Here is a 64,560-nt window from a genome sequence, read left to right as displayed (position 1 = left end):
CTTGTCCATGTTGAGTGCTTAGTCCTTTAGTGTCTTTTTAATCTTATATCACACTGAGAAAAGATTTGCTTAAAAACCTAATAGTGGAAAAATATTTATAAATAAACACCAAATAATTACAATATTTCAATTCCGTTATGATCAGTATAACTCCTCATGGCACAGCTGTCTCTGCTTTTGTAAAATACTGCTAGGAATGGTCAACATGGAATTCAGAATTCCCAGGATTAAAAACCAAACAAATCAGCACTATTGTATTAACAAAAAAAAGTGAAAAAGAGAAGTCAAATGCTCATTTTGGCTGAAGAAGCTCCTACTGAGGTTGAAAAGCTTGTGGGAAAGAACATCCCTTTGCTCTCTTCACTCTAGCATGGAATTACTAAGCATGGAATTTCGTGGAAGTCCAAAAAATTCCAAGTAGCTAAACTATGTCAAAAGGAGTTGAAATAATGTCTTTGAAACAGCACAATGACAGTAAAAGTTATGGCTAACACAAAAGTATACACAACACATACATGAATCAATGCCAACTAACATTGGATATTCAATATACAGGCTGAAAATCTCAGTGTGGAAAAAAAAAGTGTACAAAATGTATTCAGATTTAAACATCTCAATCAATCAGTGTCTGTAAGAGAAACACAGAAACAATGCCCTGTCAAGTCTACTCACAATTCATCACTTTGCTACAGCTGCAATAAATATTCTACATCCTATGCCATCAAAGGGGGAAAATCTCTCTTGTAAAATACAAGGAAAGCAGATATGTAAGGACACAGTTGCTTCAGAAATCATTCTCCTGCAGGTCATTCATGTTTGTCTGGTGTTGGCTGATGAGCAGATCTTGGACAGAAAGTGTCCCAGTACCAAAGAATTTGGTGTCCAAGTGACACAGAGATGAGAAACAGCAGTGCCAATGACACAAGCACTCCAGGTGTGGGACAGGCCATCAGGGCCGTGTTTCCTGTAGCTCTGAGGATCTGAATGCCAAAGGGGATATCAATGGGACTTTCTGGACGAGCTGAATCACCTGGATGGGGGACGGCAGAGCATCGAGAGAAACCCCACAGGCACTGGTGATGGCAGCGTGGAGAGCCCGTGACGTGCACAGGCTGTCCCCAAGAACCAGGGAACCCTGCCACTGCTGCCCTGCTCAGCCTCTGGAGCTGCATCTCTAAAGCCTGAGAATGCCGTGGGGTCAGGCTGTGCCTCCTGCATCGGGGACAATCTCGTGGGGTGGGCTCAGGCTGTCCCTCCCTGCACCGGGGAGGATCTCAGCCCTCCTGGCATGGGGCTGAACACAGCAATGAACGTTCTGCCTCAGTTTGCCCTTCTTTAAACAAGGAACAGCAGAGCCAAGGGAGTGCCAATGGGACAGGTCATCAATGAACGCTGAAGGACCAGGCTTGGAGGAGCCTGCTTATGGTGGCCTGCACAGTCTTGCTGCCGAGTGTCTCCCTCTCCTTTTCACTGACATCACCCAGACAAGACTGTGGAATTCACAGAGCAAACATTCTTCTTTTGGAAGGTTCAAAAAAAGGGTGAAACTGCTCGGTCTGTGGCACTGCTGGTGGGCTGCAACATCAGGGTAAAAGCAAATCTTTGCAGGAGAGCAAAAGGGACGATTTACTGAAGCAACGTTTTGAAACATTACTGTGAAAAAACAATGGAATTATCACAAAATGGAATTTCACACTCCCAGCAAACCCCCACTGGAGACAAGAGACTGACAAACAGCATAGCATGGAAAGCAATAGTGTAAGTTGCACTCCACAAGCTCCACCATCCGTCCTCTTGTACCTGCCATTACTATCTAAGTTCCTAAGCTTTTAAACAGTAGTTCAACAAACTCACGTTTTGCAGGAAAAACAAAAGTTTAGCACGTTTTTCTTGAAAAAAAAACCCTGCAATATTCTAACTCCATTTAAAAAACAACAAACAAAATTGTAAGAAAGCTACAAAACTACACTGCCCTGCTGCCTTTTAAACAGTAAAAGCTTTACAGTCAACTCTAAAATAAATCACAAACATCTAAAAGCTTAATTCGTGTTTTGTCACGATGTTCTCATCAGATAAAATGTTTACCAAAGCAGGCCTACAAGGAGGGAGGGAGGACAGCAGGAAGGGTAGATAACAGCAGGGAGTGGAAAATGATCCAAACGTGACCAACTGAGATTTTCTGCAAACGCACAAAAGAAAGCAGTTCTTTTGTCTGGATCAAAGACATCTGGAAGATATAGGGACAGAAAGAGGGGAAGGGAAGAAAAAACCCAAAGTGTAAAAGAAGGGGAGACCTTCATCCAGCAAAGCATTTGCACATAGGCTCAGGGTGAAGCCCAGCCTAAAGCTAAGTGTGAACCCGAGTGTGCTGCTGGATTCAGAGGAGGGAAAACAACAGCAAACAGACAGTAATACTTGAGCAGGTACGCTCCAAGAACTTGCCACCTTCAAACAAACGTTTTCCTCATTTAATTTTTCAGCTCTTTCTAGCCAAGCCTGCAATTCCAGGCTGTGGAAGGTTTTGCTGAAGAGGACAGAGCGGCTCTTGCCAGACTTCACTGCTTTCAGACAGACCACCGAAGGTGGGAGGAGACCATTTCCACGCGGCTGGTCCCTAACATAGCCCTTTGGATCGTTGTAAATGTCAATGAAGCGTTGTGGAGGGAGCCTTTTGTCTGGGCGAGGTCACTGGCACCTGGTCCCTAGGTGTGGCCTTTGGGGATATGTTTATCCCCACAAAAACGCGTTTGCCGACACAAAGCACCTTTTCACTACTGAACTTGGGGAGAAAAAACAAGACAGGAATGTCCTTAGGACATTTTGGGTGAGGAACTTCTATGCACTTATTCCAAAAGCCCATTAAAAATATACCTAAAAGAAAACACAAGAAAACAGAATAGAGCAAACCATTTGCCCCCAAAAATCATTAACAAAAAGTAAAAGTAACATTATCAAACTATATATATATAACGGTTTTCATTAAAAAAATAAGGAAAAATGCACACCCTACCGCCTGCAGTTCTGGTCAGGTTCTCCCTCCACCCACCCCAAAAAGTAAAAAAAAAAAAAAAAAAACAAAAACAAATAAAATAAACTAATGTTTCCACCAGCCTGGTTCTCAACTGAAACAACTTCTTTCCCCACTACTCTATTTCCTGAACACAGCTGTTAGAAACCTCATTAAAAAAAAAAAAGTCTGCAATTCTTCAGATGAACATGAAAGCAGGACTTTTCCCCCAGTCTTGCAAACCTGGACTTATTTTAACAGTAGACTTTCTGTGCGTTGGAGACAGGAGATGGGTGTCAGGTACAGGGGTCCTTATCAGAAGATCAGAATGATTCCACTCGTGCTGACAAAGAGTGCTTGAATCTGGGATTGCTCTGGGTTAATGGCATCCCTTTGAGCTGGAACTCAGCACTTTCTCCCCAGCTGTAATGTGAATTGCTTAGCACTTGGATCTGTCTAATGATTGAGATAATATCACTCATTAGCTCTAATAACAATGGCCCTGGCTCACCCAAGTATTTCAACATGCAAATGGCATCCTTTAGGCCAGCAGGGAATCACTCCCTCCAAGTTAAATACCTGGTTTAGTTCTTGGCCAAACGGGATTCCCAATGCACTCAGCAAAGGAGAGATGTTTTGTCAAGTTCAAAAGATGGGTACTTATTTTAAATTCGGGGTTTTTAAAATAAATTGCAAGAGCTGTGGTGGAAAGATACTTGAGCTTACATGTTGACCTTCAGCAGTGGGGGCTGAGTAAAGGATGCCAGGTTTGCATGGCAGCTGGCAGAAAGTATCCAGGTTTGTATATTCTGCCCTTCAGGCTGGGAAACGTCCTCTGAACCCCTCAGCGCTTTGCCAAATCGTTATTGCCCTTTAGCGAACATATTAAAACATGTAACAGTGGAACTGAACCTTTGTGATCCTTCTTTTCCATCTGGATGTGCATCTGTGGAGATGCACCCACAAAAGGGCCTTTGTGGGCCAGCAGAAAACATTTCTGGAGGGCTGCAGCCAAAGTACATCCAGAGGGTGCAGTGGAGACCAAAGCACAAGTACAGCAAGTAAAGGAATTAGTCAGTAAAACCAGACTTTCTCCACACTCCATATTTTTCTCTTCTTGACAACATATTTCATGCCTTCAGAATCCAGTATGGTTTTAGAAAACCCAAACAAACCAACGTCATTTCCTTATAATTAAATGGGAGAAGAAAGTTTGTGATGAAAAGGTTAAAGATGGAATCATCAATGACACAGGTGGAAGTTTGTCACCTGGTAACCAGAAATGGTAGCAAAAAGTGTTACCACATCCTCTCTGAGCAGCACTCTGAACTGAACACAGTTCTGGGGTTTCTCTGTTCTTCTAAAGAGAAATCTTCAAGAAGGATTTCTTTCTTGGATCAAAGGATCCCCTCCCAGAAATATTGTCTATGTCTTGCACTCATTTATGCAGCTGCTTCTGGAAAATGAGCCTAATTCTTCATCTGAAGAGTCTGACCACAATAGTAGAGTGAAGTGAAAATGACCAAAGAAAAATAAAATAAATGGTGCCATTCTCAACCCCTGCCACTGGCCTCTGGGAGAAACCAGAAAGCAAAGCAGAAAGTGCTGGCACGCTGAGCTCCTGCAGGCCCAGCATCTGGGCACACATTCCTGGTGCCCTGCTGAGGAACTCTTCCCAAGCTCCAGGGAGGCAACTTGAAAACATCTCCAGCAAATCCTCAGGAAGGTCCTCCTCTCCTTTCCCTCTGCTGCCATTTCCCAAGCTTCTGCACCCTCAGACTCACTTTCTGGCTATCAGCCAAGGAGTTTGACCCTTGAAGTGGCAGACAAAAGGTTTCACGTGAAAACAGACAGGTAGAATTGACAGGAACCCACAGCAACAGCAGCCTGCTTACAGGTTTTAGTAGGGACAGAGCCTGAAACAAATTGCCCCACTCAGGGTGGTACAAACCCAGCTGCCCTGCTTGGGTTTCTTTTGGCATGTAAGGAGCTTAGGGGTCTGGTAAGAGCTGCAGGTCAGTGCAGCACCACTGATTTGAGCTCTCTTGTCTATCCCCAGGGGCTGCTGAGGTTGTATCAGTACTGGGGCTGTGGAACAGCAATCCAAAATGGTTAACTGGTACTTCAGTTGAGATCCCAGGCTATGATCTGCCACAGCCACAGGGAACATTTGTCACCATTTCCCCAACCTTTAAATGAGTGGGTGCCTTACACGTTTTCCCCGTGGTAGGTAAGTCTTTGCTGACCTAAGTCAGGTACTATCAGGAGTTCAGGCAATTTCAATTCAAGCTCCCTTACACCTCCCTCTTTCTCACAAATAGAGCAGTCAAAAAACAGCCCAAGAAATAAAACAGGTGCAGCATCACCCTGAGAGTCCTTAACCTTTCAGGAGCTGTGTCAGGACAAGGTGGGAGATGTGCACTTGCTCTGCTCTTGGATCAGATAAAAACAACCAACAGCAATCCCATGCAGTGCAATCACAAAACCCAGCTACACAAAAACCATGCTACACAGACCAAAGGGAACAGGAAGCATTGGCAGCTTCTCCTAGGGATCTCTGTATTTTTAAGGATTAAGAATAGCCAGGATTTGTAAAGGGACTGAAGCATTCAGACATCCTACCATCAAGATCAGAGCAGGAACTCACTGCTGCTGCTCTAACCTTCCAAACCCAAAGCACAAGAGGTTCACCTGGCTGGGTCTTTAGTAACTGCTTTAACAGGTGTGCAAGTAAAACACAATTGGCCCATTAGCTGTTCCAATTAGTTTCACAGCTGCAAAGCCTTTAAACAGGGAGCTGGGGCTTATATTAACAACATCTATTACTGAGAAAGAAACCAGAGAGAATCCCTCAGTGCTCTGTGGTCCATTTTCTTTCTGTGCCGTTTCAGCTGCAGCACACCAAGCATCTCATGAAAACATCATGCATGGAAACGTTTCATCCCAAGGACAATGTTGGCTTGAGAACAAATAGTTGTAAATACCATGAATTAGTTAAGGTCGAAAGTTGCAAGGAGTTTCCTAACTGTGAGGGCACTGGAGTCGGAACAGCCTGCAGGGCAAGGAGGGAAAGGACACAGGGCAGTAGAAAACTCCCTGTTTTCAGATGAAATTCAGTCCATTTCTGAAAGGCCGAGTGACAGATGGATTGCAGCAGTCAGAGGCTGGGCTGGGATCCTTGGGCAGGCCCCAGCAGCCCTTTCCCTGGCTACAAGGGAACTACATCCCTTACTCTGTCACTTTATTATGATGGTGCTAAAAGGCTGCTTGGAATCCTCCGGGAAATCACCTGATAACAGTTTGTGAAGAGATGAACAGGTGAATAGAGGGAGCAGGACTTGAGTGGATCAGTCTCGCTAATAAATCACCACTTGTGCTTCTCCTTCGGGATCATTAAACACTGGCAGCTTCCCCCGAGACTCCTGCCCTGCCTTTTTCCCCTCTCTGAAGGGCAAGGCAAGGGGAGGCGTTTTAGGGAACAGATTTAGGCTCCCACCTTTCCCCTCACACCCTAAGCAAAGCACACTGTTATGCTCACTTTAGCCTGGTAGTATTTTCCTCTCTGCATAGTTTAGACTTGAGACATCAACAAAGGTAGGTCAGGAAGGATAATTAAGATGTGCATATGCAAATGAAAATTACACACTCTGCAAATTTGCATGCAACATTTGGTTAACATTTTAAGAAGCCACGTGGATTGATTTTACAAACATTTGTTAGGATATCAAGGTATGCTGCGTTATGCTTAATTTGAAATAAGGATTTAATTAAGCTGTTTGAAAGCCTACAATTTAGAAAGGGATGAGAATTTCTTGCCAACCAGGGCTCCTTATCATCAGGGTTATTCCAGATCATGGGAGGATAATTGTAAATCATGGTGTCTCTACATTCCCAGTGCACAGGACCACTAGGAGGTTTTTCAGCAACACTTTAATTCATCACAACAGAAGTGTTAATATTTCACTTTAATAAAAAATACATAATATTTTGAAATATTCTTGAATTATCCAGCTTGAAAAATGAAAATGACCTTTAAATCTATACAGGGCAGTTCCTTTGGGCACTTTAAATGCAATAATTTATTAAAGTTCCTATATTCATCATGTGTGCACAAATATCATGTAAATATTACAGCTGTACTCCATGACAAAACAAGCGTAATGCAGACATAGAATCATACAGAGAACTGACAAATGGGGAAAAAGGGAGATCTAGTATTTTCTGTACAAAAAATATGCCACTTTTTGATAATTTGTAAAAATGCATAACTTCTGGCATTTCAGAGAAGAACACCGTATAAAAATAAATATTCTATGTACAGTAACACACACAGGTCAGTCCAGGGTTAGAATCATCACTGCAAAAGAAAACATAAACAAGTGTTAGTGACAGCTCACAGGGCAAGGACACTGTTAGGGAAGCTGGCTCTGGGCTCTCCAGGAGGAAAAGCAGCTCTGATGGATCTCATCAGGGATCCTTTTCCACCTTTCCTGAAGGGGGGCCAGACCCTGGGGAGTGCAGGGGGGGTCTGAGAGAACCCAGCAGGAAATTTCATCTTTGTGCAAGGATTAGAGCACTTTGGGGCAGGCAGCTCAAAGGCCACAGGTACAGTTCTTTCCTTATAGCCTACAGAGCTGAGCTGTGATATTTAAATAAGGAGGAGTTTTGGTTGCCACTTTTCTGGGATCCCAGCCATGCATCCACAGCTCCTCTGCCCTTAGGCAGATCATGGAAAACGTTAGCAGGACCCGTGGCACTGCCAACTCAGCACAGCAGCATTTCCAAATTACCTTATTCCAGCAGCCTTGAACTGGAAGGCCATCTTCTCCCTGTGGAAAAGATGGATGAAACAGGAGTTTAGGACACAGAAAGTAGCACAGAGATGGAAAGGACAGCATGTGTTAACTGTTACTGCAACAAACAGTTTGAACCTGGGCTGGAGGAATAGTCTGAGAGATATTCCTCATCCTTCAGATGACCCAGACTTCTGGCTGGCACAAGCAGTGCAGCCTGGAGCAGGGGCTGGGGTGAAGAGGGGAAATGCCTGCAGGCTTGCAAGGGACTTATGTACCCGAGAACCACCCTCCTCTAAGAAAGGAGCCCAGCCAGCCTTCCTTGAAGGAAGAAGACAAGGAACATAGGAGGTCCAACCCAGCCAGATGAACAGGAAAGTGAGTGGTGGCTGCTCTGTGTCCTCAGGCTTGGCTCTGCAACACTGAGCTTAAAAGCCAATCCCAGAGTCAGCACTAACCTCAGACACTGAGGAGGGTCTAGAAAAAAATCTCCCATTTCCTTCCTGCCCTGTTAAAGGGTTTGCTTTGTCACGTGAGACACTGCCCAGTTATCCCCTCTTGCCTCTGGGCAGATCCTGCTCCAGGGAAATTAGGGCAGCCCCTCTGCTGGTTCATGATGTCTCAGCTGACTCCCTGAAAAGGGACTTTGGCTTCAAAAACATCGGTGGGATTTCTGTGGAAATCCCCTGGCACTTCTGCACCCTTGACGTCTTGGGCTCCATGGCTGGGAAATGCTTTTGTAGATTACTGCCATCATTTCAACCCTGTGCAGCCCTCTTTGATGGGCTAGGTATGACACCAGTGCTAAGGTGCTCTGGAGCAGCAGACAGAGTAAGGTGTCTGACACAAGAAGTCAAATTCTCGTGCTGTATGCACATGGCAGACTCATGGTCTATAACTTTTCCCCAGGAAACCAAAAAAAAAATACAAACAGAAAAGCAAATGCACAGTAATATATTGAGAAATGAACTATTTGCTGGAGATGCACTTCCAGGGGGCTGATATACTGACTGCCATGATGTTATATTGCTTTCAAATGCATTTTTTGGACTTTGGCCTCCTTGTGCTGTTTCCTCCCTTTGCCCCAGCTACGTGGAAATACAGAATTCCAACTTATTTACTGGGTAAATGGTGGTGTTCCCATTGGTACACTGGTGGTGACAGGAATGGCTGGTACAGTGCATGGCAGGAGGGGATGGGAGTTAGGTGTATGAAGGAATGGGAGGCCAGGGAGTCACAGCTCAGGGATCAAAGGAACACCAGGGTCACAAGGAAGTGTTTGTTGCGGGCCAGTGTGCCGAGAATGGAAACACGAGGTGCTTGTTAGTACCAAGGATCTCCTTCCACACATCTCACGTGTGCCAAGAGTTAGTTCACAGCCTCCATGAGCTGCACACACGGATGTGTCAGCTGGATGCCAAGCTTTTAACCTAGTTGGATCAAAAAACATGCTTATTCACGTTCCCAAGCTAGCTTGCATGCCAGAACACCATGTATAAAAAATAACAGCATCCATACTTCATCAGATTTTCTGGCAAGTTTCCCTTAATGAAAATAGGTATGAAAAGAAGTGTGAGTTCTAATATGGCCATGTGGGGTGAGTCCTCACTGGGAGCAGTGACAAAACCAGAAATGTCACCTGCCAGGGCACTGGTGGAATCCTTGCACCTGTGAAATTAGGTGCCTTACTCAGGCAGAAGTTACTCCACAGAAACCTGGCTGTGATCACTGGGACACAAAGCACATGGCTCTGTGGTCTTCCTCCTTGGAGCACTGTTCTGGCCAGGGATGGTTTCACCTGGGGCACTGGCACAAGCTTCTACTACCCAGAATTTACAGAGCAGCAACTGAGACTGTGAGTGGTCACTGTCCCAAAGAGGCAACAGCACTCAAAGGAGGGAGCACTGGAAGGGAAATTATATTAGCTCTTCACAAAGCTCAAATAACAAAGGCTTTTAATGGCAATTTCATTGTGCTTTTTTTTTCCCCTCAAGAAACTAGGAAAATCTTTTAAACTAAATGTGGCTTTTTGCTTTGGGATGCATTTTCCCAGCTAGTTGAACTAACAAATCCCATCCCTTGCAGATGGCTTCAAACCTCCTTAAGTGAGCATAAGGCTTGGAAAGACCATCCTCCAGCAAACCTTGTCATGCCAAACAGGGCTGGATGGGCAGGGGAGTAAAAGTTTCTTTGTATTATGGAGATGCTGAAACTCTCTCAGAGAGCAAAACGTCACCTGAATGCTGCATCTCCAGAAAACTCAGAGAAAATGAATAAATTTATTGGGATACTAAGAAATCAGTTGGGGTTAAGTGTTTCTGAATACTTTTGTCCTACAACAGTTGGGCTACATCAGGCACTAATACAATAATAATTTTATTACTTGAATAAGATGGATTTTAGGAAACAGGCAATTGTAAATTCAAGTGTTTTGGATGCTATGGGTACAATTTAGACTTTTGGGGAGAGTCATAAATAGGAATGATCCAGCAGGGAAGTTAAGTGTCCCTATTAATATGTTTCACATGGGCTTACTAATGGGATAACTATTCTTTTCAGTCATCTTCATGTATGGGGTGACTGAGGTCATCCAGAACCATGTCAGGCTGTGCTCAACACACACAAGCCATTAAAAACAGAGTTAATGAAGGACACAAGCACTGCAGCTCCTTGTGAGGAAGCCAAGCCCGTGTAGAGCTGGGTCTGCATACACTGGTTTATTGTCAAAGGGAAGGCAAAGGAAGAAGTGAAGCTGTTGTAAATAAAACCACATTCCAACTCTATTTCCCTCATGCCACAAAGTGCTGCTGACAGCTGTTGGGGATCAGAATGAAGGGAAGGGCCTGGTTCTGACAGCAGCAATGAGAGGGAGGGAGTCTGGAGACAGGTAAGGAAGGAACTGCCAGTGTTTCCAGGGCATGCAGCTGTTTGGGGGATCAGAAATAGCAGCAAGAGGCCAAAAGCAAACGAGCATGCAGGAAAGGGAAGGTACACCATACCAATGGGCATGGGGCATCCAGGCCGTCCAGCCCAGGTAACCCCGGCTCACCCTTCTCGCCTTTAAAACCTCGCAGGCCCTGTTCATGAAATCAACCACTATCGTTATTTCAGTCAGTGCCAGGCAGCTCCACGCCCCAGGAGGAGAGGCTGAGTGCCTGCTGGGCCTGGCACAGACGGGGCACTCGGCTGCACACCCACACTGGGCCCTGTCTGCACGCTGGGCTGGGCAGCAGCAGCAGTTTCTGTCATCTGTGAGCCACGAGATGCTTCTCGGAGAGGGTGGGAATGGTGTTTCCTCCATTCCAAAATCAGCCATTCCTCCAACCCTCACTGAGAAACCCAGCAGCTGGATTGCTAAAAGAATGATGCCCAAGTACTCCTGGAATCTGTGGCACTGCTAGCAGATTTCTGGCAGTGTTTGCTGCAGCATATGAATTTAGATTAAAATGTACACATATTCCTGTATTTATTTACTTGTCTAGACTTACAGCCAATCTGTTTTGACAGAAACATCCCATTTAGGGTAACTGAGACTTGTTTTCGCTCTGGGTAGTGCAGCTCAAGTGCCCTGTGTGCTCTCAGGCCATCACATCAGCTGGCTGCTATTCCAAGGCAAGGAACCAGCATTGCAGTTTTGCTGTCAGGTAGCTTTGATCCCATGGAGCATCTCCAGAGAAGAGCTGGAACCAGCAGCAAGGGAGACAGGGCTGCATCCACAGTGGAGAGAGCCCTGAGCTCCCAGCACATGGCACACCCATGTACCCAAACCTTTGTCTGGAAGAGGAAGGAACATAACCATGGTCACTCAGCAGCCTGATCCCTCAGAGGATCACTTGGTCCCACAGGCTGTGGTGGGAACCCAGCTGGGCTTATCCAAATGTTGGACTTTTGCAAGACCATTATTTGTGTTATGATTTCCTTCTGTCTTCCCCATCAACACATCTTAAAACAATACATTTGATGAAACAGGACATACCAACGGACAGGGTGCATCTAATCCAGGTGCTCCTTGGTCTCCCTTATCCCCTTTAGACCCTCTAGAGCCTTTCTTGCCCCTCTCCCCCTGTAAATAATAGTTTAGTCCGAGAAAAAAAGAATACACAAAAGCTTTAGGATCATCCATTTCAAACAAATGTCAGCGATAGATTAAAAAAGGATAAACATTTAGGAAACATTTTTAAAATCAATTTCCCTCTGAGATGTGAAGATCAATGTTTGGAGCTGCATAAACACTGTGGCTGTGGCTGCAGTCCCACATGGCCAGGGCTCAGCACCAAAGGGATCCTCACACCACTTCCCAGGGCTTCCCACACATCACAGAGGGCACCTTGGACGGGAAATCGGGATGGAAACCACCCCTCTGGCCAGTATTGTGCCACATTATCTCCATCTCCAGCTGCCTGGGAAGGTCCCTCTTGCACTGGGATAGCACTGGGAGGCTTTTGTACCCCTCTGAATTCCCATTCTGACAGAAAGTCTCCCTCAGGGAACCATAAGCCAGGGAATGAAGGAAGAGCTCAGCTCTGAGTCTGCACAGTCTGGCTGTCCTTCGGGATGCTCTGAGTAGTGCTCTCCCAAAAAACCTCTTAGACCAGGGAGCAGTCCTAGGCAGCACAGCCACAGGTCCCTGATCCTTAACTGGCAGCACAAGGCAGGGCATAGGGTGGCATTTGCCAGTTACATCCACACCAAATCCTGCTGTGTAACAGGAAATTCTCAAAGCTGCTGAGCATCCAACAGGGGAAGGGGCTGCTGCACAGGGAACTGAGCTTAGGGTCCTTGTGTTAAAGGAATTAAGGGATAAAATCGGACAGCACAGGCTGCTGCTTCTTTAAAAAATAGTGTTAAACCCAAAGCTGGCAAGAGAAATGGATGGGAGATGAGAGGAAATGAGGAGAAGTCACCCAGAACCAAGCACTGGAATGGAGAGGATAATCCAGGAAAAATGCAGCATGGGTTGCTCTGGAGGAAGGAACCAGGAAGAAAGGTGGAAGAGGAGGAAGGGATAAAGGGGACAAAGGTGGACCTGTAGGAGCAAGGAAGATGCACAAACACACACAGACCCCCACAGCATTAAAATAACAGCAGGACAAGTTCAGGGCTCACACTTTTTCAGCTGGCTTTCACAAAATGCTGGCTGTCCCCGCTGCCATTAGTGCCACAGCCCAGGCACAGCCATGCTATCTCCTGCTTCAAGAGAGAGCAGCAGGAGCATTTCTGGGATTTAAAAAGCATGGAGGAAAAGAGAGGCTTTTGGCAAACTGGGACTTCAGAGCAGGGGAAATCCCTGTACAAAGGCTCAGTGGCAAAAGGGGTACTCTCCAGGGCCCCCTAAGATATTGCACTTGCCCATTCCACTCCTGAATCTCACTTTGCCATTGCAAACTGCAGCGAGGCAGAGTGCAGTCATGCCAGCAGAACTCCCCACTCGTGCTTCCCAGCTCATCCTCTACAAGGAGCTGCAATTTCTCCCAGTTCTCACTTGCTGTTATGCCAGAGCTCAGAGAAATCCCATTAATGAAAGAGCCTTCTTTTAACTAAGGCACTCAGCTGAAAAACCAACTGAAAAAGTCTAGGAATTAAAAATGACAGATTTTAGAAGAAGCCACACACGCAAAACAAAAGTGAAGTGAAAGTTAAGAAGCAAAGCCAGAAATGCAATGATTAAAAAAGGGGAGAACTTTGGTGCTTCCATGACACTTGAACCTTTCTCCCCTAGTTTAAGATGCCAGTTGGCTTAGTGCTGTCCAGAACTGTCCTTTCTGTGCAGAGTAAGGTCAGAAACCCATTGCAGACAGAGGACAGAGAACACTCACTACACATCAAAAGCAAATCTATATAATGAAATCATCACATGGGCACATGCACTATAAAAAATTACACCTCCAGGTAAATTTAGATGGTGTCAGAGCCTTATGAATAAAAGGTGTGGCTACATACACTTGTACTGTACTGAACCTCTTGACATTTATACAATTGTAATATTACAGACTCAAATGCAAAAGTAATTTATATTTCTAAATCTAAATAATATCCAACCACAGCTCTTAAATTTTTTTATCAAAAAGATCCAGATTCAAGGACTTAATAGGCAAGAAAACCTGATGAAAAAGAAGGAGCTTCTCAACAGACACTTAGCAATGTTTACCTTTCCATAACGCTGGTGGTACAATGGGAAAGGTGCCATTCCTGCCACTGGGTTTGACCCAGCTCTGCACCACCACATCAGGACAATGCCTGAGGAGACTTCAGGCCTGATTCTTCAAGAGAAGCAAATTTAATTTATCTTTTCAAAATTTCCATCTTTCAAATTCTCTGCAGGATTGTTTGCTGGAAGACAACCTTCTTTTTCATGCTTCAGGGACAATTTAGAAGTACTGAAATAAGACTTGCTGGCTGCACCTCAGCTGATTCTCCCAGGAATCCCTATTATTCATCAGGAACTAGGTAAGCAGGATTTCCTAAGGCACACCATGCTGGCCTAACCAAGTCCTGTGCTTCAGTCAGAACAGAGGTGTGACCACAAGGAGCACATCAGAAAATCCCTCCTAGAGCCTTCAGTGAGGTGTAGCCCAATGTTCCAGGTGATGGAATGAGCTACAGGTCTCACACCTGAAGCACAGGTGTGCAAAGGGACTGGGGTGAAGGTGTGGCACACAAACCATGCTGGTGCCACAGGAGTTCCCTGGGCTGTCGCTGAGTACAGCTGTTAGCAAAGCAATGAAACACAAAGTGTGCTGGGAACTTACCCGGACTCCCTTGTCACCAGGTAGACCTTGTAAACCCTGAAATGCAGCAACACAGAAAGAAACGTTTCAAAACAAGCAGATTTCACCATGTTCCCACTAAAGAGATGAATGTGTGCTCAGGATTTTGGGGGTTTTTCCATTTGGTGCAATGGCTATGTCAAAAATAAACACAATTTTTCCAATAGGCAACCTCCTCTTCACCTCCATCAGACCATGCAGGTGGTAACATCACCACTGCCTACCCCGTGGACTCTTCAGATAAGAAACAAATTAGTTATGAGCATGCAACAAACTTCTTTTTGTGTTAAACAACAAAGCCACTCCATGACTGCATGAGACCACAGCACCAACCCCATTTTGCCAAAAGCAATCCCAGACAGTGGAATTAACATCACTGAAGGCAGCTTTTGTCCCTTTTGCAGTGACAACACAGGGGTCTCTCAGACAGGAGCCAGACACCCAGGCTGTGAAAGGTAAAGGAGCTGCTCAAAAGCAGCACTTTGGACTGAGAGACACATCCTGGGAGTCCCACACAGCTTCTTTAGGTAGTTCAAGGACCAAGGTGAATTTACAATTTCAGCCTCCTCCACATCACTCTGAGTCTGCTCTGAAGCTCCTCAGCTTTTTCTGTCACTCCCATAGTGAACACAATCCTGTAACCTGAGTTACAGCTAACAGAGCTGTGGCTGCAAACACTGTGTCACAGAACATATTCAGCTGTCAAGCATAGCAAGGAAACAGGTTCAGGAGGTAAATCCCAAGGATTTCCATACTTACAGGAAGCCCTGCTGGCCCCATTGGTCCTGCAACTCCAGGGTCTCCTTTACTGCCCTGAAATGGACACAAAAGAGCAGAAACTGTTCACATTCCTATTTAGTACAAACAGGCAGCAGAGCACCATAGAAGAAAAAGCAAAGGATGCACTTCAAAGCACCTGAAAACCCCCAAGGATGAGATACTGAAGCACCAAAGAGGCCCAGCTGAGGCTCTTGTATGAGCAAGGAGAGGGCAATTCCAGCTCTGGAAAAGCCTGGAGCTCCTCTATCCCCCAGAGCTGTGGTATCTTCAGAGCAGTTCTAGAACAGTTGTCAGTTCTGAACAAAACTCACCCTTTCTCCTTTTGGTCCTGCTGGTCCCGAAGCCCCAATTGGTCCTGGAATACCCTGCAGTTGTAGGAAGGAAAACACATCAGTACACTTTTATATCAGGCCTCCTTAAAGCCAAGAGACACTGCTGCTCCCTTAGGAAAAGCACAGGCTGCTGGAGGAAGGCACCTAGCAGCACTACAGCTTTCAGCTGGCAAGGCAGTTTGAGGAACATGGGAACTGCTGTGTTAGATCACAGCAGCACCGCTTCCAGAGCCTCATTTGTACTTCTGAAGCTCTCTCCTGACAATTATTTCAGCAGGCATTTCTGCCAGCTCCACAAACAGTAATTCTTTCTTTCTTTCTAGGCTATACCAGACAAGGCTGAAAGCTGTAGCACAATAAAGGCCATTTACACACATGATAAACATTTTGCTTTTCTTTTTGCTTATTTCCCTATTTTCTCTACCCGCTCCTGGAGTCAGTGTAGCTGAGGAGATGGGAAGTGTTGGGTTGGTGGTTCATGCCAGCTGGCAGAGCCCAAGCTGCAGAGCTGGATGCAGGTGTGTACAGGCACAGGTGTGAGCTGGGAGGGGCATCCTCCTGTCCCTCTGCTCCTCCTGTGCCATTGCTGTCACTCCACCAGGCTCCCAGCCACGCTAACCCGGTGTTCTTCCTGAGCCTTTGACACAGAGCCCATCTCCCACCAGCACACCAAACCTCCTTGCTGGTGCTCCTGAGACTCGCCCGGCCTCTGGGAAATCAATCAGAGTGATCTTTAATGTTGGCAGCAGGGGGGTTCAGTAATACCCCTCTGGCTAAGAACAGGATTCCAGCACCTCCAGCTCACACTCCTTGAATCACAAAGGTATGGATCTACAATTCCCTCATGGAGCCTCAATAAAGGGGTACTTTTGAGGCACACTGCCTGACTTCTAGGAAGAACCAAGGAGAGGGAGAGTCTTTTTCTAAAAGCCTTAAAGCAAAGGGTCTCGCACTTTTTAATGTCAGTCTGCAATGCTTAGTCACTAAAGGAACCCCTCTGACGAGAGCAGGACAGCTCACGTGGATCAGGAGAGCTCTCCAGAGAAGTCCAGATCCACAGAACACAAGCTGAGGAGTAGCTCATGCAGCACACAACTTCAGTGTGGCAGAGAGAAAAACCAGGCTCTCCTTAGATCCATGCAATTGTGGAAATCTTAATTGCCTTCATTTATGCATCATTTCCTGCTAAGGAATACACTGAAATCTCTCCTGCACATCTATAAAATTGTATGTACAGTTTCCCCAAACAAGTGACTCTATAAGCTGCCACTCAGATTCCCTTCAGCAGTCAGAGCAGCTGAAATTATTCCCAGCTACACTGAGGAGGAGAAATTGCTTTTTGTTTTTAAACAGCCAAATGGATTGTACACGGGCGATCTGTGATTTCCCAAGAGGGATTAAAAATATTTGGCTGTTACCCAAGAAAAAAAATATTTAACAGCTGTTACCCAAGAATAGCTGAGTGGTTTGCAGAACCAGGTTGGCATTACTTAGAATCATAGAATGGTTTAGATTGGAAGGGGCCTTGAAGATCAGCTTGTTCCAACCCCCTTCCAACCAACCTTCCACTATCTCAGGCTGCTCCAAGCCTTGTCCAGCCTGGCCTTGAACACTTCCAGGGGAGAGGCAGCCACAGCTTCTCTGGGCAACCTGTGCCAGGGCCTCACAGTAAAGAACTTTTTCCTCCTATCCAACCTAAACCCACTGAATCTTGCATTTTGAAGCCATTCCCCCTTGTGCTGCGACTACAGTTGCTGCTGATGAGTCCCTCTCCCATCTCCTGGAGAATGACAGGTTGGAGCATCATGGAATCATGCAGAGGTTTCATTCCTCTTGCTCCTGAGACAGAGTGGAACAAGCAGGCTGTGATCCCAGCACCCAGACTGGTAGCATCAAAGACAACAAGTGTGTGACATCACTCCTCATTTAAAGTTTAACCCCCTCCCAAGCCTGCTTTGGTAAAAATAAGATTATTGCTGGTATAAACAAGACTTGGGTGGAAGACACAACACGAGTGACGACAGTGGGGAGGACAAACGTGGGGTAACAGAGAAGTGGAACTCACCGCTGGTCCAGGCCTGCCGTCTAAACCTGAAGCACCCTGAACAGGCAGGGAGGGGTCACAGAAACCAGGCACAGGAGAGGGGAGAGGGTGAGGGGAAACAAGAGGTGAGTCAAGCAGTGACTTGAGACAAACATATGCTTGCAATTAACAAAAATTAAGGACAAGTGATGGCACTTACAAGCAAACCAACAAAAACATAGAAACACTGAATACATATAATGTCGACCTGCAACTTTCAGATCCTCTTAAATTTCCCTCACTCAATGCCACCAGGAAACCTCCTAGGGAAGCAGCTGTTCTATGACAGGTGGTGAAAAGAAAATGTGACAGTGGAGCTGGAATCTGCATTGCCTTTGTGGCAGGCTGGGCAACACAGGTGAGACACAAGGCTCAGAGGCCACTGCTCACCAAGGCATTTGCAGGCACTGCAGAACCATCAGCTGTTCAAGCTGCTACCAAGAACCCCGGGGCTTGTGGTGCCCACTAGGTCAGCTGCAGGCTTGCTCCACTGCACAGGCAGTTGTTTGGGGGCTTATGAAACAGGTGGCTCATCTCCCTGTGTCACCAGTGCAGAGTTACACCAGCCTGAGATCAAGTGGCCCCTTGCTGTCTGCTCAGCTCCTGCCCTGAACCTCCTCATCCACAAGGCCTGACTGTGGTTCTGCCAAGGCCCATCAAGCCCAGTGGCTTGGAGGGAAACTGGGGTAGGATATAAGCACCAAATCCTGAGTTTTCCTCCACTTGAGCATTACAAGCTCCTCACCCTGTCGGCCAAGGCTACTGCAGATAATCAGGACTGGAATTCCAGCATGATGTCAAGCCCCAAGTCAGAGAAAAAGGCAGCAGATCCAGCTTCAGGATTTTACAGCCTGAAATATTTCAGAACCTGCTTGGCACTGCATTTGGTTTGACAGGCTGAAGATACACTGGATCAGGCATGGGGAGCCTTGTGGAGAGAGCTCAGTGCCTCTGACGAAGGATACAAGTTCCACAGTATTTGATCTTAGGAGCTGTGCTGCCTGGTTGGCCAGCCAATATTGCTGATGCCAACAAAACACTCCTGAGAGGATCCTTCTGAGCCAGCATTCCCACCTCCCCAGCTCAGGGAGAGGGATGGGAGAAGCCAAGGACCCCCATGGGGCTCACTGCTGTAGGAGAAGCAGCTAGGGCATTCCCTGCCCCAAGGATGAGATGTTGGGGTAATTGCTGGGCTGATTCTGCTTGGGGTGTCACAAGGATCTCCTTCTCCTGTCTGGATACCCCACAGGCCTGAGGGAAAATAACCATTTGCACAGAAAACTTCCATTGGCATGTCTCAGGGGACTGGGTTCTGCCTTCTCACTGCTTCACTGAGGCACAATCCCTGGCCCGTGAGCCTTCCAAAAGCATCCCTCCCTTCCTCCCACTGCTCTGCCTGGAGCCCCAGGGAATGTGCTCAGGCTGGGCTCATCTGGGAGCCTGGGGTCAGAGGGGATTCATCCAGGCTCCAGAAGGGAACCACTGCTCTGCACAACTAAAGGAGGAAAACATTTCACAAACAAAGACACACATCTCAGCCAAAGTCAGGGACAAGGGATCTAGGTGGTTGAACACAGGACAACAAGCACATGAGATGCACTCTGCAGTGTTTGTACATTTGGGGAAGGTCTACAGTGCCACCAGTGCTTTTTATGATGAGAGAACCTGGGGGCTGGTGGAACAACTGGGTAGGACTAAATCACCACCAACTCACCATCAGGTTTGTATCTACAGCTCCTGCAACTTCTCTACAATACACTGTGCCCCAAAGTCTCTTGCTAAGCCAAGCAGTGCTCTAACACCAGGGCTAGAACTGAGCTCAGCTAAGCCAAGCACTGCTCTAACACCAGGGCTAGAACTGAGCTCAGCTAAGCCAAGCAGTGCTCTAACACCAGGGCTAGAACTGAGCTCAGCTAAGCCAAGCAGTGCTCTAACACCAGGGTTAGAACTGAGCTCAGCTAAGCCGAGCACTGCTCTAACACCAGGATTAGAACTGAGCTCACACACAGCAGGACAGGCTGGGCCAGGGGGAGCACTGATCCCATGGCAGAAGGGACAGGAATGCTCCAGCTATCAAACAAGCTGGTTGCACTAAGAACCACCATGCTGTGTACAAAGCTGAGCCCAGGACACAAATGGCTGGGGAAGGTTTTTCTCTTTCCACATCTCTGACTTATGTTTCTCTTCTTGCCCTGAAGCGCACAGAGCCTCCAGGAAGGCTACTGCTGGATTCTCCCAGTCCTGCCAGAAGCAGGAGGAAATAAAGTGATCACTCATCTGTTCAGCACATCTAGAAGCTGAAGGCTCAGCACAGAAACCGAAGCTTTGGGTTTAAAAAGCAAAGGCACAGTTATTTATAGACCATCTCTTTCTCTGACTGCACACAGCAAATCCCCACGTGCCTCTGCTATTGAGGGATCCTTTTACAGCTGCCTTTGGTTTGGCTCCCAAAGTGCTGCCTGCTTCCTGGATACTCACGGGTAATCCCAGCGGCCCTCGGTCTCCTTTTTCACCCTGGGCACCCTTCTCTCCTTTCACTCCATCAATGCCTGCTTCCCCCTAAAGGAAGGATGGAGCAGAAAATAAACCCCCAGAACGGCACTTATATAACAAACATTCCTCCCCTCAGAGAGCCCTGGGAACACAGGAGGCAGCAGAGCAATGCTTCAGCCCAGTTCCCAGCCTAACCTGAAGAAAAGCACTGTCATTCAAATTACCCCTGTGTGAGCACTGCTTTAACTCAGTGGCAATGAGAGGAGACTCAGGCCCTGAGATAAAGATGTTCACAGCAGAGCTGAGCTCACTCTGGTGCTGCTCTCCCTGCTGTTGTTGCTGTATATATATATTTAAAAATAAATAACCAAAGTTATCTGATACAGTGGGTTTACATTTTAAGACGTGGATCCACTGGAAGTGAATGACAGGTGTCTACAAGCCTTGAAAAATCACACAGAAATAATTTTTGGAGAGACTTTTGTAAATGCTAAGCCATCAGTTTCAACATTTCAGAAAAAAAAACAATTTCAGCATTTTTTTCCCAGCTGTATATTTTAAATTCTCTATTATAAACTATAAAGCAATATTAAACATAATATTCATTTTACTAAATTCAAAATGTACCCAACACTTTTTTCCTCCTCATTGCTGTTCACAAGGCTTTTTAAAACACACCCATCCCTTTTAGTGCCCAAACAATGCTGGTGGCCAAATACTAAGAATAATTAAACTTAAGATACTTTGCACATTTTCCAATCTTTGCCCAGAACATCACCAGAAATATGCAGCTCTCCTTGAACATTTCCACTCCCCTATTTTTTGAGTAGGAAACAGTTTTACAGCGAGCAAGCCAATGGTCCAGGCTGAGCATTTAGATGGAGATCAGAAAGATTCTCACCACCAAGGATGGTGAAGTTCTCAAGTGCTTTACAGCAGAATGCACAGGGTAATTTTAAGACTAATTTTTAGCTAGAGCTCAGTTCCTTGGGACTGTGTGGCAAAGTACCCATGCCAGTGTACAGACCTCCACCCTCCAGACAAGATTTCAAATGTGTTCTCATGGGCACAATTCCAGAGAGCAGCGAATTCCCACTCCTCTGGGTGAAAACTGGAGGGAATGACCATTTTTCTGGGTCCTATGAGAGCTGCTCATCCATTTCTCTCAAGAAAATATCCAGAAGGATTTATCCTCTTACCAAGATGGAAGAAAAGTACCACCTGAACTACAAAGATGTTACTGAAGGGAATTCTAGCAGCTGGGACAACAGCAGTGTGTGTAATAGTTTGTACCCTTACCTTGGGTCCTGGGACACCCTGAAGACCCTGGATTTGGGAGGAGAGACAAGATGTAAGCAGTGTTTCAGGATGTTTTCAAACTCCAGGAATGCCAGTGGAGCATGCAGCGCAGAGGTTTTGCTCTGTGGGGCAGGAGCCCCAGCCCAAAGCCTCCTTATCTGTGTAAGGGCACTTCATGTCCTGCTCCAACTCCACCCAGAGCCTCTTGCCAAGCACGGCCTGGCAGGGGGCCAGGTGTGCTGCTAAGGCAATTTCTGCAGTTGATCCCTTTAATCCCATCCATCCCATCCCTCTGCTGTCTTCCCTTTCATCTCCAGCTAACAAACCCTTCTCTCTTTGCCCTCCCAGCCCTGACCTGCCCTGGGGGTGGCTTTGGAAGTGATCCCAAGCATGTTCCCATTTCAGTGGAGTGGTTCTGGCTGTCTCCACACAGAACCCTCCCCAGCCACTGCCTGCTCTAATCCCATTCCCACTCCCTTGCTCCTCAGGGGAATGACTCAAACTTACTGGAGGTCCTGGAGGGCCCTGGGGGCCAGGGGGCCCAGATACCTGGAAAGCAAAGCAAGAGAAGTCACTGTCAATGTGCTGCCCAAGGGGCAAAGTGGGGCTGCTCAGAGGGTGCAGCAGAGCTCCCCTGCCAGCCTGGGAAAGCTGGATTCCCCCCAAGGACTGTGTTAGGAAGCAGCAGCAATCCAGGACTGAGTGGCTGGGAAGCAGCAGCAGCACTCAGGGGAGGGTTATGCAAAGGTTGCCAGTCTTTAAGAGCAGGGAAAGCAGTGAGGTTTTTTCCAAAGAAAGGTCCACTTCCACTGCTCTACCACCATTTCTACAAAGAGGCATAGCATCGTCAGTGCCATATTTTCTGAAAAATCCCCTTGCCCAGGATTCTTCTCCTGGGAAGCTAAGAAGCCTCAGGGAAAAAAAAAAGAAAACAATAATGATCTCATTTGCTTCTCCTGAGTTTTGCTGCTTTGGAATGTGGTCTGGAGACTGGTCATTAAGTTAAAACAATTCACATGCTGGATAAACAATCACAGTCAGGCTGTGTCAGGACTCTGAGTAGAGAACTAGTTTTCACTATTATCTTTTTAGCCTTCTGTCTGTATCCTTTCTCTATTCCTTAATGTAGTTTAGTATAGCATTCTTTAATATAATATAGATAATAAAATAATAAATTAGCCTTCTAAAAACATAGAGTCAGATATATTTTTCCTCCCCATGATGGGGGACGCCAAAAATACCACACAGGGACAAAAAGCAAAGGACATTAAAGGAGCAGTCTGGCCCCACACGTGCCAATAGCCTGTGGGACTCCTTGCTGCAGGGCACTCCAAAGCTAGGGGTGAGTCTGAGGGAAGAACAGGCAAACTCAAGAACACCAAAATCCTTTGGAAAAAAACCAATACACGTGTATAGATACACATGCAAATAATTGCTGGGAAATCATTTACTGCAAATGCTGAGGAGAGTATTTGTTATGCTTTCCAAGACCTGTTTTTCCCTAGGCATTCTTCATTGGTTGGGGGTTGTGAGAGAGCTTGTTCCTGTGCCAGGGAAAGGAGGATCAGGAGCCAGGGGTGCTGGTGCAGCCCCACAGCACGAGGCTGGCTGTGCCCAGAGGGGCTGTGCCATTCTGCAGCAGCACTGCTGCCCCACCACCCTCCCCTGCTGCTGAGACCCCCAGGAACACGGGAGCAGTGCCCTACCACTGCCACTGTCACATTTTCTGAAAAATCCCTTCGCCGGGATTGCTTCTCCTGGGAAGCTGAGAAGCCTCAGAGAAGAATGAAAACAATAATTATCTGATTGCTGCTCCTGTGTTTGCTGCTTTGGAACATGGTCTGGAGATTGTTTATCCAACGGGTGGTTGTTTCATTGGTTTCATGTGAATTGCTTTTACTTAATGACCAATCACCATCAGCTGTGTCAGGATTCTGAGAAGTCAGCCACAAATTTTTAATTAGTATCTTGTTAAGCCTTCTGATGTATCCTTTCTCTGTTCTTTAGTATAGCTTTAGAAGGTCATTCTTTAATATAAGTACATAAAATAATAATTAACCTTCTAAAAACATAGAGTCAAAATCATAATTTCCTCCTCTGTCCTAGGAACCCCAAAAATGCCACATCCTTGCTCTCTTGGATTCCCTTTGTCTCTGTGCTCCCTCTTTTCTCCCTGCACAGAGCCCATCAGCACTGGCTGTGCTCTGGAGCTCCACTGGAGCTGCCTGTGCAGGCTCAGCATATATATTTATATATAAATATATATATACAGCACTTGTCCCAGGAGAAGTGGGAACAGACCCTGGGTTTGACATTCCCTGGGTGCTGCTGGAGCCTGAGGGACATACTGTGACCCTGACACAGGGGGAGGGCTCTGAGCTTCCCAGCACACTCAGCACTTTGGGAAATGAGCCCTCGTGTGCTGCTCTGTGCTATTTTCTCTTTACCAAAGAAAGAGCAGCCTTCTCTTTTCCATCCTTACTGTCAATCCTGGAAGTCCAATGGGCCCTGGCAATCCTGATGGTCCTGGCATCCCTTGGTCACCTTGTTCTCCCTTCTCTCCAGTGGGGCCATCTAGACCCTACAGATCAAGAAAGACTTGGGGAGTTTTGCACAGCTAAGTCAGGCAGACACATAACACATCAGTGTAAGAGCCAAGACTGGCTCTGGTCATCCCAAGAGTACCCTGGAAACCTTGGGCATCCCCTGGGTATCCAGGGAAATGCAGGACTTCACCAGCATTGAGAACAGAGGGGCAAAGGGCTGAACATCCTGCTGTCACTGCAGCAGCCCCCAGGGTGGGGATGGGGTGCTGCTTTCCTGCCTCCAGGTTCTGCTCAGGGCTGTGCAGTTTGCTGGATTCCACGCTAGCAACCACTCCCCACAGCCAGCTGTTGGGGCAGCAGGAGTTTCATCCTGGCAATGCCATGGAGAGGCAGGAAATCATTGCACAAACCACCCTGAGCCGTGCTGGAGACACAGGAGCGGGGACAGACTGGAGCTGGGAACACAGGAGCTGGGGACACAGGAGCTGGGATAGACTGGAGCTGGGACAGACTGGAGCTGGGGACACAGGAGCTGGGATAGACTGGAGCTGGGAACACAGGAGCTGGGGACACAGGAGCTGGGATAGACTGGAGCTGGGACAGACTGGAGCTGGGATAGACTGGAGCTGGGACAGACAGGAGCTGGGACAGACTGGAGCTGGGGACAGACTGGAGCTGGGACAGACTGGAGCTGGGGACAGACTGGAGCTGGGGACAGACTGGAGCTGGGGACACAGGAGCTGGGATAGACTGGAGCTGGGACAGACTGGAACTGGGACAGACTGGAGCGGGGACAGACTGGAGCTGGGACAGACAGGAGCTGGGACAGACTGGAGCGGGGACAGACTGGAGCTGGGGACACAGGAGCGGGGACAGACTGGAGCTGGGGACACAGGAGCTGGGATAGACTGGAGCTGGGGACACAGGAGCTGGGACAGACTGGTGCTGGGACAGACTGGAGCTGGGGACACAGGAGCTGGGACAGACTGGAGCTGGGGACACAGGAGCGGGGACAGACTGGAGCTGGGACAGACTGGAGCTGGGACAGACTGGAGCTGGGGACACAGGAGCTGGGACAGACTGAAACTGGGACAGACTGGAGCTGGGACAGACTGGAACTGGGACAGACTGGAGCGGGGACAGACTGAAACTGGGACAGACTGGAGCTGGGACACAGGAGCTGGGACAGACTGGAGCTGGGACAGACTGGAGCGGGGACAGACTGGAGCGGGGACACAGGAGCTGGGACAGACTGCAGCTGGGACAGACAGGAGCTGGGACAGACTGGAGCTGGGGACACAGGAGCTGGGACAGACTGGAGCTGGGACAGACTGGAGCGGGGACAGACTGGAGCGGGGACTGGAGCTGGGACAGACTGGAGCTGGGACAGACTGGAGCTGGGACAGACTGGAGCGGGGACAGACTGGAGCGGGGACACAGGAGCTGGGACAGACTGGAGCTGGGACAGACTGGAGCTGGGGACAGGCTGGAGCTGGGGACACAGGAGCTGGGACAGACTGGAGCGGGGACAGACTGCAGCTGGGACAGACTGGAGCTGGGGATACAAGAGCTGGGACAGACTGGAGCGGGGACAGGCTGGAGCTGGGGACACAGGAGCTGGGGACACAGGAGCTGGGGACACAGGAGCTGGGGACACAGGAGCTGGGACAGACTGGAGCTGGGCACTGTGCCCCAGTGAGTGGCTGGGTTCTGAGGGTTGCTGCCCTCCCAGAGGGGTGTGCTGGTGCCTCCTCTCACTCACACTCACCCTGCTCGCTCGCAGCAGCACCAGGCAGCCAGCTGAGCAGGGCACACGCTGCCCAGAGAGCAGGGCACAGCACACGTGCCAGGAATGCAGGATCTCCTGCACTGGGGCACTTGCCCCAGCAGCACCCAGCCTGCAGGAGCCCTGGCCCGGCCCCACCAGCTGGGTGGGCAGCAGGCCCAGAGAGGCTCTGATGTACTCACCGGTGGGCCCGCTTGTCCTGGCTCTCCCCGGTCACCCTTCTCTCCTCTGCCCCCGGCGGGGCCTGGCTCTCCCTTCATGCCAGCAGCTCCATCCTTCCCTGGCAGCCCCTGAGGCCCAGGGGGGCCCATTTCTCCTGGCTTGCCACGTGGGCCCTAAATGAAATTCACACAACGAACAGCTTACAGACGGAGCAAGGCTCAGAGCCTCCTTCATCTGCTCATCCCTTCCCTCCCAGCTACACCCTCGGGACACAGGACAAAGCAGCACTGCCATGACAAGTGCTAGGACACTGACAAACCATTAATGCTCCTTCTGTGAAGCAAAATCCTTTTTTTCCTCGTGGGAAAAGCAACAGTGTGGTGTCAGTGCCAGAGATAACCCAGGTAAGAGCTTTGTGGCTTACCTTTTCTCCATCGTGGCCTGGAGCACCTGGCAAGCCAATTTCACCCTGAAACACAGAATTGTTACTTTGGCACTTGGAAAGCAGCTATTCTGACTGCTTTTGTGGGGCACTGGGATCAAAAAGGGCAGGCATTGCAGAAATAGCCTGCATGGACTACTCACGGGGAAAAAAAGCATGAAAAATCCAAATGTTTTCCCATAATCACCAAAAATAAAGCATGGAAATCCCTGGGGTTTTCTACAGTCATAGAATTAAAAAAAAAAAAAAAAAACCAAAACAAAACAAAAAAAAAAAAAAAAACCAAAAAAAACCCAACAAAACAAAAACCAAACCAAACAAACAAACAAAAAAAAAAAAAAACCCAAGAAACACAACAAAACAATAACAAAAAAAAAACCAAAAACACACACACAAAAAAATAAAACATGGAAAGCCCTGTTGAAACATTACATTATGTGACTGCCTGATAATTTTCCCCATCTTGTTGATCCTGAGTGCCAGATGACAGCCCCAGTGCAGTCATGCAGCCCCCAGCCAACACAATCCCACAGCCTGGTTCCCATAAGCTGCTTCCTGAAGGGGAGGGCAAGGAGAAAGGATCCTTCATCTTTCAGATTAGGCGTTATCATTGTGGGAAAAGAGATTTTCAGGATATTACTGTGTGTGAGGAGGAGTGGCAGAGGACAGCAGGACAGTCTGATAGTGCTGGGCAGGAAATATTGGAGCTCTGGGAAGAGCTGGGGGTGGGAATTCTGCCTGGGCCACTCCTGTGTTTCCCTGCAAGAGCTGAACTGGGACAATACCTTCTGTCCTGGTGGCCCTGGAGGCCCAGCCACACCTGGACGTCCTGGGGGTCCCTAGATAAAGAAAAAAAAAAATTTCCATATTTGTATTTTTGTGGTTTGAAACCAAATACCTCTCCTAAGTTTAAGGAATATTCCAAGTGATTCCTAAAATCCTGTTTTGCTGGGAAGATGAGCAATGGGGAGCCCTGAGAGCTGCTCTTCCCTGCTCCCTCTGAGCAGCATGTATGACCTCCTAAAGCAGAGATGAAAGCCCTGATCAGAATCCAAGTGCCAGGATCAGAAGGCAAGAGGAGCTCTTCTTCCAGCTGTCAGCTGCCCCAGCTTTAGCTCCCAACTGCACTTAAATTGTCAGGCCATCTGCTTAGGATGGACATATGGCTGCTTGTGTAAAAGCCCACAGCATGGACAGGAACTCACCATCAAGGCCAAAGTTCGTATTTCCTAGGAAAAAAAAAAAAAAGTGAAAAAAAAAATTAAAAAAGAAAACAGCCATTGCAAAACTTAAGCTTTTTCCTGGAGTTGGCTTGTTCTCCACTAATGTAACAGTGGCCCAAATGACTAAGGAGCTTACAAAATTAGGAAGAGGGAAAAAAAACCCAAAAGCAACCCAAACTAAAACTCCCTCCAAGTCCCACAGAGCTGTAATTCTACAATTTCTCCATTTTCCCAGCGGAGCCCAGGCCAGCCCAGGCACTCCATGCTCCCATTCCTTGTGAGGAAGCTTTGGTGACTTTATTCAGCACCCAGCCCAAGCTCTGGGCACTCCCAGGGCATTGATGTCACCTCTCTGCCCCCCAGTGTCACTGCACCAGCCCAGCCACTGTGGCATCCACATCCTCTGGAAAAACCCCTTTGCTCTTGGGAAGCTGGGAAGCCTTTGAGAAAAAGGAAAACAATTTTTATCTCATTTGCTTCTCCTGTGTTGTGCTCATGTGGAATGTGTTTGGAGATTGTTCACCCACAGGTGATTGTTTGGCTGGATTTCAGTGTGAGTTGTTTTCACTCTTTGGCCAATTGGGGCCAAGCTGTGCTGGGACTCTGGAAAGAGTCACAGGTTTTCATTATTTTTAGCACTTTGTATCTTTTCTGTATTCTTTAGCATAGTACAGTATTTTTTAATATAATATAGTATCATAAAATAATAAATTAGCCTTCTAAGAACATGGAGTCAGATTCATCACTCTTTCTTGCCACGAGGGTCCTTGCAAATACAACATAGCCAGAGAACAAGAATTCACCAAAACACTGCAGGCAGTGAGCTTTGGGATCAAGGGGCACAACCAGAGCTTCCCTTTGCTGCTGCTGAGGAAGCAGATCTGCTCTGTTCCCTGTCTGCATCCCTTGGGAAACAGCAAAGCATCCAGCAGACACCTCACAAGACAGGAGGGAGCTCACCTGCAGAGCTTCACTGATGTTCCCATCATAGTCCATCATTTCATCCTTCCCAGGCTCTCCTTTGGGGCCCTGCAAAACACCAGGTCTTCAGCCAGGGGCTGGCACTGCCCTTCCCTGTGGCTCCCTCTGAAAAAGGGGGCTCAGAGGGGGCCATCTCACCCGTGCCCAGTTTTTCATTTATTAAAGAAAGCCCCTGCAGTGCAGGAGACTGCACAGAATTGCAGCCAGCTCAGCTCACCACGTCACACCATCAAAGCTGGCAGTGTGGGAAGAGGTGAAGTTGAGGCCAGAACCCAGGAACGGGATTGTCTGGCCAGCTGTTAGATGTGTGCATGCATCCACCCTCTTGCTGCCCTTTTCTGGCAGGTCAAGGGCCTGAGTCCAGACTGGCATGTCCAAACACACCTCCTCCTATGGATGAGCCACCCTGACATGGTCTGGGAAAATGTTTTCCTCTAATGTATGGCTGAGGGTGTGGAGTGGAGAAAGAGCCCACCTCAAACTTAGCCACTGCCCATCTGTGAGTACTCTTGGTGACAGCAAGACCCAATCTGGGCTGTCAGTGAGGTCCCACTGCCCTCAGAGCCCTCTGAAGGGCCACAGCTCTGTCAGTGAAGGAACACCTACCCTTGGGCCCATGGGTCCCTGGTCTCCTGGTGAGCCACGTTCCCCCTGAAACAGGAAAGTCACAGTTTTAGCAAAGCTTCACTTTCTTGAACTGCAGAAATCACACTCTACTGGTTCTCTGAAACAGTCTGGGCTGGACAGCTTCATTTAAAATTCTCCTTCTCAGCTAAGTTTGGTACACACAGGAACAAATGAGCAGCTCCTGATGCTGGGAGCCCAGAGCTGGGCTGTGCAGAGGCACTCCTCACCTTTTCTCCCTGTGATCCTGCAGCACCAGGCTGACCAACGTCACCAGCTTCTCCCTGACAGGGAGAGAAAGGAGAGGCATGGGGTTGTGTTGTGTTCAGAGGGTGCAAGTGCCCTGCTGGCTTTGCATTTCCAGGAGGAAGAGCTGCAGAGCTGCACCAGCCAAGCAGCCCTCCTGGGCTCCCTTCTCCTCAGACAGCCCAAATCTCCTGCCACCACTGCCCACCAGGCACCCTTCTGTTCCACCCGGTGCAGAGGGACTGCTCACACTGGCTTCTCACAGAGGTTTTTGAGCACAAGAAGGGTATTTTTCCTTCCAAAACCAGTTCACAAACTCTCTCACCTGCAGCGCACAGAACAACAGTACTGGAACACTCTGCAGAACCTGGTATCCCTCCAGCAGCTGATCAGAGGTGGGCACACATGAACACAACCTTTGCTCCTTCCCACACACCTTGTGCTGGGCACAGTCCCTCACAACCCAACCCTGTGAAGGAAAAACCACTCACCTTTGGTCCAGGGGGTCCAGGCAGACCTGGAGGGCCAGGTTCTCCTTTAGCTCCCACCAAGGCATTCTCAGCAATTCCCTTCTCTCCCTGTTGGCAAAGAAGAACAAGCCACACGTCTCAGTTCAGATTCTGCACCTCTGTAAGTTCATTTGCTAAAACACTGGCTCAGAGAGACACAGCCAGGACGAGATCCACCAGCTGGGCTCCTGACAGCCCAGAGAGCAGCAGCTGGCCAGGAACCAGGACAGCAGGTCCTGCTGAGGGTCCTTGTGGAGCCCTGCCAGCAGCCAGGGCCACACTCATCCCTTTGGCTGCACCAGGCTCCCGTGGACAGCCCTTATGCCCCAGCCTCCCCCTGAACACTGTTCTGCTGATGAAACCGAGCTGATTAAACCACCTGATGGATGATGGTTCTTTTGGAATGCTCCCTCTGGAGCTGTAGCCACTCAGCCCTGCACACCATGTCCTTTGCACAGAGCAGATAACAAGGCAGCAACAGGAGAGCTTTGCCATTCCACCCTCACCCCTTCCTGAAATGGCCACTGGCATTCACTGCACTGCCCCCTTTCCCAAAGGAAAAGCACCCAGTGCAAGTCTGGTTTGAAAGGTGTGATGTGCACCTGGAAATCTCAGAGCTCAGGGGAAAAACCAGGTCAGGGCTGAGCTCTATGTGACCTGCCCTGGGTCTGTCTGAGCACAGCAGTGCAGCTCCCCACAAGCCCAGCTCCTCGTCATCCACGATCTTGGAGCAGGAGGGAGGCTGAAATGCCTCCTTACATCTGGGGTCATGGTTTTAGAGGGGGACTACTGGAACACCATTCCGTGGTGCTGCTCCCAGGACCACAACCTCCCCCTCTGTGCATTCCTGCAAAAAGGCACCTTTTGTGAGCCTCCCTCACACCCTGACATTCAGCTGAGCAGTGCAGGACACGCTGCCACAGTCAGCTAAGAATGTGTGAAATGCACAGGAGGGAGGGAGGAAAACAGGTGAGGGTGGCCCCATCAAAAAAAAAAAAAAAACAAAAAAACCCACAAAACAAAACAAACAAACAAACAAAAAAAAACCCACCAAAAACAAACAAGCAAAAAGCCTCAAAAACCACACAAGAAAAAACCCCAAAAAACAAACAAACAAAAAAAAAAAAAAAAAACAAAAGCCCACCAAAAACAGACAAATAAAAAACCCCAAAAACACACAAAAAACCCCAACAAACAAACAAACAAACAAAAATCCCCCCCAAAACACACCAAACAAAACCCACAACAAAATCAATAAAAACCACACAAAACCCCCCCCCCAAAAAAAAGGAAACAAAAACACAAAAAAAAACAAAAAAAAAAAAAAAAAAACAACCCAAAACCAAACATATAAACAAAAAACCCTAAAATTCAGGACAGAGACAAACCTTTGGGCCAGGAAGTCCAGGAATTCCAGGGTCACCAGCTCGTCCCTTCTCACCCTGTTGGCAAAACAGACATGGTCAGGGCTGACTCTGCAGGCTCCCCATCCTGGAGGAGCAGCAGAAAGGTGATCTGCTCCTGGTTTCACACCCTCTTTCCCTTCCCCAGGGATTTTATTTTGGGCACAGACCTTGAGCAGGACCAGCTCAAGACATTACATGTTTTTGCCCAACCTTTTGACTATTTCTGCGCATCACTGTCATTTCTTTTCAAAAGAAGGTGAATGAGAAAGGGATCCCATGCATCTTCCTCACCCCTCTCGTCTGCTGACCACTTTTCCCTGTCCCTTCTCCTGCAGAGGCTCTCCCTGATCCATTTGCCCACAGAAGCTGTTGCCCGGGGTGAATTTAGCTGGAGTGCAGGGCTTTCTCCATGCCCTGCTCCTGTTCCCCTGCTCCAAGCCCCAGCAGTGCAGCACCCCAGCTGGCAGCCAAGCTCTGGGACACACACTGGCCATGGAAGCAGTGAGGACAGGGGGGGCAGAACGGCAAAGGCAGCAGCTGATGGCGCGAGGTGATGCCTGCAGAGCTGCAGGCTGAGCTGTGTGAGGCACCAGGGAGGATGCCAGGGACACAGAGCAATGGAGAGCATCCAGCATTCCCTTGGTGAAGTGGCTTTGCTCACACCTGGGCCGTATTTTCCATACTGGAGCCCAGTTACTGGTCAGTATGTTGAAGTTAAGTTCTCCTCAGACCATTCCACCCAGCTGCTAACCCCGTGGCTTCCAGGCACACTGTCCTGTCTGGGAGCCTGCATTCTGCCAGGACAGAGAGAGACACTGGAGGTTTCTGTTACCCTGAAGAGATGCTTCAATGCATGCCCAGGGAAAGGTGTGTTCTTAGCCCCTATGCCACAGCTCCAAGACTCAAAACTTGTACAGAGTCTACAGAACAAATGAAACCCTCTCTGCCCCCACAGGTGGCCATGCTGTGGTCTGCAGAGACTGTGCTGCTCATCAGAGCTCGAGGGCACTCATCTGACATGCAGGGGACTTGCACCAATGCTCCAGGAACAGACATGCACTGGTGCCTCCCTGGAAAATAATCTACCAGGAGCAATATTTTTGTCAGGCAATTCTAGAGTGCAGTGACCCCTTTCTCCAAGGTAATTTGCCTTCCAGCCACCTGTAAGCCCCCCCTCACCCAGCCTGCTTTCCCCTCCAGAGCATGCACATTGCTAAATTAATGCTCCTCTCCCTGGAAAGAGGCAAAACATTTTCAAGACCTCATACCCACGGAAAAGGTTTGGCATTGAAGCTTTTTGTAAAAATATAATTCTTAATCCTGTCCCAGGGCTCTGTGACTCCCTGATTCTGCCTTGGTAGCCCACTTTTCATTCAAGGTCTGTTTTGAATTCACATGTCCATAAGAACTCCTGAAAACATCCTGTGCTGCCAGAACTAGGGTGCAAAGCAGTGGCTTTCTTGAGGAAGGAGGTCAGGTTACTGGATCCCTGTTCAGGCTGTTTCAGTGCCTTTCTTGGGGGAAGGAGGTCAGGTTACTGGATCCCTGTTCAGGCTGTTTCAGTGGATTTCTTGGGGAAGGAGGTCAGGTTACTGGATCCCTGTTCAGGCTGTTTCAGTGGATTTCTTGGGGAAGGAGGTCAGGTTACTGGATCCCTGTTCAGGCTGTTTCAGTGCCTTTCTTGGGGGAAGGAGGTCAGGTTACTGGATCCCTGTTCAGGCTGTTTCAGTGGATCCCTTGAGGAAGGAGGTCAGGTTACTGGATCCCTGTTCAGGCTGTTTCAGTGGATTTCTTGGGGAAGGAGGTCAGGTTACTGGATCCCTGTTCAGGCTGTTTCAGTGGATTTCTTGGGGGAAGGAGGTCAGGTTACTGGATCCCTGTCCAGGCTGTTTCAGTGGATCCCTTGAGGAAGGAGGTCAGGTTACTGGATCCCTGTTCAGGCTGTTTCAGTGCCTTTCTTGGGGGAAGGAGGTCAGGTTACTGGATCCCTGTTCAGGCTGTTTCAGTGCCTTTCTTGGGGGAAGGAGGTCAGGTTACTGGATCCCTGTTCAGGCTGTTTCACTGCCTTTCTTGGGGGAAGGAGGTCAGGTTACTGGATCCCTGTTCAGGCTGTTTCAGTGCCTTTATGAGGAAGGAGGTCAGGTTACTGGATCCCTGTTCAGGCTGTTTCAGTGGATTTCTTGGGGAAGGAGGTCAGGTTACTGGATCCCTGTTCAGGCTGTTTCAGTGCCTTTCTTGGGGAAGGAGGTCAGGTTACTGGATCCCTGTTCAGGCTGTTTCAGTGGATCTCTTGAGGAAGGAGGTCAGGTTACTGGATCCCTGTTCAGGCTGTTTCAGTGGATTTCTTGGGGAAGGAGGTCAGGTTACTGGATCCCTGTTCAGGCTGTTTCAGTGCCTTTCTTGGGGGAAGGAGGTCAGGTTACTGGATCCCTGTTCAGGCTGTTTCAGTGCCTTTCTTGGGGAAGGAAGTCAGGTTACTGGATCCCTGTTCAGGCTGTTTCAGTGGATTTCTTGGGGAAGGAGGTCAGGTTACTGGATCCCTGTTCAGGCTGTTATTTCTGGAGTCAGGAGAAGGGGCCCTGTCCTCAATCGTTCCCGGGACAAGGCTGCACCCCAGGCATCTCATGCTGCCCTGGGACGTCAGGGCACACAGGAGCACACAAACACACCCTTCAGCAGGGGGGCAGAGCCAGCACAGCACGCACAAGCCCCTGCAAGCACCCCCGTGCAGGAGCACAGCCCAAACACGCAGTGTCCTACCCGCTGCCCCCTCTTCCCTGGCACACCTGGGGGGCCCATCCTGCCTGGCACTCCAGAATCTCCCTTGGGGGCAAGAAAAGAGACAGAGAACGTTGTGTTACACGGCTGTCACACGCTGTAACATAACCCAGCCAGCCCCACACAACAGGAGGAGGCAGCTGCTCTGGGATGGGGCAGTGCTGAATTTTTAGGCAACCCCGAGGAGGGGAGAGATGAGTGAATGTGACTCCATGTTCCTAGAAGGCTAAGATATTATGTTATGTTACTACACTATATTAAAGAACACTATACTAAAGAATAGAGAAGGGATACAGACAGAAGGCTACAAAGAATGATAAAGAAAACTCGTGACTCTCTTCCTCCTGACACAGCCTGACAGTGATTGGTCATTAAGCCAAAACAATTCACATGGAACCAATCAAACCACCACCTGTTGGTAAACAATGTCCAAGCCACATTCCAAAGCAGCAAACACAGGAGCAGCAATCAGATAATTCTTGTTTTCATTCCTCTCTGAGGCTTCTCAGCTTCCCAGGAGAAGAATCCTGGGAAAGGGATTTTTCAGCAAATGTGACAGTGACAGGGCAGTAGTGCCCCATGCTGCCCTGGGAACTCACAGCAGGTCACTCCACACTGACACAGGAGGGGACAGCCCTCTGCAGGGACATGGGAAGGCTCTGGGGCACACAAGGGGGACAAGGGAAGGGGCAGAGGGAACCTGCTTCCTAAGCAAAGAGTGCTCTGTGTCTCTTGTGGAGTAGAGAGGAAAGGAGGAAGGCAGCTGGAAGGTATTCCCATTGACACAGATGTTGCTCTGATTTTTTTAAGATTTTCTAAGCCTTCCGATGTTTACATTCTTACATTTCTCACACGCTTTCTGTAAATAACTTATTGTTTGCATTCTTTCATAAAAGAAGAAATACTTGTTGGACTGTTGGTTTGTCCAGTGTCATTGGAGAGGTGGGACTGTCACTCTCCAAATCTACTGTCACTTTTAGAAATCTATAAATTATAAAGTCAAAAAATAAAGTCCTCCTTTTTCCCCTTGAGAACAGCAGTGTGTTCATTTTGTGTTATTTCATGTCCTAGAGTGACACACAGACATGAGCAGGAGGATGTAAATACTTGCAGCATGGTCCCTCTCTCACTGGGTATCACTGTATCCTACTCCCAATTTGCTCAGAGTGGCAGGTGCCATCAGGGCCTGGATTTGGGCACTGGGATGTACACAGACATTCCTCAGCCCCCTCAGCTGCTCAGGGAGGGGAAAACACACAAACCAACCCGAAGTGCAGGCTCAGAGCAAAACCCCCTGAGAGTACCTTTTCTCCTGGAGTCCCAGGCTCGCCCTGGTGAGAAAGAGACAAGAAAACAGAGTCACAAACCAGCAGGAGAGAGTACAAATCCTCCTGGAGCTACCGGAGTGGGGAAAAGAACATCCATCTCTGGGGGCCTTGAGCTGGTAAGTAAGGGCACAAGGGTGCTTCAATTGCCAATTTTTGTGCCTGGAACCTCTTTTATCTTCATTAGCCAGCTCCCAGGCTGCCACAAGAAACCACCAAACCTCAGACTCACAGGTTCCATAGGCTGGCGTAACCACCCAGCAGGTGTTTAGCAGATGCCACAGAGCAGAGCAAGAGGAGACCCGTGTGCTGGCAGCGAGGAACGGGCACGCCCTGCTCTGTGTGCACAGCAGAGGAGCGAGGCTGCGGGGCAGCCGGGGCAGGCTGCGCTGATCCGAGCTCACCGGCCCCGCGGGAGGCTGCACACAGGTCTGGCGCCTGTGCCCAGGGAGGCAGTTCTGACATCGCCCATCAGTGGGAGCTCTCCGACCATTTTCCAGCGCTCTCCCAGCCCAGCCCGTGCCCGACCGAGGCACTGCAGCCCAGAACTGACCTTCATCCCGGCGGCCGCCAGCCCCGGAGCGCCCTGGCAGAGAGAGCAGACAGAGACAGCGACACCTCGTTTGAAATCAGTCGGACACAGGTTTTTTTAAAGCAAAACATATCAGTCAGGTGAAAGTAAAAACGCAAAACTGCACATCTTCTCCTTGGCACAGCTCAGAAGCGATGCTGTGACCCCACACAGCACACGCCCTCGCTCCCTGAGCAGCTGCTCACCCACGGCAGGGCCTCTGGGTTCTGACAGCTCCTCCAAGGGCAGGCACCGCGAGCACAACCCAGACCAACACATCTCCACCCCCACCTGCCCTGGGTTTAGTCCTGCAAGTGAAGCAAAGGCCAGCAAGCAGAACAGTGTCAAATAACTGAGGAACGCAAAGACAGACCAAGGAGCAAACCCCCTCCTCAAGGCTCGAGCCCAGACACCTCAGCTCAAGCATCCTGAGAAAGGCTGGCTCATACCCCAGAGCCTTGGCCTGGCTATTCCCCCTCACAGAGGAAAAACCCTGCAGTAAAGTGTTTCCAGGAGAGCTCTGAAGCCAGACACCTTAGGGGAAAAACCAGACTTGCATCACTGCAATTCAGGTGTCATTGCGTCACTCTGCAGCGCACAGCAAGCCACCACCAAGGGACTGTGGAGTGTCCCTGCCCTGCCATCCAGACAGGGGTCTCAGGAGGCAGCTGCTCCCACAGGGACTGTCACACTGCCCTCAACAGCACTGATGCAAAGAGCAGGCTGTCCCTGCCAACCGTCCTCTCGGAAATCTCTGTATCCCCTGTGTTAGCATTAGTCAGGTCCTGGTTAGAACAGGTCCAGTTAAAAAGGTAAACATGAGGGGTAACTAAGGAGGGGGGAGGGAGAGAAGTGGTGTTAGAGACTGGGAAATGTGAGGGGGTGGGCTGTAGCACATGAGGCAGTGCAGAGCACTGGGAGCCAAGTTCAAAGTGAAAAAAGCTTGGAAAAGTTCAAACAAGGAGGAGTGGGGAGCCAGAGAGCAGCAGGATCATACCTCTCAGCTTTCTGAAACAGAAATCGGGGACAAAAGCTAAAAAACACAAGGACAGAAGATGGAGATCAGGGATTCTATGCAATAAATGGGGTAAAAGCATTCCAGACTGTCTCAGGGTCAGTAGGTTTTAGCCAATACAGGCTGGAGCCATGAAAGGGATAACGTGCAGTGAGTGCCTTTGGTTAGGCCTTTGCAGAGCCTTGGGATGCCTGTCCCTCATTTCTCAGCCTTCAAACAGCAGTGACTGCAGACCATGTTATTTTCTAGCATTTACCCTCAAACTGCAATGCACAGACATGCAGGGCTGTCACACACTGACCCTGATTCACTGCTGGGCAGCCCTGCTCATGCCAGCTGGGCTGGCACACACCTGCAGTGCTCCCCTGGCACAATTCCCAAAATGCCAATTCCCTACAAACACCACAACTGGCTGCTCTCACCGGGTAAAGCATTAAATCCTGATGTTGCAAGTCAGCACCAGACTGGGCATGCCATCTGCTCTGTAAACACATCTTCCCCCACCTCTGCCTTCACGAATTAGGCCCTGCATTTTGCAACTTAGAAGCATGAATAATTCAGCTGAGGACAGTCACTGGCTCACAGACACACACACACACAATGCCTGAGCGTCAGGGGTGCTAGGGGTGAGGTCAGGCAGACAAGCATCACTCCTCTGGGCACAAGGTACCTTAGAGCCATGTCTTCCTGGCAGCCCTGGCATGCCTCTCTCCCCCTGGAAGCAGAGCAAGACACACAGAGAAAGACAGCAAGAGACAGCAGATGAGTCCTCCCAGGGCACAGGTGATGACAAACCCTCCTGAGCGAGGTGAGGCACTGCCTCACCCACTGACTGCCCCAGCTGGGGCCATTTCCCTCAATCCCTCTCAACCCTTACAGCAGGACTGACCCCACTGGAGTGCCACAGCCTCCAACCCTGCTCCCACATCCCAGCCTGCAGTGACCCTGGCATGAACAAACCTGTTGGGAGAGACAGAGAACCCTCGTGCTGTTAGCCTGAATTTTGCCTGCTGATAACTGGAAAACAAACCATCTTCAGGCAATGTGCATACTGCTCCTGTAATTTTCTTCTGGGTGTTTATTTCTTGCTCGGAAGGGCTATTTAGCAGGGATATATATATCTATATATATCTAGATCTACTTTTTTAAAAAACAGCTTTTTGTAATCACAGCATCCTGTGAACTACATTTTGTAAAACACTTTCCAATATCACAATATCCATGACCTAGTGCGGGCACCTCCCGCCCTACACTGCCCTATTTTCGGCAGTAAGGAAAGTAAAGCAATAATTAGGCGTACTTTGTACTGGAGAATGTGGATTGGTCTCTCTCCTCCCCAACCATGCTCCCTGCCTTTTTTCAGTGAGACCCAGCAGGGCAGACTGATGTTTTCTGCTGGGAGACACCCAGCCTGCTTGCAGGGACCATCCCCACAGGGCAGCCCAGCCTGTGACAGTCAATTCCCCTTCCCAGAGACTCTCCTGGAAGAACTGCCTGCCTGAGGAGCTGTTTGATTCCTTCACCCTGCACAAGCCAAGGCCCCTGGTGAGAGGGAGCTCAGAGGTGGTTGAATGAACAAGGGCTCTGTGTGACACCAGGAAACTTCTTCAGGCCGGAGATGTTCTTCACTGCCAGCCAAAGCAGTGATATTCCATGCAAAATTGGCCACTACAGCTAACCTAGGAATCATGGTGTTTGTCCAGGGCTCCTCAAGGCAAAGGGAAAGTAAAATCTAGCCTAGGTAAGTGGATCCAAAGTTGGAAGACTTAAATGTCTTCCAAAGTCCCAATTAATCCTCCTAGGTGGGAGGACAACAGAAAGAAGCAATTTCCAAAGACAACAAATGCACGTGCTGCTGTTGGATGCTCAGGAGCTGAGTGAGGTCTGGCTGCTGATTTAAGAACGTGTCTGCACCTCCCTTTCAACTCCTCTGAGCAAAAAGAAAGGAAGTCAGGAGAAAAGTGACCTTGACAGTAACAAATGATAGTCTGTGTGTGAAAGAAGCTGCTGCTCTGGGGCTGCAGAGGTGCCCTTTTGGAGATTTAGTAATCCCAAAAAGCACAGTGGGTTTCACCTCTGCTCTTCCTGAAGGGGGTGTGCAGGACATAAATAAAGGGCCAATAGCAAGACTGTGTGTGCAAGGTGGCCCCAAGTCAGGGAAGGCTCTCACCCTCTGCATGACCCTGAGACATGACTGGAGCCTTCCCCTTTGCCAGAACCCACATGAAGAGCTGGCCAGTGATGGTACGAGGCCATGAGCAAAGCAGGTGCTCCATGCCAGCAGTGAAACATGGGAGTTTCAGCAAGGACAAAACACAGCTTCTCCTTTCAGCCTTTTCTCCCTCTCAGGCAACACTCTGAGTTCATTCCTTCAGTTCAGTTTAATGGGAGACCTGCTGTTGCGAGAGCCCTCAAAATAATCAGTTCTGGGTGCAATTCCACCTTCATTCACACTGGCACAAACAGGAGCAATGCCTCTGTGCTTGATGGAATTACACTCATGGGGAGATGTGTTGGGGAAGATGGAACAAGAAAGCCTTACAAACATGATTGCCTGGCAAAAGATTTTGAGAATACGGAAACTGTAAGCGAGATTGAAATGAAGGCAAGCTTTGAGATACCTCAGTTACTGAACAATGGGGAAACAATGGTGTGGCCGGCTGAAGGTGATCCCCTTCTGATGGAACAACACCCTCTGCTTGCAGACAGGCCCAAGGCTCAGAGCAGACCCTACAGCTTGGCAGAAGGGGCCCAAAGAGGAGTTTTTAGGGTTTAAAATGTAACACAGGATGGTAATGTAGTGATTCTTATAGGCTGTATGGAAATGCTGTAGGATTTGTATCTTGTACTAGATTGGTTAGTGAGAATCAGAATATTCAACACAGGAGAAGATTTATGGTATTGTTACAGGAACTTCACTCTCCTAGCTCTTGCCTTTTACTCTCTTACCCTTTTTACTCTCTTATGCTTTTCTCTCTGCCCCTCTCTTCTCTCAGTCCTGCTCCAGCTGTGGCAGCTCCCAGCAGGGCCCTGCACCCAGGCCCTCTGCAATGAACCCCAAATCCCAGCAGGGCCCTGCACCCAGGCCCTCTGCAATAAACCCCAAATCCCAGCAGGGCCCTGCACCCAGGCCCTGTGCAATAAACCCCAAATCCCAGCAGGGCCCTGCACCCAGGCCCTGTGCAATAAACCACAAGTTCCTGACCTGGCTGCAGAGATCTCTGCTCTCCATCCATCCTGACCATCCTACCCCCAGCACTCTTACAGAGATGGACACAGGGAACTACATGCACTGCAGTATTCCTGAGAAGGTGTTTTCTTGCAGGAAGACAATCCCTGCTGCTCTATCCAGCTATGAACCCAGAGGCTGCATTCCCAAAGAACATTTCTTTAAACTCCAAGTAATGCATCCTTGGTAAGCTCTGAAGGGGCCTTTTCTCTCTTCAAACAGCAATCCACCCAGATGGAAAAGATCTAGAAAGTGTATGTGCTGCAGGATAAATGAGCTGCATGCCACACACTAAATACTCGAAATGAACGTGTCACAGTTAATGCCTTCCCAAATATTACAGGACCAGTCTTTCCTCAGGATGTCTAAGATGTATGGCATGACACAGTGTGCTCTGACTGCCATGAACACTCGCCAATGTTGTAATGCTTTAAGCACAGCCTACATTGAGTAATATACTTGAAATATATGGGTACAGTAAATTTCAGTCAAATAGATAACATCTGGGCAGAGACCATATGAGCCTGTAAAAGTGTCCAGAAACAGACAGAAGAGCTGGTGCCAAACCTCAGCCCGAATGGTGGAGTAGGAGTGGATTTGATGCGTCAGCTAACCAGATTTTATGAGGAAACCCCAACCTAGCCCATCAAATAGGGAGATGTAACAAATCACCAGCAAGCTTCATAGCCAGAGAAATGCCTTTGGTAAGAATGGAATTCCACTGAAGGGATGAAGGCAGCCTGAGCTGGGAGTGCCTGTCTGTGGCTCATCAGAGCACAGATGTGGACCCCATCAAACACCACACAGAGCTGCCTTGCACCCAGCTCCCCTCACAACCCACCAGCCCAAGCAGCAGCATCTCCCAGGTGATCTGCTGTGAGTTAGGAAAATGTATTTGTCATGCCTACCTTGATGCCAGCATCCCCTTTTTCACCCTGCCGAGAAAAGGAGAGAGAAAGGGGGGAAACAGAGAGGGACAGTGAGCACAAAGGGCAACCAAGCAAGCAGTAGCAGCAAGAGATAAAGCAGCCAGAAGAGGGGTGTGATAAATGCAGCCCCAGCACTCCAGGTCCCCTCACAGCAGCATGGGACCAGTCCAGCACTGGCTGCAGCCCTCCCTCCCCTCCCAGGGACTGCAAAGGCAGTTTAGGTCCTTGGAGGGCAGGCTGGAGGTTACCCATACCTACACTCTTCTTTTACATGATAAGGGTGCAGAAACCATTGAAACATCTCATGGTCCAGAGCACCCTCATTTTCACAGCCCTGGTGCAAAGCCTCTGAAGGCTGGGTCGGTTTTATTCCTTAATGGGGGATTGTGTAATTCCTGGTTCAGGACAGCATGGAATCACCTTGGCCAACAACGGCCCAGATTCTTCACACAGGAGCAACTGTTCCTGCAAATGTTCCTGCCATGGTTCACCCCAGGCTCTAGAGAGCTGTCTCCAGCCCCTGGCCTTTGATATCCCTTTAGGACAGGCTTGTGCCCCTTCTCTGCCCCTCTGACTCGAGTTCAAGGGTTACCTTGGGGCCAGAGGCTCCAGGGAGGCCACGGGCACCGGGCAGGCCTGCCTCACCCACCTCACCCTGAGGGAGAGAACAAAGAGAGCAGTGGAAGCAGCAAACACAGCAGCAAGGAAAGGAGCTGTGGGTTGCAGAATGGCCAGCAGAGGTGTGAGAGGCACGTCCCACACTGAGGTGTCCCACACACACCAACCCACCCCTGGGTCTCTGGGAGAAGAGCAGATATTCAGTGCATGAAATGCATGGAGTGAAGGGAGCACCAAATCTGAATTAACGACTTTCCTCAACATTTCACCTTCTTTTCCCTTCCCGTTAGGATCTGGTGCCCTACATTGATCCATTCCTTCCAGCTTTCCCAGGAAAGCCTTGGGCTCACCCTGGCTCGGCAGGGATGGAGTCAGAGGAGGTGTTTCATGTGAGAGGAGCTGCTGGGAGATCACTGCCCATTGCCACCCTCCCTGTGCACACAGGGCTCCTGATGGAAAACCTTGGGCTCACTGGGAAAAGGGGCAATAAATTGTGTCTGTCTGCAGGAGTGGGCTGCGGTCTGCAGGGGCTGTAATTTCCACTTCCTGACATAAGAAAAACTTCTCAGTTTATACAGAGCTAATTAAAAAGCTCTCAGCCCTTGCCATTCTGCTTGCAGAGCACCCATAAAGCAACGTGAAGATAACAGGGGACACAGGGCTCCTTCCTGCTGCGAACATTCACCTTCCCCTTCTCCAGCTGACATCTCTTTAGCAGGATCTCTCCACTCCCTCTCTCCTGTTTGATCTCCCTTTGTGTCCTTCTCTTCCTGTCTCTTCATTACACCCTCTGGGCTCACAGCCCTGCTGTTAATCAGCTGCTGCTGAAGGCACTTGGGCATTGCCAGTTTCTGCCTTTTAACCCAGAGCAGGACTGACTCTTTTCTGTATCCCAGAGAGCAACAGCCAGGGATTTGGCCCTTTTCAGCCTCCCATATGGGCTTGGATGCATAAGAAAGGCATTCCAGCCTGGAAGTGGGTGTACAGAGGCACACACACACACACAAACACACACAGGGAGATATTTGTTCCATAGTTTGTGGAGAGTTAAAGACAAAAATCTCTGCGCCCAGGCTCTCTTTACACAGGTGCCAGCAGGGAACCTGTGGGACTGATGCAAACCCAGCAGGAGCAGAGCTCCACAGGAGGCTCCAGCATGGTCCACAGATTTTCAGCCACGATTCCAGAAAGCATCAGTGCACTTAATTCATTTAACAACACTGGAGCTGCCCTCCTTACCTTTCTGCCAGGGTATCCCTGAATGCCAGCATCTCCCTGCAAAAGGCAAAAAAGGAATGGAGGCTTGGCCTGAGAGGGACAAATCTCTGCTCTTTTCCCTGGGGTATTGTTTGGATGGGAGAGCCTTCCACAGGGGAAATCTGCCTTTTGCTCACAGTGATTCCAGTGAGCTCCTGTCCCTTCAGACCCACAGGTCAGCATTGCTGCACTGGGCTGAGCCCTGGCAGGAAAGGCCTGGCACACAGCTAACACGTGTCAGCTCTGTGCCCCAACTCCATGGCTCCTATCTCCTCACCCTGGCCACATATCTCAGATAAAAACAAATTATGTTGGGTGGCTGCAGCTGAAAAACAACAACAGCCACCCCCTCCCTTGCACTTTGGCAAGTGAATAAATGGGAAAGCGTGGCAGAGTTAACAATAGCATTGCAAAATCCATTCCTGAAGCACTGGGAAATGCTTTGAGAATGGAAGAAGCCAATAAAGCTGTGTGTGGCAAACAGTTTTGCAAGCTGGGCTGATGAGGCGTGCCTGGCTCAGCGGAGAGGCAGCTCAGACGTGTCGCCTGCACAAAACCCCTGAGTCAGCACAGGGGCTGGGCCCCAGAGGCACTGCTGAGCTAGGTCAGAAATCCTCTCAGCCCTTTGATGTAACCTCTTTTACCCCTCCTCCATCCATCAAATGGATCTGTCCTGTCAGGAGAGCCCATCTCTGTTCATCATCTTTCTGCACCTCTAAGTGAGGTGAGATGTCTCACCTTTGGTCCAGGAGGCCCAGGTAAGCCCTGTGGATAAAATCAAAACAGACACTGGGGTTGGAAAGTGTGACATTACATGGACAGCAGGGTGATGGGAGGTGCTGGCTGTTTCGATTCCAAACACCCCTTAGAGATTTGCACTGCTGAGCTCAAACAGCCCCAGTCTATTCTTCATGTAGGTATCTTCATGTAGGTATCAAATAAACTTATGCCCACAGTGCTCCATCCCCCCAGGTTTGTTCTTGCTCAGTTTGAAGACTAAAAAGCTGCTTTGCCTTATGCATTATGCTCCAGAATATTTTCTGTTTCTCTGGCTTGCTTGGGGAACTTGTTCCCAGCCACTGCAGCTCTGGAGTAAATCAAGCATTTGCAGCTTCCTCTGGCAAGCTAAACAGAGAGAATGTATTAACAAACAAACCACTTGTGTCTCTAAATGAGAAATACCCAAACAATTTACCTGATATGAACCATGAAGCATACCAGACATACGTGTGTGTAAATATAAATAAACAAACTGTCTTTGCAGGAGCTGCCTGTAAGCAGGCAGGGAAGGAAAACTGCTCTAGATATGCTCTGATGCCTCTGCCACCTGCTTTGGCAATTCAGGTGTTTAGCCATCCTGTCCTTGGCTCCTCAGAGAGAGATGAGGATCTCTCAGAAAGAAATGAGGGTGCTGACCCCTGTATTGTGTGTGGAGAGGTGCATTTGCCTCCAGGGATGAGACTTGCTTTTCCTGCTAGCAGGCCTTGTGAAAACTGCTGGAGATGGAAGCTCCTTTAATTCCCAGTGGCTGCAGAGCCAGTGTGGCACGTTGGCCCCTGCAGCTCCCAGGAACAGAGCTGGACTCTGGTACCCACCTTTCCATCTCTGCCAGGCTTCCCAGGTTCTCCTGCTCTGCCCTGTGGCAAGAGAGAGGCACATTAGCAGCACCTTCTGTCCCCTGCCATTCAGCAGTGGTTTTGTTTCATAAGGGTGGTTCTGCTCCCACCCTCCTCAGCTGCTTGCTAGGACAGGGACAGGACTTCAAAGGGGTGGCAGGGAGCAGACAATTACACCCCACTGTTACTTCCTCCCCGGGGCCATCTGCAGGGCTGAGGAGGAGGAGGAAATGAGTCTGGTGTCACCCCCTGTGTGTTCAGATAGCAGCAGTGCCCAGGTCCCATCTCTGCCTTCCCTCTCCTTCCCCGGAACCTCTTCCTGTCCCCACATCCACATTCTCTGCAAGCCCCCTGTCCTGGCTATCTCAGCTTCACCAGCAGCAACACAGGCCAGAGGAAGCAGCCTGTGCCCTAGGGGATGGGGAAGCACAAGCATTCCAGTTTTGCTAAGGACTTACAGGGGGTCCAACTGGCCCAGGACGTCCTGGGATTCCTTCAGGTCCAGCTGGTCCAGGGGGCCCTGGTGGGCCAGGGGGCCCCGGGGGCCCTTGGATCCCTGCCTGTCCTTGTTCACCCTGCAGTTTGTAAAACAAGAGTTACAGCAGGCACAGCAAACCCTTCACACCACCACCCCAAGGGCCCAGGCAGGCCAGCCTGACTGAAGCAGAGGAGACAGAAGCAAGTGCCAGGTTTCTGACAGGAGAGGTTTCCAAGAGTGATGAGAGCCCTGCTGAGGACACTGGGCGGCCTGGGAAGCAGGAGCCAGCACCCAAAGGTTTGCAAAGACATCTGAGGTGACCAGCTCAGAGCTCCCTTCTAGAGAGATCTAGTGATGACAGAGCAGCCCAAAGAGACCTTTTTCTTCATTGAGCCAGCCAAGTAAAATTTATGTGTCAAAGACCAACATCTCTTGAGTCTCTGAGGAGGCTTTCCAAAGCACTTGACAGTCACATGTGAAGCAAAGCCTCCTGTGACGACACTGGCACTTCCAGGCAGAGCCACCTCAGCCAGCTTTTCCCCCATCCTATATTTGTTGGACAACAATCCCTCTGTTTTGCCGAGGACCAAAAGTAGAAATGCCACAAACCCCAAAGAAAATAACACGATCATCATGGCATTCCTGGAGGCCAGCCAAGGCAGCCCATGGACACCAGGCAGAGCCTGTTTTTCTGGGATTTAACAAGGCAGTGCCTGCTGAGCCACCTGCCACTCTGAGCTCTGTGAGAGGGAGCTGCTGGAGCCAGCTCCTCCCCAGGCCCTCAGTGCCCCTCGGTGCCTGTGGCTCATGCCTCAGCAATGTCATCTGGGGCTGCACGTGGCACCAGGCGGCACGGAGGAGACAGTGGGCTGGAAGCAGCACGTTTGAATACCAGACTGCTGATCTAGAATTGATGAATCCGGCTCCTAGGGCACTGTGGCACCCGTGCCAAGCTGTTCACTCTCTAGGCTCACCTCCCCAGATAAAACATGAGAGCCTACTGCTAGTGATCCCATTCAAATCTGAAAGACTTCCCTTGGTGGGTCCATGGGAAGCTAGAACCCAAACATGGCTGTTTCTCAGTCAAAAGTCAGTGGGTGTGCAGTCGGGTCTCTGCTGCATTTATCCTCTCTCCAGCCTTACACACTGGAGGAAAATGCACGAAATCTGTCCCCTGCGTTCCTACCAAATGCGCTGTTTATCCTGGCTGCCTTCAGTGAAACATGCAGATACAGGGATGTTTGCTTTATTTAGAATGATAAATGAAAGTAATAAGCTGCAAATTTCATCCTTTCTGCCATCAGCTCTATTTAAAAGAAAATTTCCAGCGCGTGGGCCAGGCTCACGAGAAGCTGGGTCATGTGTGGAGCAACAGCCCTTTCCTTTGCTGTGCCTCACTGCCCAACCCTCAGCCCACGCTGGGAAGCCTGCAGGGCCAGGCAGGAGGGGTGCCCTTGCTTCTCCCCACTTTCAAAGGGGATCTTCATTCATCCTGTGGCCCTTGCAAGGGAATGCGGGTTCTTTCCTAAGCTTCCTTATCCTCCATACTCAGTGCCGTTCAACTGTAAATGGTCTCATAGCTTTTAAATATGGAAGGTAATTTGGATCTAATGAAGATGCTGGGAGGACACTGGAATGTATTTCTAGATTTCCTCTTGCCTTGCCCTCCCATTCCACCTTCAAAGACTTCCCTCCCACTGCATCTTATACCACCCCCAGCATGGGTGCACCATGGGAAGGCAAAGGGGGCTTTGCCCATCTCACTTTGGCTCTCTATTCCCACCTCAGCTACTCTCTGCCAGCCCAGTCCATGCTCCAAATTTAGGGCAATTTAGGGCACTAAAGTGCAGCATGGTTCTGGAACAGAGTGCTGGTAGGAGAGATGGCAGAGCAGGAGCCCTGCCCCAGCACAGGGAGCGGCTGCAGGGAGCTCACTCACCCCGAGTCCCGTTTGCATCACCCTCACTCTGCTGTCCTGGGCACAGCAGGCTTGGTTTAGGCAAGTGCCCATGCTTGCAGATCCCTAAACACACCAAGTGTTATCACCACATCATTATAACCTCATTAATGTGTTCAGCACAAAAGGACCCCCACAGAGCTAAACGGATAGTAAGTGGGAGATCAGGTGTCATTTTCCTCAGTTGTCATTCTATATTTTTAGCTGTCGACTGGAACTATTTTTCAGTTCTTTTGAACACCAGCCTGCACCCCAGCAACACAATGCTTGCTCAGTCTCCTCACAGAGGAGCGCACTCACTCAGGCCCATGCCCAGCTAAGCCTTGGGCAAAGCACTCCTGCCGATGTGCTCAGAGCTAGCAGCAGGATTTTCCTCTCTAACATCCATTCTGCAGCCTCACTGTTTTCCTTACTGCTCACAGGCTGGGCTCCTGGAATTGCCTGGTGCTGGCAGATCTGCAGGAGCAGACCCCACCCTGTTGCTTTTAGAGAATGAATACTGCAAAGGCAAAACGGATCATGGCAAAAACTCCGGTGAAGTTTTCCTCTGAGGACAGAGGGAATTTGCAGCCCTGGCTGACGACAGGATGCAGGGCAGCTATTCAAGTTTCCCACTTCATCCTGGAGAGGAACTTCAGCTTTCAAAGTCTTCCCAAGAGGTCAGTCCTTGGCCTGGCTCTCCAGACTGTCACTTTGAAGGGCAAACAGCGCAATCCATGGGGCTCTGTGTGGTGTGAGTGCTGAATCGATAGAAACTGAGCTGAAACCACGGCCTCACGTGCTCAGGGTTCATCCAGAGCTGGGCAAGGACCAGGCACCTCATGGTAAAGCCTCTTGCATCCTGCAGTTCCCTGCTGGCATCCGACTGTCTAGACAGGCAGCAGGGTGACAAAACCCAGGCCCTCAATAAAGAGTGCCCAGCACACTTCAGCAGGGTAACTGCAGCAGTTTGTCCACACAGGAAAGCTAATCCCAACTGATGGAATGAGGGCTCATTAAAGTGGGCTCATTAAAAGCCACATGAACTCTGACTATGGACACTCTTATTCGCTATTCATATGTCCGTAATTCACTTTATGAATTCATTCCCAAAATAAACTAAAAATGAATTATGGCCCTGGAAACCAAAATAAATGTGTTTACGCAAAGATTTAATGCAATTTAATGAAACCATTCTAAGAGCTTATTTAAACACATTTCCCCAAGTGCCTCAGACTAGACTAGCCCTTAGAAGAAGCGTTTGCCTATTCATTCATCTCAGTTAAATTTCACAGACATTAGATGAATTTCAGCAAGAGGCTTCCAACCTCTTCTGGAGATTGAATATGCAGGAACTGACTCCTTAAGGGAGGAGGCTGCTTGTCGACAGCCCCAAGAAAAGCTTCATGGCCCATTTCTTTTAGTCCAAAAATCTGCCTTCACTGCATTTCTTTTTAGCAACATTATCACATCAAAGGTTTCCTCCGCTTTCAAGGAAGTCCCTCAGCTCTGCCTGAAACTCTTGGAAAGCCCTCTGCAGGGGAAGAAAGACAGGTAGCAAGCTGATGAATTGCAAGCACTGGGATAAGCTCAGAAACAGGCAACAAGGAGGAGAAGTCTACCTGGAAAGTGCGTCTCTTTATGACCGGAGGTGGAGCCAGCCGCACTGAATTGAGGAGAGGCAGCAGCTGAAGAAGATCAAACCAGAAGGTCACAGGGCAAAGGAGGCCATGAGGGCATGGAGAGTCACAGAGCAGCCAGGACAGAGACCAGAGAAGGGGGGAACAGAGAGACTGCCATGAAAATGAAGCCTGGCAGGAGAGCGGCGTGGGGCGGGTACCTGCTGGCACACCTCTGAGCTCCTGGTGCTGCTCACAGGGGCACAGCCTGGCAGCTCTGGGGTGCCCACTCAATACCATCCCACTGCACAGAGCTTTCACAGCTCCCTCTGCCTGGAAACAGCCAGGGGATCTCTGACTCAGCTCTGCTGATCTCCTTGGGAAGTGCTCACTGCAAGGCATCCCTCGCTGGCTCTGCTGGGGTGTCCAGCAACGGGACTGTTTCTCTTAACTTATCATCATCATCAGAGTTGGGGCATCTATCAGAATTACAATTTTCTCCAGGTTTTCCAAGTGCAGTTTTCCAGCTCTCTTACAGGAAACCCAGTGTATCTCCGGGTATCACCCTTCCTCCAGGTGTGGAAGGGAGCAGAGAAAGGCTGGCTGGGGTCAGCACAGAAGTCCTGGCTTGGTTCACTTAACTTGGCACACACAACCACCATGGCCAAGGGACAGCACCAGGCCTGGCAGCTGGACACCTAAGTAGGGCATTGCCCTGGCAGCCTGTGCTTTGTTTTTCCTTGCTCAACAGTATCATCACCTTCTGACTGCTTATAGCCAGGAATGCTGCCTCAGGGCACAAAGCTGACCCGGACACACAGAAATCAAATGCACTAAAGCTCAGGAGCATTTGTTCATCCTCTTGCTGTATCCAGTTTCCACTTGCATGCACGCTGCTGTCACCCTGGCACCCACCAGTCGGCTCCAGGCCCAGGAATGCTGCCCTGGCCTGATCCACTTTCCTGTTCCTATCAGTTTTCCATTGAAGCTGCTCTTGATTTACATAGGGAGAGGTGAGAGAGCCTTTCTGTGCTTGGGCACAAAAACATGCCCGTGTGTGACATTTCCCCACGTGAGCTGTGCACTCAGACCCCAGAGGTGTGCCCACAGGTGTCCCACCACAGAAACCATACACTTCCAAGGAGCACATTTATTCCCTTTAGACATTGTACTTCATGTGTGCAGTTAAAGCAAGGATCCAGTCCTGATGCAAAGAGAAGCAGTAACCCAATTTTGCAGCATCATGATTAGGTGGTTGTGCTCAAATGCACTGATCCAGACAGCCACAAGCTCTCACTCCAAAAGCAGTGCTGCTGGAAATTCAGCAGGGCTCATTTTACCCAAAGGCAAACCTCCCCTTTCTAAAAGACAGTGCAGGAGGCCCCTTAGCCCAGGAGAGCCAGCTAAGCAGGCTTTGCCTGGCTGCTTCAGTGCTGAAGGGTATCTGAAATATCATACAGCTTACAGGGGAGCTGAGGGAGGATGCTGGAAAGGATAAGGAGGAAAATGGAGAGAACCAGTCCTGAAAACAGGCAAGACAAGGCCCTGCAATGGATTCGGGTGAGAAGAAACCTGAAGGCACTTCCACCTAGCTCCTGCCCTGCCCCCTCTGTGTTCCAATGGGAAGTTTTTTCAGAAGGCAGCGTGCAATATTGGATCTGTAACCTCGAGCATCAGAACTGGATCCCCTGAGAGTGCTACCCACAAACCTTCAGCGCAAGGATCTGGTTAGAGCGCAGGGCTGCGAGTGTGGTACTTAGGTACTCCTGGGGACAGGGAACACACACCAGACAAACAGCGTCAGAGACAGACAGCATGGCTTTCATGGTTTCCCTGAGTGGCACCTGGCAGCAGCCTGAGGGGCCCTCTCACCCTGAATGGGCAGCACCCATGCATGGGCTCATCCCTCACAGCAGTGCAGGCCACACAGACTCATGCAGACAAAAAAATAGGAATCTACAAGAGCCAAGGCACATATCCTAACCTTGTATTTCCTTCCTAAGAAAACAAATATGAAACAAAACTGAAACAACATCCCTGGTTTGTCAGGATGCTGGTTTTCGTTTCCTCACCCAGAACATCTGACAAAGAGCCTTATCAAACAGAAAAGCAAGAATTAATTGCAGTTCTGTCAGCGGTGTCGCATTTTTGCAACAAGGCCCATCCTCATTTTCATTCAGGGAGGAAGAAAGAGAACTGCACCTTCTGCTGGCTGGTCTGTGCCTCTGGCTCCGTGAACTTGCAGGTCAGGACAGCCTGTCCTCGGGTTGATCTGAGGACAGTCACCCTTCCCGTGAGCGTGTCTCAGCCGTGAACAACTCACGGGCTTTTTATACTGCTGAGCTTGGGGCCTCATGAGACCACGAGAGGCAAGGGAACGCTGCCAGGATGTGAGGCTTTGCACCACCCTTTTCCTGCAGCTCACCAGCCACCCTACAGCCCTGACCCACCAAACCAGCAGTGCCTCTGCCCCCAGGCTATTCCCAGGGACGCACCAGCTCCTTCCCAGTGCTGCTCTGGGTCCTGCCACTGCTCTTCACCTTGAGCACTGGGACACTCAGAGCCACGGGCTGTAACAGGAACTCAGGACACTGCTGGGTGACCAGTGTTGTTGGCTTGTTTTTAACATAACAATCGAGTGAGCTGCTCACTAAATAAACACAGCTGAGCGGCTGTTACTGCACGGACTGGCACCTCCCCACAGCCCCTGGTCCCTTGCTGCCAGCCCAGCTCTCTCTGCAGGGCCTCTGCTGCTCCAACCCTGCTCCCTCCGGGCCAGGGCCCAGAGCCCAGCTGATTATCCAGAGGCCCATCAAAAATAAACAGAAAGCTCTTAAGCTTGTCTCCCTGTACACCCAGATTACAAATTCCAGCCACTTCATATGATGTCGTTCCAATGCATTTCCAGTGGATTTTCAGCACTCTGGTTGTTTTTAGAACTGGTTAAATCCCCTCCAGCCCCATGATGTTCTCTCTCCACTCTTGGCTGCAGCACTTGCTGGCCAGGCCAAGATGAAGGAGCAGGTGGGGCAACATCCTGGCTTTCATTAAACAGCTGCTGCCATCAACCCTCCCACTCAGGCAGATTTTCCACCAGCATGGGGACCAGCTCACTGGGGAGCTGACAGAGCACCACGGCCAGGGTCACCCTCAGGCAGGGAGCATTCTCCTTGTCCCTATGCAGGGATGGCACCAGCAGAGGGAGAAGAAAACGGGAGGAATGATGATGGAGTTTTCCCCAGGTCTTCAAGGAAGACAGCACGGAGCCAGTGCAGCAGCTCAAGGCATGAATGGGTGACCTCTGCTCCTCCAGAACCCCCCGGTTTCACCGGGCTTTGGGCTGAGCATGTGGATCCTCCCCTCTCCAGCACAGAGCACAGGAGGGTCTCCAGGAAGCAGAACTGACAGCAGCTATCCAGGGGCCAGCTCTGGTGGGCAGGAACACAGACCGGGGAGCCAACATCCCTCCTGGAAAACCTTATCTGCTGCTTTTCTGCGAAACGCATCCATCAGCCCAGCGCTGCCCCGGGGGCCAGATGACGCATCTTGTTAATGGAACGATCCCTGCCTCCGACAAAAAGCCACTCAAACCAAGGAGGATTAACATGCAGGAAGGCACGGGACAGAGGATAATAACGCTAATGACTTACCCTGTGCGGGTACTCTGCACACTGACCCTGCGAAAGAAGGGGATTAAAAAGGAAAGAGTTGAAACCACAAACAGAGGCGACCAAAATAGGCACGCGGGGTCAGAGCCAGACGGTGTAAATCATTGTGACTCTATCAGACCCGGTGCAGCTATGTCAATTTGCACCCGATAAGCACCCTGCCTGCTGTCCCATCCCCTGAGCCCTCTGCTCTTGGTACTCCTCACTCACAGCCACATCAAGCAGCACCAAGTCCCTTCCTCACTTTTAACTAGGCCCTCATTGAAGTTACCTTCTCTCCCTTTTGTCCTGGGGGTCCCTGGAGGAGAAAAGGGATCAAAAAAGGCTTCAGTAAATGAAGGAGTTCAGAGAATGCAAGGGGAGAGGGATTCGGGGGAGAGATACTTACAGGCTGTCCCCTGGGACCTGCAGCACCCTTTAAAGAAACACAGAATTTAACAGGGGATGATTTGCCATTTACAGTGACAAAAAGACAGAGTATGGAGTAGGTGAAAAACTGAGCTTTCAAATACAATTGTGAAGAAAATTCCCAAGAGATATTCGGGTTTGCTTTGTTACTCTGGAGGAGTGAAAAATGCACACATGCTGCCCCAGAGGGGGGGGAAATTAAAAGGAGAGGGGGAAAAATCATGGGGAAAACACACCCTTATTGTTCCCAGGACCTCAGCTGACAGCATCTCCTCAGCCACGCTCTGCGATGGAACCAGAGGCAGCCAGGACTGAAGCCTGAGCTGGGATTGTGCAACAGGGGAGTGAGGAGGGGGATCTCCAACATGTGCTTGCCAGAGGGCTACAGTGACACTCGGCTCAAAAAGCAGAATTACAGAATTAGCAGAAGAAAACATTCAACACTTCAGCGAGCGAAGGTGACTACAGGGCCTCCCTCTTGACACACACGTATTTGGGATTTCATTATCAGAGATGTCAAGAGGAACAAGACAGCATTTGGGCTTCCATAAAGCGCAGTCTGAGTTTATCATTTTCCACCAAAAGCATTTTAGTATGATGCACATATGAAACAGAGCTTCAAGAGGGTGTGTGGTGGGGGAACCACACTTAATACAAAAAACATGCTTTTTTTGGTTGTTGTTAGATAAGTTGAAAGCTGCCAGATGGGTTTTCAGAAATCTTTCCATCAACTTTTACTTGTCCTATGAGGCCAACCACAAAAAATGTCAGCTCCCAGAATATATTTAAAGAACATAATTGCTAAGTGCAAGGAAAACACATCCCATGCCTAACCAGAGAGTTGCTGTTGTGACATGACGAATGTGCTAGCCATAATGCAAAAATTACAGACATGCATCCCAGCCCTGCTATTATGAAGTTACAGAATTAGGGATGCAGCCAGTGCATCAGCTGAGGTAAGATTGCTACCCTGCCCCTGAGCTTGTTTCCAGCTGAGGCACATCATCATTGCAAACCAACCCATCACCCACACACAAACAGATGCATTTTTACCATCTCTCCCTTCTGTCCAGGATGCCCCTGCAAAAGAGAGGAAACACACGTCAGCTTTGGCCTCTGCAGACTCCAGGTGATGTTGATTTAACAGCTTCTGCTGAGGGAAGTGTGTGTCCCCAGAGCAGAACAAGAAAGGGGCTGCCACATCTCTCTTGGGGGTGAAGTTCCTCGTGGCAAAACCAGGAAATGAGAAGCCAGAGGTGTGAGCTACCAGCTCCTTCTCCACTGCAGCACTGGAGGAGTGTGGTGGGCAGCCTGGCTGCATGGCTGCTGCATGGAGCTATGGGTTTCATGCCCACTGGGTTCATGGAGAAGGAGCTCATTTGTGCCCACCTCTGAAGGATGGGAATAACTTGGGTTTCTACTGCAAATCTCTAAGGACAGCATGGAGGTCTCACAGAGGTCTTCAGGATCCTTCCCTCCTCTACTGCAGCCTTTTGGTACAGCAGCTGTTGGCTAAGGCAGAGGGCTGACACCTCAGGGACCTGCTCTGCCTGATTCTGGTGGGAGTGCCTGCTAAGGCTTTCCCCACAGCAGCCAGACTGCTGCACTCATGAACTCCCAGTTTACAGATTTACCTAGAAAGGAACAGGCCATACTCTGCCTCCCTTCATCTCCTGACTCCTGCATCTCCCCCAAGGCATCTGTGGCATCCTGCCGCCTGCCAACCTCCTCGTTTTGTTTTAATCCATGCATGTGCATGGCATTGCAAAACAATCCCTTTCAAACACAGGGTGTAACACCCAGGTTCCAGCCCAGTGGGACCAGCAGGAGAGCTGTAACATCCAGTGGGACCAGCAGGAGAGCTGTAACACCCAGGTTCCAGCCCAGTGGGACCAGCAGGAGAGCTGTAACATCCAGTGGGACCAGCAGGAGAGCTGTAACACCCAGGTTCCAGCCCAGTGGGACCAGCAGGAGAGCTGTAACATCCAGTGGGACCAGCAGGAGAGGTGTAACACCCAGGTTCCAGCCCAGTGGGACCAGCAGGAGGCAGGGCAGAAGCCTGCAGAGTTCTCTGCTTACCGGTTTGCCATCCAAGCCAATAGGGCCCTGAAACAAAAGAGGAAAAATGATGAGAAATGCTTTCCCCAGCATCTTGTACATCTTGTCCATGTGCCCCAGGAAGCACTGTGTGCCACAGGACTGCATGGGCTGGGGTGATGTGAGGTGACTCCCTGCCCTCCTGTCCAGTCCTGGCAGGTCCCTGGCCCACTGAAAACCAGCCCAGATTTCAAACTGCTTCAGCAGGGACCTGCAATGCTGGACACAGGAACAGAAACAAGGAGGGATTCACAGGCAATTTGGAAAAATAAATCTCAGAATGTAAGATTTTACAGTGTTGGGTAAACCAGTTGAACATCGGCAGTTTTCTCAGGACTTTGATTTAAAAGGGCACCCGCCTTTGGGGGAAGAGGAATTTTTGCAAGTGATAGAATAATAAAAGTGTCTCAGGGAAGAGGTGACACACAGCTCAGCCCATGCTGAAGGTACTGTTTGATGAGAAACAGGCTCCACAGGGGTTGTTTTCCTTGTTTGGGATAGGGGTGTTTCTTAGGATGATTTTCTTTTACTCAACAGATCTGGCTTTAACTTTGTTATTTTAACACTTGGGGATTTTTTAAAATTAATTTCCTTTCAGAGTTGTGTGGTTTGGTTTAGTAGGGTTTGTTTGGTTTTTTTCTCCCTAAGTATTGTTTAAAAGAAGAAAAAAAAAGTAGCAGAAAAACAAATGAAGAAAAAACTGCTTTTTCCAGTGATATCAGATCAGGTCACTGGTTTCAGGAAGGAATGATGAGCTACAGCAAGCATTTAGGAGGCTTCCTAGTAGTACCACACATCCGTACCTCATAAATTCAGAGCTGCACTTACCGGGAATCCAGGAAAACCTCTTGTTCCAGGCTGTCCCTGGGAAGGATGAAACAGAGACAGCACTTTAGAGGAACTCAAATGAATTTTGATGGATCCTAAGTCCTCTCTACAGAGCCTTTCCTCCAGCCTCTGACCAATTATCCTACAACTCTCTGAAGAGATACCCAACTCCCCTCCAAGGGGAAAGTGTCTTGGGAAGGAGGGGAAATCTCTCATCCCCACTCCAATTTGTACAGGGCCAAGAAAAGGCTGGAGCAGCTCCAGTTTGGATTGCAGGCAGTTTCCTTTAAGTTTCTACATTAATTAAATGGGTGTCCCTAGCCCATATGTTAGGCTTTTGGAGTATATTCCAGAGGCTGAGCTCATTTTATGGCAGTTCTTGCTGCCATAAACCTGAGATGTTTAATGCAGGGTGCTGTTCTGCCTTGCAGGTCACTGGTGTCTAAATACAACCATCCCTCTCCTCCTCCAGCCCTCATCTTATATCTCAGCTCATTCATTTTGCTCAGAAATAATTCTGGAGGTGATTTTTTTCCCTCTTCTGTTTCTTTTCTTTTTATTTTTATCCTCTGAGAGCTAAAACAAAAAGGAGAGTTGGGCTGTGTGATGAGAGGAACATGAGCACCACAGCTTTTCCCCCTGCCCTTTCCTGGCTAGCTAGCTGTGGCTACCAGTTTGGGATCAGGTACAGCAAACACTGGCTTGGGATGTGTTTGGCAGCTTCTTCATCCCCTACTTAAAAACACCAATGAAAGAGAAAATGTGCTGGCTGTTAATTTTTCATGGTTCTTCAATTTTTGGGGCTTGTGACATCCCAGGTCACAGTTACTGTAGCTTTGCTGGTACCCAAGAAAGATACCACTTCGTTTCAGGATTTTCCAATCTGTTTAAAAAAGAAAAAGGTCAGGAAGCATATGGTCCATCTGGCCCAGACTTCAGCAGATCTTGCAGCAGTCTCATGTGGACAGAAGCAGCCGGATGAGGTAAATCCTGTGCCACGCTCATCAGCTGACCACTGTGGCATCCTGCCTGCCCTGAAAGCTGGGCTGGCATGCCAAAATGCCCAGCTTCCTTATGTCTTCTCTCATTCTGGGGGAAAAAAAAATGCTGTCTTCAGCAATTTGAGCTACCATGAGTGGACTGCTGGAGTTTCCCAGGATGGAGCTGGGCATAAACAGGGTCTCTGCCTTAAGCTAGAGTGATCCCATGTGATGCTGAGGGAAGGAAAGGGCAAGGAAGAAATGGGGCTCCTGGGCTGTGAGGCTGAGGTTTGCCACAGTGAAGCAATAACAATCCTTTGGGAGACCTCAGAGTTGCATTGATAGGGAAAACCTTCACCTTCAGGTAACATCTCCTCTGTCTGCAGAGAGACTCATTGAGGGTTTATCCCTGCAGAGGATGGGCCCAAACAGCCTCTTTGCAGGGTCTGAGGGATGCCCCCAGCACAGAATCCCTCACATCACAGTCAGGAGTTCTGGTTTGCTGTGCAATGCTAGCAGGACCTAATCACATTTGCACTATTTCTTTAGTTCTGCAAAGTTGAACTTGGTCAGCTTTGCTTTGCAAGATACACACAAAACCACCTGGCCCCGTTGGCCAGTGACCAGGAGGGAAGATAGGCTATAAATTAAAGGATCTGTCCACTGCTGGCTTCTGAAAAGGCAAGAAGCGAGAAGATCCTAGCCAGAATTCTGGTTCCCTGTTGGACACCTCCCTGACAAAAAGTGCTAAAAAAAGAATTAGGGAGAAAACCTGGAAATGGTGCAATTTGGCTTCCTCTGTAGACTACAGACTGCTGCTTCTCTCCCCTTGGAGGACAGCAGGATGATTTGCACGGTATCACGCCAAGACAACAGTTCAGCAGCGAGCCATTCCAAGAGACTGTTTTTGTTGGGTGGCTGGTTTTCCTTGTCTCCTTTTTAAAATGTTGACTGTATGAAGTATGTAATCCTGGGAGCTGCCAGATCATGGAGACCGTCTGTTTCTGCCACTATCGGTGCGCTGTCCCTCTCTGGCCAGGAGCTCAGCAGCTCTGAGCTCCGGCAAAAACTTCAACCTCCAAACAAAAATCTGGAAACTATTTGTCATCCCACATCTTTCCCAGTGGCCCCTTGGCCAGGGTTTCCGTGTTTGTCCTCAGTGCTCAGCCATCCTTCTGACCTATTACCAGCTCCCCAGGAAACGGGATCATCTTCACAGTAGGCTTTGCAGGGGGAAAGCGTGGAGCTGGGCTGCTCCTGGCACCTCAGGGCTTTGACTGGTGTAGGCAAAACCCCATTTTAGACACCTTTTGCCACCTAATTTGTCTGCTGCTTTAAAGACGCAACGTGTTCTGCACTTTCCCAAACAGCAGCAAAGCAGACAAAATTGTCCTGCAGGCCAAGCACGTGTCCTTCAATAAAACTGTCTGCTCTGCAGGACCTACAAGGACAGGACCTGATGGCTTCTCTCTCTGATTATATAATTACCCTGTTCAGAGCCAGAGCTTGTGAGAAACAGCAAAACCAACGGAGCACTTACCCTCCAAAATCTGCTGTTTGTGCAGCAGGGTGGTCTTGCTCAGAGCTTGGCTTGAGAGACTTGCCAGCCCCTGTTCTTTGCCTGGACACGTGGCCAGGGACCATCTGCCAGGCATAAAACCCTTGGGGAGACCCATTTGGGTCCTGGGCTTTGGTTCTGTCGCTTCCCAAACTGCAGCATCCCCGGCAGGTGGGCCCGGGGACCAGCAAAGCTGGTTTTCATTAGAAACACTTGTCACGGGGCTTTTGGGAAGTTAATTGGAAAGCCAGATGTAGCCAAGTGTTTGCACTGCCTGGGTCCGTCTCACTTGACCTCGCTGTGAAACAAAGGCTGCCAGCAGCCCATCCTCTCTGCAGGTCAAGGACGGTGCTCTTCACAGGTTAATCAAAATCGGAAGCGCCCACTGGGAGGGAGAGAATTGAATCTCCAGGTCTTTTTTCATGGAAATCTCCGGTGGAGGCTGTGCAGGGATGGAGTGGAGAGCTCTGGCTGCACCCACACAGAAGCAGAGGCTTGATGGCTGAGCCACAGTGCAAGAAGCATCCAGCATTTAGGGCACACAAACACTCCAACCCTTCACCTGGGTCTTTTTTTATGACCCCGTCCTCGCAAAAAGTTTTGTCTGGCTGACTCGTTGCACCTTGTAGAGACACTTTTACTTGAAGAGGGTGCAAAATCCTGCCTTTTCTCAGCCAGATAAGCAGTGACCGTGCTGACAAAGAGCTTCCAAGATTTTGGGTACATGACAAGGATCTCTGAACCACGCTTTGTCTTTGTGAGCTCCCCAGTCACTGGCTTAGCTCCGATCCTGCCCGTCAGTAAAATCAGGGGGCTTGGTCCCTGCTGATTAAACCAAAGGCTGAAATCAGCCAGGCAAAGGGCAAATTTTCTCCAAAAGTGATATCAGCCCTGTTACACAAAGGAAATACACTTCTTCCTTTTAAATGCAGGACTCCGGTTTCCTTGCCAAGGGAAGGCTTCCTCATTTGTCCTGGAACATGAGCTATAATTTCATTATATATAGCATATAATAGCAGTATAAAACCAAGGCTGGCTCAGCATGGGAACCACATTATACAGGGTTTTTGCTCTTTCCAGCTGATGCTGAGTCTTAATGCCCCTCCTAAGGCTTTCCCAGTAACTTGCCCACATCCTGCATCAGACAAAAATAGAGAGAAAAGTCACTTACGGGTGGGCCACGGGGCCCGATGATGGACATGCCAGCTTCTCCTGGAGCACCCTGCAGAGAGACAAAGCAGAGGAAAGGGGTGAAAACAGGAGAGGAAAGACAAAGACAACTATATTCCTGTCAAGAATGGGGTTAAATGTGGGTGCCTTAGGTGTGAGATCTTCAGGGCTCATGGGGCAGCTGCTGTTCTGGCCTCCCCCAGCTCCTGCCTGACACTTTGGGAAAAAAAAGATGTTCTTGAGAGCTGCTCAGATGTGCCAGAAAATGGAAGCTGCACAGCAAGGAGAAGTATAAACACATAAAACACTTTCTGGCAAAACAGATGTTCTGCCCCATTGCAAGTGTGAAAGATGGCCTGAAACCCTTTCAGTTTCCTTCCTGTGAGTTCCAGGAGGGTTGTGTCCTGCAGAAGAAAGAAAAAGAGGGATGTGCTGGGCTCCAGGGAAAGGGGAGCTGCAGGCAGCTCATTTGGTTACTCCAGAAATGCCTCTCTTGTGTACTTCTCAAACTCAATAGAGATGTGGATGAAAACAAAGCAAAGTGCTTGCTGGAAAAGGAAACAGCTGCCTCTCCAACTCCCAGCCACCCACAGCGTGTGATGGGCAGGACGTGTCACTCCCTTTGGAAACATGATGTATTCCTGAGAGGCAGCTCCAGAAGTGCCCAGGGCTGAGGAGCTTTAGGACAGAGCTTCCCATAAACCAAGCAGCCTGCAAGAAAGCAAAGCACTCTGAAAAACAGAGCTATGGACTGCCAAAGACTGAGCGCTCTCAGGGAGGCCTTTGGGGCAGCAGGGGCAATTAGGAGGGATTTTTTTCCACTGTTTGTTTGTATCTATCTGCTGTCCCTTCATGCAAACTTTGGCCAGAAACAAATGCAACGATATGCAGAGAAAAAAGTAGAATGGCTTCAGGTGGGAAATCCTGGTCCGTTGGATGTTGGTTGGCTCCAATGAGCAAACAGTGAACACAAGCATGAACAATCTCTATCCTACTTTCCCCCTTCCTTGTTGTGTTTTTCTCTCTATTATAAATAGGAGCAAATGGGTCTGGTATGGTACTGCATAGATGACCTTCCTTGTCAGGTAAATATCCATAACCTTTCTTAATTTCTACACATTGTTATTCAGTTATTCACAAATCCCAAACACCTCCACTTCCCTGCTCTCCCAGGTGGGAGGTACTTACAGCTCTGGGGAAAATACACTAACACTGAAATGCCAAAAACGGGCCAGGAGCAGGACCACTTTGTAAAACTCACTGCACAGCAAACAGTCTGTGAGGTGGTGTCCCACAGACCATCAGCTTTCTTCAGGAGGAAGAGGTCCCACCATGTCAGAAATAGGAGTGTGCCATGCCACTTTTACTCCTTGCTCCCACCTGCACCAGGGATCAGGCTAACCTGGGAGGCAGAGGGGAGCTGCAGGTTGGCTCGGGCAAGCAGAGCTGCCAGAGGGGGAGAAAGTCAATGGTTAAAATCCAGGAAGCCTTGAAGGAAGCCCTGCATGTGCCCACTGGCTCTTAGGCTGTTAGTAAATTGTCATAAACAAGAAACACAGCATCTCTGGAGGCTGAGTGGCCTGGAAGGAATTTGGGAAATATACTTGCACTGACACGGAAGATGGGGCAGCCCAAAGCTGGCTGCAGTGGCCGTGACTGTGACAGGGGAGTTGGGCTGGCCCTAGAGGAGGACAGTTTGGGGGTGCTAGAGGCTACAGGGAGCTGACTCACCTTCTCTCCAGATTGCCCCTTTAGTCCCTGGGTCAGGGGCAGCCGTCACAGCCACATGCAAGAGGGTGCGGGGAAGAGAGAGAGAGAGGAGAGAGACACAAACACAGGCGTCAGCGGCAAAGGCACGCTCTGCCCCCCACAACCCTGGCTATGGGGCTGGCACCAGCAGGGTGGCCTCACTCCTGCCCCGGTCCCCTTGCCCATCCTCACCACGGGATGCCTGAGCAAGGAGCAGCTCCACAATCCAGCACTCAGCCAGGCAGGGCACGGCCCCCTTTGCTCAGGGCAGCTGCCAGTGGCAAGCAGGGGCGCGTGTTAGGAAACCCAGGGTTAGCAAGCCCAGCTGGTGCACCAGGTGGCAGCAGGAGACACCCAGACAGGGGGATGCTGAACCAGAGCAGGGCCTGGATAGGACTGCAGGTGAAATGGAAACACCTCCCCAGCATGTAGGTGGCTTGCAGGGCTGGTCACCCTGCTGAGAGCAGGGGAGCCCCTCAGGTGTGGGGCTCAGAGAGAGTAGTTTGGCTCAAACTGACAAGCATTATCCTGAAAGCCACCCCCAAATCCTGGGGGCTGGAAGAGAATGGGAAGGAAAAGGCACAGAAAAGAGGGTTTGACTTACCGGCCGCCCAGGGATTCCCATTGCACCTTTGTCCCCCTGGCAATTAAAGCAAAAATCAGAGGGAATTGGTGACTGGTCAAAAGCAAGGTTATAAAACAGCACAACTGAACTAAGCCACAGCAGCAGCTTCACACCGTGGTGCAATTGTCCGGGGATTTTGAGAGGGAGAAAGTTAAAGAGTAAAATGTGTTTGCGTGTGCCTGAATCTGTCCTTAGAACGTGTGAGGCACCAGTTCATTTCCACATATGACAAACCCACTCATCTCACAACAGAAATTACATACAGCAATTTAGGCAGCAAAAGGAGGACAGGAGTCTCCAGTCAAACAAAGTACTATCCCTATTTCCAGCACCTCATAAAATCCAGGTCCTGGGAACTGGCTTCCTGCAGTGGCCAACTGTCACATTTTTCTCTTTCTTGACCAAAGTCATCTGGGTGTTAGCTATTTATTTATAGAGTTATCACTTTAAAACACAATTCTTTTAGACTTAAAAACACTGTCCTGTCCAGAAGCAAGAGAAAAATGTGAGAACACAAGCTGACACAGGAAAAAGCATGTCTGGAAGAAGACATATGAGCAGCTGTTTTCAGTGTCCTCTACCCCTCTGAGATACTTCCCAGTGCATTGTCAGCATGTGAGTGATCCTAACAGTGGTTTTGGGAATGACTTTGGGTCAGGTGACACTGGACAGAGCCTCGTAAACACATGGACATAGCACCAGTGACAATTTTCTTCACCCACTTACCTACAAGGCAGTTGGCTGCCTCTTACAGCTAAATTGTACTATGCAATTACCAAAAAAAAAAAAAAAAAAAAAAAAAAAAAAAAAAAAAAATTACCCCCTCTGCATTCCTGGTCACCAAAACTGAAGGCTGTGCAGATCTGGAAGATAGCAGCTCATTGCTAAAGGATCTTGATGATTATGGCTTCAGCAGTCATGTAGCTTTTACTCTATATTTTGCAAAAATGACGTGATAATAATCCCTCAGTTCTGTTTCCAGCGATGTTTGGGGTTTCCTTATGTAAAGCAGAACGTTCCTGCCCCTGGCTGGCTGTGTCTGTAGACACAAACCTGGTTTTCTGGTTTCTGCAGCTGGAGACACCAGCCCCACCGGTGCCACCTCTCGATGCCTCCCCACACGTTCAGTGCCAGCGCGTGTGTACAAAATCTGAGATCTCTGGGAGGGGAAGGCACTTAGCTCTGTTTGTCCTTCTGGGTGTACACAAAGGCTGTGTATCCCAAACTCAAACATCATTGCTTGGGACCAAACCGTTCCCTGGTGGAAGCTCAGTCATTTCCCTCTGCAGAGCTGGGGGGGCTGTTTGGTATGGGGGGGGCATTCCTTTCCAATGCAGCTTATGTTGTGATAAACTGAAGAGCCGTGTACGCTTTGCAAAAGCACCTCTTTCAGATGGATGAAGCCCTGAACAGCTGCTTGATTTCAAGTTTTGTTGAGGATATATTATGGGAAACTGCTTTCTTCTAGGGTTTTAGGTGGGTTCTCAGCCCTGCTAATATTTGCCTATCACTGTGCCAGCAGTGAGTGGAGCTCCTGGCATCAGCATCTGGCCCTGGCATCACTTTGTGGCTGCTGGAAAACAAAATACTGAGCTTTCCTCTGCTTTTAGTCCCTTAAATGCTGCTTTCCTCCAGAGCCGAGCCCAGGCTGATTTCCCGGGTGGCTTTTGAGGTGAAAGCTGAATTTGCTCTTCTGTCTCTGCTGTGGCTGGTGCTGGAGCAGGAAGGGCCCAGGGTCGGGGCTGAGCTGTGTCAGGTCCCCTGTGAGTACCTGGAGTGGTACATGACGGCACCGTGTCTGGAATGTGGCTGCAGCACAGGGGGAGCTCCCTCTAGGACAGCAAATAAATGCCAGATGTTTATAAGGAAAGGTTGCCTGTGACAGACAGCCAGGAAAGAGCACTTGGGGGTGGATGATACCGTGTAGGTTGGTTATAAAGTCATGAAAAGCTGCCCGAAGCTCCCACATCAGAGTTAAAAGAGCATGAAAGGCAAGCAGCAGCCCCTGTCCTGAGCCAGGGGCGAGCCAGCAGCACAGTTTGCATTTCCTGCACTGGGAAACTGCCTCTTATGGCTCGTGCAGGCTCCAGGTGAGCCACAGCCCGGGGAGCAGGGAACCATCACCAGAAAATCACACTGCTGTAATTCCAAAGCTCCTTCCTCAGCCATGACTAACCCAGATGCAGATACTGTTATTATGGATTTTTGCATTTGTCCCAAGGTGACTTAGGCCTTCTAAATCCTACTGCAACTAGCAAATCCCATCAGTGAGAACACTGAACAATTTGCCTCTTCAACCAAAGACATCTTCAAAAGACATCTTCAAAAGTAGTGTTTCCCACTCATAGGAGGGTTCACAAGGATCATGCTACCCTTTAAGTTTGGACCTACAAAGCTCCTGTGGTCCCTACTCTGTATGGGCCGTGTCCTGATTGCAATATTCTATTCTATGTCCCATTTTTTATGCAAGTCTACTTTCTACCACCTTAGGAATGCTGGGGGCCTCCTGATCAAAGTACTGTCAGACAGAAAGAATGAGGGGATGAAACACAAATAATGAAGTATTTACCAGGAGCTGTGGCCTTTCTGTGACGCCCTGGAACAAAATACACTGAAACAGCAAAAGC

The 64,560-nt window shown here is 49.4% G+C and overlaps 1 protein-coding gene across 1 annotated transcript; it reads right to left on the bottom strand.

The window, feature by feature from the left end:
* Positions 1-6,922: 6,922 nt before the first annotated feature.
* LOC132076337 (collagen alpha-1(XIII) chain-like) lies at positions 6,923-61,942 on the bottom strand. The gene is made up of 40 exons (XM_059477372.1): positions 61,913-61,942; positions 61,291-61,317; positions 59,561-59,611; positions 55,852-55,887; positions 55,006-55,032; positions 53,980-54,006; positions 52,907-52,933; positions 52,790-52,816; positions 52,501-52,527; positions 50,560-50,616; positions 45,276-45,392; positions 44,797-44,838; positions 43,940-43,966; positions 43,184-43,219; positions 41,919-41,981; positions 41,306-41,332; positions 37,839-37,883; positions 36,136-36,168; positions 35,562-35,588; positions 34,240-34,302; positions 31,462-31,515; positions 30,056-30,142; positions 29,549-29,602; positions 29,301-29,345; positions 28,674-28,742; positions 27,696-27,719; positions 27,276-27,329; positions 26,473-26,517; positions 26,069-26,221; positions 24,037-24,135; positions 22,062-22,103; positions 21,555-21,581; positions 20,241-20,321; positions 17,745-17,780; positions 15,659-15,712; positions 15,327-15,380; positions 14,550-14,585; positions 11,777-11,863; positions 7,798-7,836; positions 6,923-7,364 (listed from the first exon to the last, which is right to left on the bottom strand). The coding sequence occupies exons 1-40, from the start codon at positions 61,931-61,933 to the stop codon at positions 7,362-7,364; spliced, it is 1,950 nt and encodes a 649-aa protein (XP_059333355.1). The 5' UTR covers positions 61,934-61,942; the 3' UTR covers positions 6,923-7,361.
* Positions 61,943-64,560: the final 2,618 nt, after the last annotated feature.

The sequence above is a fragment of the Ammospiza nelsoni genome, chromosome 8 (assembly GCF_027579445.1).
Source record: "Ammospiza nelsoni isolate bAmmNel1 chromosome 8, bAmmNel1.pri, whole genome shotgun sequence".
Lineage (NCBI taxonomy): Eukaryota > Metazoa > Chordata > Aves > Passeriformes > Passerellidae > Ammospiza > Ammospiza nelsoni.
The sequence above is the reverse complement of the archived record's forward strand: the minus strand, read 5'-3'. Positions and strand labels throughout refer to the sequence as shown.

Excerpts from the sequence above, each read along its gene's own strand:
- LOC132076337 (XM_059477372.1), bottom strand. The coding sequence starts at position 61,933 with ATGGGAATCCCTGGGCGGCCG. Across the intron at positions 30,143-31,461 it reads CTGGACTTCCTGGCCCAAAG|GGAGAGAAGGGAATTGCTGA; the intron begins GTTTGTCTCTGT and ends CTTTGCCAACAG. Across the intron at positions 17,781-20,240 it reads GAGGGCCGCTGGGATTACCC|GGTGCTTCAGGTTTAGACGG; the intron begins GTGAGTATCCAG and ends CTGCCTGTTCAG.